A 72,089-nucleotide genomic window follows, 5' to 3' on the forward strand; every position below is an offset into this window, starting at 1 on the left:
AATACTGTTATTTTGTTGTGTCTTTGTAATCCGGCTAAATAATCCCTTAGGCATTTAAGACCCCCATAACTGATGGAATGTGTTCCTTCCAGTCATGCTTATTTCTTGACTATTCAAATCAATACCTCTAGGGAAGTCATCTTTATTGCTTCTCCCCTTGTACTGCCCTCTACACACACACACACACACACACACACACACACACACACACACACTTTACTCATGTTGGCAACTGTGCCTTTCCTCATTTTATATTTTACATGGGAAACTCTGAGATACTCCACTAATTTAAATCATGTATTTTACTCTAAAGGCTACCTTAGATCTTCTTTACAAATTCCAAATTTCTTATGCTTAAATATTGCAGCACTTTAATACTCTCTTTTTATAACCTTGACCACTGTGTGATGCGTGGTGACCTGGAATTTCAGGAAAATTTTTAAGAATTTGTTTATTTTAGAGAGACAGAAGTAGAGAGCACACAAGGGGTGGGAAAGAGGGAGAAGGAAAGAGTGAATTCTCAAGCAGAATCCCTGCTGAGCACAGAGGCTGACAAGGGGCTCAATCCCAGGACCCTGAGATCATGACCCGAGATGAAACCAGAGGTTGAATGCTTAACCAACTGAGTCATCCAGGTGCCCCTTAAAAATCTCTAAATTTTTAGAAAGAAGTTTCATGGGAGGGTGGATGGTCTCTTTCACTCCAGTCTTAATTAAATAAGTTGGCATTATATTAACACAATAAACATTTTTTTTAAAAAAATCTGTTTCCCTATTTGTAAATCAGTGTAGGTTATAAAAAAAAAATTGTGATGTAATGATAAACATTTCAGGATTTATGTGGGGACCAGATGCAAAATTCAAAAGAGGAAAATGTAATTCAGGAGCGGAAATGTGAAAGAACTTTTGTAGAAATTCTCTGAGTTTAAATATAACATTTAGTAAGTTTTTACTCTGTTTCAGAATGACCCAGGCATGGCTTAAAGTAAAGCTCTTTAAATTTTTGTCGTTTTAAATTTGTGAATGCATTGCTCATCCTAGTTTTTATTTAATTAGTCATTTTTTAAGACATGGGCAGGATGCAGAGATTACTTCTTGAGTAATTTTGTCTTTATGCCGTTAGATTTAACAATGGAATGATTGAAAGCCATGACATATTTAAGTATAAAAAAAGAAGGAGGGTAGTCTCATAATGATTCATCTAACCTCTGTCTGCTCCAAGTGGGATCACCTGTTGGAGGTAGGTAGGTGAATTCTTGCCACAAAGACAGTATCTACTTGTACCCATTGTAGATTTCTTAGTAATTGTCAGTAAGGATTGGTGAAGTGAGAAGTAGAGACTGCAAAGTTGGCTGTCAAGAATACCACCTGTCTTTGGAATACAGGCTGATGAGAAAGGAAAGGAGCTGACGGATAGAAGTTTTGTTAGATCGAAATTCTCTAGAAATGTTGTCTAAGACAGATCTATTTGCATGAGCTGTATTGAATAGTGCTTAGTAGAAACTGCCATAAAAAAGTGACAGAAACAGTCAGAGTTTGAACCTTGATGTTAGTTAAAAGAGGGGCTTCATTCAAATTCATATGAGAAGCTCTAGAGTTTGGATCACCAAGCAGACTGTAAGACCTAAACGAAAATTTGTAATAATGACATTGTCAGATAGTATTAAAAAAAAAAAAAAGAGTGAGAAGAGAATAGTAAAAGACTATAAAACTAATTAACAAGAAAAAGAAAAATGAAAAATTATAAATATTATGAAAAACTAAACTAAAAATCATAAATAGCAGATCTTGGTAGATTATAACAAGAAACTCCTGATTTAACTTTGTGCACTGTGATAAGTTTTGGTATCTTCCTATAATAAAAACTTTTGCAAAATAAAGTAGTCCTACTGACTTACAAGTTTATGTTGTAAGCCTTCTAGATAACTAAGTAGATATTTTTAACAGAATTAGCTTATTATTTTTGAAAAATTAATTTAGGAATAGTAAAATAAAGTTGGGTTGTGATAAACCCAATGTATCACCAGGATATTTAAAAAACAATCACTGTAGTCATGAATTAAATTAACCAACACATAAAATATTTATGCCATTAATAACTCTCTAAATCACAACTGAATTTTTCAGGCAATATAAACTTTTCTCTATTCTCATTTTCCCTATTTCTCAAATTCTCACTCCTCTTCAATTTTCCTATTTATCTCATAGTTCCTTCATCTGTCTCTTTCTCATGTTTATAATTGAAGTTAGATTTATGGGAGTCAAATGAACATGTTTAAAAAACCACTAAATTCAGCAATAGTAACTCCTCTGAAAATATGAAATAAAGGCTGAATCTTATTGAGTGGTACAAAGATGGAAACTCAAGAACAAATAATATTTATTATAAGTTTTTCATCCAATTTTTAAATATGTAAATAGTATCAGAGACTATATTTTACCATCAATTTTTCTATGTCATGAGAAATGTGGTTGTTAATTAATGTAGGAAAATGAACAAGTAACATCAATGACATAACACATCTATCGTTTTGTTTTGTTTTGTTTTTAAAGATTTTATTTATTTGACAGAGAGAGATCACAAGCAGGCAGAGAGGCAGGCAGAGAGAGAGAGAGAGAGAGAGGAGGAATCAGGCTCCCCACTAAGCAGAGAGCCTGATGCGGGACTCGATCCCAGGACCCTGGGATCACGACCCAAGCCGAAGGCAGAGCCCAACCCACTGAGCCACCCAGGTGCCCCTGGTACTATGTTTTGTAGGAGAAGGATGAGATATCAATTTTGAAGCAAATGAAAAGAAGGAAAAATGTAAAAAAAAAAAAAAAAAGAGAGAAAGGCGAATTCCAGAACTAATTTTCAAAATTACCTGAGATAAATCCATACTGTCAGTAATCAAGATAATGATTTCCTTTGAGAGTGAGGATGAAGGAACTTCTAGACTAAAATGTTTAATAAAATCGGTACACTTCTAAAACAGTAGCATCTTTTTTTTTAATGTTCCAGGCATACTTGAAATATTTTTAAATGATTAAGTTAACTATGGAAATAGCACATAAAATAACCACAAAAATTAATCAGGAGTGTTAACATCTATATTTGGATCCTGTAGTAGAAAAGATCCTAAGATATCCACCCCACATTCTTGTCCCCTGGTGTAACTGACTTATACCATCTCCTTCCCTGGAGTATGAGTGAAGTCTGTGCATTTGGCAGGGCACAGCTGCTGTGATTAGTTTACTATTATGCCCACTGTGTTGGTCAAAAGGGAGATTTTTCTGGTGGGACTGACCTAATTAGCTAACCTGTAAAGGAAGGTGAAGCCTCAGAGATGGGAGAACAGAAAGAGCTGTAAACTCCATGAATAGTCTATTATAGAAATAAATTTAATGAAATCTATTTGAGTTCACAGATTTTTCCACCTTGAATTTTCTTTTTTTATTTTTCTTCTTATTATTAAAGATGAGGTATCTAATTTTGTTAATTTAAACTCTTATCTTTATTTTTTCTATTTCTATCTATTATTATCTATCTATTATCTATTATTTCTATTTTCTATTTCTATTTCTTCTATTGTGTTTGGATTTAATTTAGTTTTCTTTTTCTAGCATTTTACTTTATTTTATTTTTTCCTAGCACTTACTGGAAAAGTTTAAGTCATTGCTTTCATCCCTTTTTCCTCCTCAGTCAAGTACTTAAAGTCACACTTCACAAGCCTGCTTTAGCAGTTCTGAAAATTTTTGAACTACTCTATTTTTTTTCATTCAATTGAAATATTTTTCCTTGTCCCTATGAATTTTTTCTCAAGTATCATTTACAGGTGAATTTTTAGTTTCTATACATTTGAATATTCTTATATGTTCTTTTTTGTGTATTAAGTTAATTATGTTGTGTAAATGGAATCCTACAATATGTGGTATTTCTAAATGTCCTTTTTATTTTTAAATTTTATTAAAGATTTTACTTATTTATTTGAGCGAGGAAAAGAGACCACAGTAGAGAAAGCAGCAGGCGGAGGGAGAGGGAGAATCAGGCTCCAGATATGGGGCTTGATACCAGGATCCTAGGATCATGACTTGAACTGAAGGCAGGTGCTTAATCGACTTAGCCACCCAGGTGCCCCTCTAAATGCCTTTTTTTAAGCTAACATAATTTTTTCAAGATTCTTTTATACTGTAGCATGTATGAGTACTTAATTCCTTCTTACAGATAAATAATATTCTATTATTTGGGTATAACTACATTACTACATTACTATTCATTATGAATGAATAAAATCTTAAAAAAAAAAACCTCTGCCCACTTGATGATCTTTTGTTATTGAGTTGTGATATGACTTTAGGTAGTCTACTATATATTTCTTATCAGATATATGATTTTTAAGTATTGTACATCATAGTTTCACTTTCTTGCTGGCGTCCTTTACAGAATTTTTTTATTTCTTTTTTTTTAAGATTTTATTTATTTATTTGACAGAGATCACAAGTAGGCAGAGAGGCAGGCAGCGAGAGAGTGGGAAGCAGGCTTCCTGCTGAGCAGAGAGCCCAATGCCGGGCTCCATCCCAGGACCCTGAGACCATGACCTGAACCAAAGGCTTAACCCACTGAGGTGCCCCAAATTTTTTAACTTCTATGAAGTCAAATTTGTCTATTATTTCTGTGGTTGTTGGTCTAACAAACCATTACCTAATTTAAGGCCGCCACGAAGATGTATTCCTCTGTTTTTTTGTCAAAGTCTTATATGTTAGCCCCTACATTTAGGTCAGTGATTAGTTTTGAGTTAATTTTGATGTCTGGTATGAAAATGTGGTCCAACCACATCTATTGTTTGTGAGTATCCTGTTGTTTTGGTAATTTAATTGAAAAGACTGTTCTTTTCCTATTGAATTATTTAGGGAGATTTGTCAAACATGAATTGACCATGAATGTTACAGCTTATTTCTGGATTACCGATTCTATTACATTTATCTATATGTATATCTTTATGCCAATATCGCACAACCTAGATTATTGTAGCTTCGGTTTAAGTTTTGAAATCAAAAAGTGTGAATTCTCGAGCATTGATACTCTTTTCTAAAGATTGTCTATTCAGTGGCTCTTGAATTTCATATGAATTTTAGAATTGCCTTATCAATTTCTTTTTTTTTTAAAGATTTTATTTATTTGACAGAGAGAGACACAGAGAGGGAACACAAGCAGAGGAAGTGGGAGAGGGAGAAGCAGACTTCCTGCCGACCTGAGAGCCCGATGCAAGGCTCAGTCCCAGGACCCAGGATCATGACCTGGGCCAAAAGCAGATGCTTAACAACTGAGTCACCCAAGTACCCCACCTTATCTATTTTTGATTTTAAAAAAACAAAACAAACAACAACAAAAAAAAACACAAAAAAACAGCTTGGATATTGGTAGGTAAGGATTGCATTGAATCAATATTATCTGAGTACTAGGTGTTACATGCAACTAAAAAAATCATTGAACAGTACATCAGAAACTAATGATGTAATATATGTTACCAATTGAATTTAAATTAAAAAAAGAGAAAGACAATTATAGAAAAAAATAATGAATATGTGTCAGAAGAAATGTTTAATCTCCTTTGTCATCAAAGAAATAGAAAATATAAAATACTAAACTAGCAGAGATTTTCTTAAAATGATAACACTTTGAATTGTCATAGGTGAGGATAAGTTGACCTTCCTATATATTGCTGATAGATTGTAAATAAAAGCATTCTCATATGTTAACTAAATTGGATTTAAATAAAAAAATGTTCTGGAGAGTAATTTGACAATGTGCTTCAAAAGTCTTAAAAACTTATTTGAGTATTGTCATGTAACAATAGACATGGGATATTCATGAATATAAAATTTATTTAAAAAATTTACAGTTTTGGGGCACCTGGGTGGCTCAGTGGGTTAAAGCCTCTGCCTTCGGCTCAGGTCATGATCCCAGGGTTCTGGGATCGAGCCCCGCATGGGGCTCTCTGCTCAGCAGGGACCCTGCTTCCTCCTCTCTCTCTGCCTACCTCTCAGCCTACTTGTAATCTCTGCCTGTCAAATAAATAAATAAAATCTTTAAAAAAAAAAATTACAGTTTTTATCTTACTTTTTTCATATTTTTTCTGAACAATTTAATTCTTTTTCATTCTATTGTAAATGGGTTTGTTCCTAATCTAGGGCATACAGCATTCAGTCTTTCCCCATGAACTTTGATATGAGCTGTGAATTTTTTGTAGGTTTTTTTTAACAAGTTGAAGTATTTTGCTTTTATTCCTAGCTTTTGGAGTACCTTTATCATTAAAGGGTGTTGGATTTTGGCACATGGTTTTTCTGTACCTACTGAGATGATTTTGTGCTCTGTTTATCATTTAACTCATTAATCTATTTTGTTATATTGATAATTTTCATATATAAAATTGACAACTCATTCTTTGGATGAAGCCCACTTGGTTTTATATAATATTTTTATATGTTGTTTGAATTCATTTTGTTAGTAATTTTTGAAGGTTCTTTGTATATATTTAATAAGAATATTGGTCTGCAGATTATTCTTATGATATCCTCATACTAGAAGGAAGTAGTCACCTGTCTTATATCTATGACAAGAACATATTTTTCACACTAATTCATGAGTACATCTGTTTTGATCATAATACAAGCAGAAGTAATGTAAATTTATATTAATGCCAGAAAATTAATTATCATTCTGAGGTGTTTCTTGGGAATGGAAGATAAGCATGTAATTTCTATATGAAAATTAATGTTTAGAAAAATTATTATCTTTTTTATGGGGCTTTATTTTAAAAAAGATTTTTCTCTTTTAGCCTTGTTATTTTAAATTCAATAAATTTAAAATATATATCTAGGGGAGTGTTTATATCCATATGCACTTGGCCCATAAACATTATTTAAATTATACAAGTTTTTACAATAGGGCATTACTTCCTAACCTTTCAACTAAAAAAATATAAATAATTGATTCTGGCATTTTGTACATTTTAATATATACAAGCCTCGCAATATCAACCTCTTACCATAACTGATCATTAACACTCAGGAATGTTTTATGTTGGAGGAAAAAAAAAAAGTTGACTATCATTGAATGGAAAGCAGAAACATGATTATACTTAGAAAATAAAAGCAGTAAATGGTTCATTTGCTCTCCTTCCATTTTCAGGATTGTAATAAAAGTGCCAACTAGATTGATATTTAGGCAAACAGTACATGCAATAAAGTTAAGATTACTGGAGGAGATGCATTAATACACCACATTCTTCTTTGAGTCTGCTTTTCTATTTCAATTTCAAGCGTACCTCGGTATTTTAATTTCAGTTATAGATACTCATTTAGCTTCTGATTCAAAGAGAACTCCTTTTCTATAAAATAAATGTTAACACTTCTAAGTTATTTCATTTTACCATGCTTTCTTAGATTTTAATCTTAATATTTTAAAAAAAGCATATTTGAAAGGAGTTACAGTCTTGTATATTGTACAAAGTACCGAATGCTTTCCTGTTTACACGTTATTAAGCTGCTGTAGCAACAGCTGCATGGGATTCAGCAGAACATATGGTGTTGATTCTTTTTCTTTTTTAATGAAAATCTGATTTATAAATCTCTTGCAACAAACTGGTGATGAGATGGTTAGCAAAGCTCTAACACATATTACTTGATATTTAAAAATGCCACTTTTTTTTCTTATGAGCAAAAGGGTGACAGAATTATAAAGATATGTTAAAAGACAAGAGGAAATAAAATGAAAATTAAAAAGAGAGAAAATGTAGAATTACAAGTTAATACCTCCTGTAATGAGTTTCACAAAATAATAAATTTATTTTTATGGATTAAATAATTATTTAAGTAGTTTTTTTAGTTTTCTAAAAATTTAAAAGTAGTAAGGGTTTGATGAGGTATTTTTGTGTGTTTTATTATTGGATGTTAGAGAGGGAATACAGCAGCTAATGAAAACCTATGCTTTTTCAGGATGTATAAGATGTAAGATATTTCAAATAAGTGTGCTTATTTTTTAAAAGATTTTATTTATTTATTTGACAGAGAAAGAGAGAAAGATCCCAAGTAGGCAGAGAAGCAGACAGAGAGAAAAGGGCAAGGAGGCTCCCTGCTGAGCAGAGAGCCCGATGTGGGGCTCAATCCCAGGACCCTGAGATCAATGACCTGAACTGAAGGCAGAGGCTTAACCCACTGAGCCACCCAGGTGCCCCTCAAATAAGTGTGTTTAATATGAGCTATGCAACCTTGCACATAGAGAAGAATTGCATTATCAATTAAATAAAATGAAAAGTGTTGTACAGACTCTGGAGTATACATATTCCACGAACAAAATCTTGATGAAACTTGCCTTTCTGACTCATAAATTCCTATTTTTTCTATTCCTATGGCATTTATTATTTTACAGATTAACCAGTGATTTGACATGGTTCCAAATCCTTCCTCTCATGTAAGAAATGATTCTAAGTAGCTTCTTCTTTTAACTAAAATGTTTCCCTAAGGACCTATACTTCAAGATTCCTTGTTATAATACCTGGAGTCTTTCCACTTAGAGGGACCATTTGAAAGATGTTGTAATGAAAATATATATTATCAATAGAAGATCTAATAAAGGGAGAAACCATCCTTTGCCTCTAAAGTGGTATAATGCAGGTGTTTTAAAAAAAATAGTTTTTCCTATATGTTCATATATGCAGAAAATCTTGATTTTCCATGTAATAAGCTTTAAACCTCCATTACCACCACAAAACTGATACATTTTGTTATCAAAGATACTATCATAACCTATACATCAGTCCTCCTCACAAACTACACTCCCATCATTACTCATGGTGGTACCTTATTTTTCCCTTGTAGATTATGGATTAGGAATTAGAATGTCTCTTCGGATCCGTTTAGTTGGTGCCAAGTCTTCTCGTGTTCTTGCAGTCTGATCTCGAGAATAATGGGAATGGCAGTTTTTATTTTTAGACTAATCTCTTTAACCTTTCCAGTTTCCACTTCTTCTTTATTCAGAGTAAGTCTCCATCCCACTATTCTTGCTAAAGAAGGAATTCCACGTCCTGGAAGAACCTTCCTCACCCTAACTTAGATGTGTCAAAACATGTCTGAACAGTAGAGTACCTGAGCATCCTTCGGTCACAGCTGGTTAACGCCAGTACGTACAAGAATACTCAAATCAGTATCAGACCTGTAAGAAATAACACATTTAGAACAGGCAAAGAAGAGGATATTTTTTAAAAAAGAAATATAGTAACTAATATCTAATATCAAGTAGTGTATTTTTACTTATTTTGTTTGCAATAAAAAACACAGATCTTATTAAGCCGAGCTTGTATTTATAGGTTTTTCCAATAGAATTCATGGTACATAGAAATGACCAGGCACTATCATTGTTCTGGTTGTCCTTACCATTATACCCACCATCACTGAAAACAAATAATTTACAGTTATTGACCTGTACAGAAAAGGAAACAGTATCAAGAGAGGAAACTAATGAAATATTAAATTAAATCTTGACAGCGGGCTTTCAGAGATAGTAAAGGAATTCTGTTTATAATTTAAAAAACAATATATTTAACATCTCTTCTCATTTATTGTATCTGCTAGATCTATCACATGAGATACCTGCCCCAACTCTTATTCTCAGCACCTAGAAAACATGATCTAGGTGCATTTATGCCCTTTTCTTTGTTCTCTCTCTCTTTCTCAGTGTTTTAGAGGCTTTCCAGTATAGTTGTCTATAATTCCAGAATGATTTGAATTAGCTTTTTTTGAATTTCATTTTAGTGCATCCCAAGAGACTGACATTGATCAACCACAGAGAATCTGTCTTTTAAATCTAAGACTAAGTAAAAGTCTATGAGTGATTATGTGAATATGCTGTGTTTGCCCCCAACATAGTTGCTGTCAGTATTACTTTTCTTTTGCCATATTGCATTAATTTTAACCTGCTGCACTGGTAACTACTATCAGGTACTACATGCAGGGTAGACTCTAAAGACCCCATACCAACACCTATGGGGAGCTAACTAATGGAACTGTCCTCATATTATACTGCTGAGACAAGATTTTTTTTTTTGATAAATAAAATACTATTCATTTTATAAAGCACTTAATTTTTTAAAATGGGGGAAACAGCAAATTCATTTAATTGTAGAGGTTGAGAATGATTTGGGAGAGAGTGATGTGAAGTTCTTTTAATTTATTGCAGTACTGGAAGACTTCTTCACCAAGAAGTGCCATTTGTTTAGCTTTAGTGGCTCTCATAGGTGTAAAATCTCTTGTTTCTGGGACTGTGAACCCCCCCTTACAATTCCATTCTTCATTGACACCTGAGTGCTCTCCACTTGGGTCTAGATTCGAAGGCCAGGGCAATCTAGATGGGGCTTTTCTCACTTGAATATGAAAGTGAGGATGAGGGGCGTTTGGATGTCAGCCCAGGTCATGATCCCAGGGTCCTGGGATCAAATCCCACATTGGACTCCCCACTCAGCAGGGAGTGGGGAGTCCAATGTGCAGCAGCTGCCTCTCACTCTGCCCCTCTCCTGCTCATATGTGTGTGCACACATGCTCTCTCATCCTTTCTCTCTCTTTCTCAAATAAATAAATAAAGTCTTAAAAAGAAAAAAAAAAGAAAGAAAGTGATGATTATTCTTATAAAGTGGTAGATTTAACTGAGTATACAAGAGGACACCACTGGTGGAGCTGAGTCTTTGGCCACAGTTCAGTATCTGTGGTAGAAAAATGCCTTGTAACCACCCAGATTTAATAGGTGGAGTGACTGGCTGTTGTACAGGGTTTTGGTTCTAGAAAGTCAGAAAACTTAAAGCAAGTGTAATAGGCGGTGGTTTTCTTCTTCAGATTCTCCAGTCACAGTGGTGGTGTGCCGATCAACTGGGATAGAGTTGAAAAACATAAACAAAACAAGAAGATGTGATTAAGAAATGAGCAAATAAAGAAGTGCCTGAAATCAACAATAAAATCAAAGAAGCAACAGATTTTTATCAAGCAGAACATTGTGATATCCAGTGAAATTGTGGGAAGTTGTTGGCTAGGGTTGTATCTTAAGGACATGAATGTTCTGTCATGATGGATTCATCTGTGAGAAGAGAAATGGTGGTGACCTAGTGGTGTCTCAGCAATACAAGCCCCCAGATTCTCCAGGGTGAGCAGAAGCCAGCCAGACAAAAACAAGTTCAAAACTCGGTGTTTTGCCTTTTGAAACTTGACACACTAGTATCTGCTGTCAAGCAACCTACATGGTATGGTTACAATAGTATTCCTGAGCAAAACATGGCTTTCATCATTTTTTTTTTTTTTAAATTGCGTCTGTTTAGAAACTAGTCTCTAAAACAGCTTCACTGGGTGAAGATATGGAAAGACAGAAAGTTTTTTGGTTTATTCCCTAGTGAAATACTACCCTCTTTTTTATTTTTTATTTTATTTTATTTTTTTAAAAGAGGACAGAGAGAGTGAGAGATTGCTTGCCGGGAGGGGGAGATGGAGAGGGAGAATCTTAAGCAGGCTCCACATCCAGCATGGAGACCGACATAGGGCTTGATCTCATGACCCAGAGATCATGATGTGAGCTGAAATCGAGAGTCAGAAGCTTAATCAACTGAGCCACTCAGGTTCCCTTACCCTCTTTTATTTAAAGATGTTCTTCATTGCACTTTATAGAATAGTGCCAATAATTAAAAATTTGCATTGTAGTTTCAATATTAAAGCTGACACACTTTTAACAAAATATTTGCAGTAAAATGAAGAAATACAATGTTCTTTTTCTGGAGATCTTCGAAATTATAGAATTATCAAAGATATTAAATAGAATCTACTGATGTAAAATAATAGTAACTGGGAAAAAATTACTGCCATTCAAACTTCTCCAAGTGAATATATCCAATGAAGATAGTTTTAAAATTTATTGTGCAGGTCGTGAGAGAGTTGATCTTCATGATATGATTAGTCCAGAAGGTACCTTCCAAATTTTGGCATTCTATCTCTCTCAAGACCAAAATGTTGTATTGCCTTTTATGGTCTCTGTTTCTCAGAATAGAAGACATCTGCAAGTACAGGCAAGATGGCTATACTTTTAATCATCTTACTTTTTAATTTATTTTTTAAGTATAATTGATATATAATACTATGTTAGTTTCAGGTGTACAACATAATAATTCAACAATACTATACATTACTCCCTGCATACCACATTAAGGGCAGTCATCATCTGTCACCACATAACATTTTTACATTATTACTAAATATATGTCCTATGCCCTACTTTTTATCTCCATGACTTATGTATAACTGGTAAACTGGAAAGTTTGTACTTTTTTTTAAGAAAGATTTTATTTATTTATTTGTCAAAAAGAGAGAGAGAGAGAAAGCACACAAGCAGGCAGAGAGGCAGGCAGAGGCGGAGAGAGAGGCAGGCTCCCCGCAGAGCAAGAAGCCTGATGCAGGACTCGATCCCAGGACCCTGGGATCATGATCTGAGCCGAAGGCAGCAGCTTAACCCACTGAACCACCCAGGTGTCCCAAGTTTGTACTTCTTAAACCCCTTCACCTCTTTTGTCCATCCCCCCACCAATCTCCTCTCTGGCAACCACCAATTTGTTCTCTGTATTTAAGAGTCTGTTTTTTGTTTGCTTATTTGTTTGTTTTGTTTTTTTGATTCCATAGATAAGTGAAGTCCTATGGTATTTATCTTTGTCTGTCTGATATGTTTCACTTAGCATAATGCCCTCTAGATTTATCCATGCTGTTGCAAATGGCAAAATCTTATTTTTCTTAATGGCCGAGTAACATTCCAATGTGGTGTGTATGTATGTGTGTGTGTGCATGTGTATCTCACATTTCTTTTATCTGTTCATCTATCAATGGACAGTGGGTTGCTTCTATCTGTTAGCTATTGTCAATAATGCTATAGTAAACATAACGGTTCATATATCTTTTCAAATTGGTGTGTTCATTTTCTTAGGGTTATGTACCCAGTAGTGGAGTAGAATTCTAATTTTTAATTTTTTGAGGGACCTCTGTACTGTTTTTCACAGTTGTTGCACTAATTTGTGCTTCTACCAGCAGTTCACAAGAGCAACATCTCCACCAACACTTGTTATCTCTTGTCTCTGTAATATTAGCCACATGAAAAAGTGCTCCACATCGCTCAGCATCAGGGAAATACAAATCAAAACCACAGTGAGATACAACCTCACACCAGTCAGAATGGCTAGAATTAACAAGTCAGGAAATGGCAGATGTTGGAGAGGATGCAGAGAAAGAGAAATCCTCCTACACTGTTGGTGGGAATGCAAGCTGGTGTAACCAATCTGGAAAACAGCATGGAGGGTCCTTAAAAAGTTGAAAATAGAGCTACCCTACGACCCAGCAAATGCACTACAGGGTATTTACCCTAAAGATACAAATGTAGTGATCTGAAGAAGCACATGCATCTAAATGTTTATAGCAGCAATGTTCACAATAGCCAAACTATGAAAAGAAACTAGATGTCCACCAACAGATGAATGGAAACAGAAGATGTCATACACACACACACACACACACACACACACACACTCAAATACTATGCAGCCATCAAAAAACCCCCAAATCTTGCCATTTGCAATGACATGGATGGAACAGTATTATGCTAAGCGAAATAAGTCAATCAGAGAAAGTCAATTATCATATGATCTCTCTGATATGAAGAATGTGAGAGGCAAGGTAGGGGGTTGTGGGGGAAAGGGAGGGAAAAAATGAAGCAAGATGGGACCAGGGAGGGAGAAAAATCATGAAACTTATAATATTAGGAAACAAACTGTGTGTTGCTGGGGGGTGGGGGATGATGGGATAGGATGGTTGGGTTATGGACATTGGGGAGGATATGAGCTATGGTGAGTGCTGTGAATTGTGTAAGACATGATTCAAAGACCTGTGCCCCTGAGACAAATAATATATTATATGTTAATTTAAAAAATACTAGTCATTCTGACAAGTGTGAGGTGATACCTTATTGTGGTTCTGTTTTGCATTTCTCTGATGATGAGTAATGTTGAACATCTTTTCTTGTGTCTGTTGGTCATCTGTATGTCTTTGGGAAAATGTCTATTCAGGTTCTCTGATTATTTTTAATTGGATTGTTTATTTTTTGGTGTTCAGTTATGTAAGTTCTTTATGTATTCTGAATATTAGCCCCTTATCAGTTATATATTAACCCCTTATCAGATATATATTAACCCCTTATCAGATATATATATATACATATATATATATATGTATGTATATACACACACACACACAGATATCTTCTCTTATTCAGTGGGTTGCCTATTTGTTTTGTTGACGGTTTCCTTTGCTGTACAGAAGCTTTTTATTTTGATGTAATCCCAATAGTTTATGTTTGCTTTTGTTTCGCTTTCCTGAGGAGACATATCCATAAATATGTTCCTAAGATCCAAGCATAAGAGATTATTGCCTATGTTTTCTTTGAGTAGTTTTATGGTTTTAGGTCTCACATTTAGGTCTTTAATTCTTTTGAGTTTACTTTCATTGTGGTGCAAAAAAAAGTGGCCAGTTTAATTCTTCTATAGGTGTCCGTCCAGTTGTTTCAACACCATGTATTGAAAAGACTGTATCTCATCCTTTGTCTTAGATTAATTGACCATGTAGGTGTGGGTTTATTTCTGGACTGTCTATCCTGTTCTGTTGATTTATGTATTTATTTTTGGTGCCAGTACCATACTATTTTGTTTACTGTAGCTTTATAGTATATCTTGAAACCTGAAAAGGTGGCTTTGCTTTTAATCCATTCTAAACTACAGTTTATTCTTAAAGAAGAATCTTTTAAAAGAATTGCTTTTTTTTGTTTTGTTTTAAATGGATCGTAATGAACTCAATGTAGACAACTGAATTTTACAGTTATTTTTAAACAATTACATAATGATTTCCTCAACTGAGGGATGCCTAATTTTAGTTTTTCTGTTTTTATTCATGTTACTAGCAATGTTTTCTAAATTATAAGCCTGAAATCAATCATACTTGTATGTGTGTATGTTAATAAGTGTAATCATTCCTAGGTCTATCATATGCCATAATGTATACAAATATTGTGAGATACTGAATTTATGGAAAATACATGTACCTTTATTAACTGCTACTAATGCATTTATATTTGTGAAGACACTTACAAATTCATGTAGAAAAAAAGTGTATCAGACGCCTCACAGATTAGGTTGTACAAATATTGAGGGCATTCATGATTATTCATGAAAAACAATCCTATGCAAAAGAAGAATAGTAATAGGAAGTCAGTTTTAAGTCCGTCTTTAATAAGGAAAGGGTAAGAGCATAAGGGGTGTACCTAATAGATATCAAGGACATAATTTGACAGATTAAAGCAACTGTACTAATTAAAGATATAATGCCACACTAGCAATTTAGAAATTTTAACAATTAAGGTCAAAGTTACTATGATTATTTTGTAGTGCCAGCCTGGGAATACACTAAGTCGTATATCCCCACTTCCTTGAGGATAAATGTCACCAGACTAGATAGTTAAATATATTGATTACCAGGCATCTGCTCCAAGAGGCCCTCATTCAGTAGGTTCTGTTGAGACATAATTATCTGCAGTTTACTAAGCACCCCATGAGACTTATCAGGCAAGCTTGAAAATCACCAAAGCTAGAAGGCCCATGACCTTGGTGTACTCTGAGTCTTAAAATCTTCCTCATGTATTCCCAGTTTGTGAAGCTGGTTACAGTTGTTCCATTACGTAAACTATTTTATCAATACTTAATCACCTGCTCTACTCGTGACTGACAGCTTTGTGAAATATTTGGTATGCATGCCATATATTCTTTACTTGGATTTAGGAACGCATATGCATTCTCAAACTTAATGTGCATAACAACCACTTGGGCAAATGATTAAAATCCAAATTCATGCTCTGCCATATGCATTCTGATTCATTTGGTCTCTGGTGGGACCTGGGAATTCACATTTGAATTAAGCACTCCTGCAGATTCTGATTTAAGTGTTGTAAGGATGGCATAGTGAGAAATCACACTGCAAGCAACTTATAAAATCATGGTAAGTACTGGGAACTGCATCATACTAGAATTCCCACCTGAAGGTAGGCAAACATTATAGAATTGTCTCTGAATTGGGGGTTCCTATCAGTGGCCAAGTTACAACCTGAATTTACTATAAATGATGTACTTGAGTGTCATAAGGCACTATCTTTATTAGTTGGAATTATTTTGAGATTTAGTCTATTTAAAAAAAGCTCTAGGAAAGAATTAATTAAAATAAAATTTGTAAATTTTGTGACTTAGGTGAGCTTTTTTTTAATGTTCAAGCTAAAAAGATAAAGTCTGCAGCTGCAGTTATACTCTTTACCTACGTATCACAAACTCCACAAAGAGACTGAGATTGCTTCCTTACAGGAAATCTTGAAGTTTTGGAACTCAACTTTTAGCAGGTAAAATATAACTTCTATTATTATGTAAAACAAGATAGGGTTTTAGGTTTATTTGAAAATTTAAATGTCTCTGGTCGTTTTTGCAATGTTAGGTACATGTTTTAAGACAGTTGAAGTACTATGCTCTTCACTAATGATTCAAGTAAAATTTTGCATGAACGTGTTATAATATTTCTCAATCTCATTAAATATTTGCAAGATACTATTTTGGAACCACCTATCTTAATTGGCATGATCCTGACATTTTAGCATGAATACTTTTTAGCTGGTCAGATTTGCATTTTGATGTTTTTTAGGTGTTTCATCTCAGATATCAAGGTTGATCAAACTTTGAACATATGTGATTTGCAGAAGAATGAACCCGTCAGTCTTACAGTGTTTAAAATAATGAACAAATAAATATATTAACCATATAAACTATGGATTTCTTTATTTGTATATTGGTATTATAAATTAGGTAAAATTTGTCAATGTGATCAATTCAAGCTTTTTAATTTCAGAAAATATAATCTAATGTATTGGATCCAATGTATTAAAGAATAATAACACTGGCTTTTTCATAGAATTACTATTATAATGCAATCAACAAAGTATATTAACAATTTGGATGAACAGGTTTTCGTGTGTGTGGATATACAGGTATGCATACATGCACATGTACATATATAGTTTTAATTATAGTATCAATGTTTTAAATAGAATTTAATTTGAGCAATTTTTGATTTCTGTTTTGGTCAGTGAGCATTCCACTATGCCACTGATCATCTATATCTGATTTCCTAAATAATTATTTTAAACAGAAATCATATTTCCCTTTTTCCAGGTTGGTTTTCCTCATCAGTATCACATGTCAAACAGCATCTAGATGAAGAAAAAGGGAAAGACTCAACAGTCTAATTTTAAATTTAGAGGGTTGTCTTTATATCTTCATCCTTGACCTCAAAAGGGCAGACATTTTAAAGCAAGCATTTTAAAACTTGGGCTTTTTATTTGATTAAAAGTAGTATGTAAGGGAATCAAGAGCTTTATATTTGCTTACCTGAAAACATCAAACTTGATACAATTTTTCAAAAAATATTATTATCCTGATTTACTTTCACATGTCATTGCTACAGTGCTTCCTTTTTTTTTTTTTCAAAAAAAGAAAGTAACCTTTCTTTTGTGAAATTATCTTTCTCTTATTTTATAAGTAATTGTTTTTAGTAGCAAAGAATTAATACATCTATAAGAATGTTTTAAAAACAGAAGATCACAATTTGTGGAAACTTAAAGACAAGTGATTCTATTCATTTTTAAATATAAAATTGAAAAGTAATATTTCTTATAATTATTATAGTGTGGTATGAACAGTATTTGAAAAGAGTCATACATCTGTGTTCCATCTAATATTACAGGATATAACTGATAACTATGGTTTCAGTTCTAGGAAATCATTTTAGATCCTTATTTGCCCAGGGGATTAGTTAAACAAATGTCCCTAACCTATTTAAATTTGTCATCTCAATTGAAGACAGGTCTCAAGAAAGTGAATTGGTGGACCCTGAAACACGGGGATGCACTTTGTGGCTGTCCTATTCTTGGAAGCTAAAAGGTAATTACAAATCACAGAGGTGGCAGTGGCTCGAAGGGGTCAGGTTAGAAAGACAAGGAGAAAAATTATGGTCTAATTTAAAAAAAAAAAAGATGTGTGTTTAAACCCAATTGAGTTATTTAATGAGTAGATTTAGAGGAAGGATGTTACCCTGTCATACCACTTTGGCATACTGAATAGCTCAAGGGGAAAACGTTGCAAGGAAGCTTTAATTAATTTCCTTCATCTAATCCTCTGTTAACACTGAACAAGCCTCTGTCACATGCATCATATGAATTCCAAGGACAAAGCAAAAGCCATTTAAAAGTAGTCATATCCCAATAAGGTTATTAAGAGACCATTTCTAGGTTCTTCATTAAAATTAATGCACTTAACACTAATGCCATTAAAAAAAAAAACATATTACAGTCTGGCAGTTTCACAAAATATTGATTGCTTTGGTGTGTCCTTATATACTAACTTAATATATTTTTAAGTAACTTGGTGAGACAAAAGTCCAGGTTATTTAGTTCCAGCTTGTTGTGAAAGATTGAAACTGCTGTAACAGCTTCAAATAGCCATAGCTCAAGCCTTTGGGTCTATCAGTTTCTGTATCTAAAATTGAGGGCGAGCCTTATAGCTCCTGTGTTTTATCTAGAGCTTTTCTCTCTCAGGGTCACACAAAGGGGTAAGGAGATTAATGAGGTGACATATTAAAAAGTTTTATGAGTGATAAATATTATCCCTATTTTTCTGCAGGAAGAAATGGAGTCATATGTAGGTTAAGTAACCATTAAAACTGTTATTCTTTAAAAGGATCCATTTATGCTGCATTTAACTGCATTCCAAGCACTTATTCCCTGCTACTACTCTTAACTGTCACTTTGAATGCCAAAGGTGGGGTGAGGGTAGGTATCATGTATAAAAATATGCAAATTTTGAATCACTCAAACTGTCTTTTCAAATGTAGATCAATATACCAAGTTTAATGCTAAAAGAAGAGGTTTTTTTGCTTACTCTTTGCCAAAAAGCTTCTAATTTTACTGACATTTTTTAAAATGTAATTGGAGGTGAGTGTGGTGGAGAAAAAGAGGTAGATTTGCATATAACCCTTCTGTAAACTTACTTTCCTCAACCTCTAATAGACTTTCGACGAAAAGATGGTGTAGAAATAGTGTTTGTAGAAGCGAGAATGCTTCCCCTTCAATAGCCATAGGCCAGGTTTGAAGGGAATGACAGCATCTCTATCTTAAAGGAATTTTTTTTTTTTCCTGGTCAAAATGCAGCTTAATTCAGCACCAGAACTATAATCGCTTGTTCTGTTAGGTACAACATTTTCAGCATAACAGTGATAAAGTATCATTTTAACAATGAATTCTCCATTAAAGTTTTGAAGAATATATTTTCAGCATCATGGGTAGAATTGAGAGTATCTTACAGTGAACTGGGAAGGGAAGTGGGAAAGTTAAAACAAAGTGAAGTAAAATAAATACAAAGGCATTATTTTACATGACATAAAATTTGATTAATAGTTTTATAGTGTTAAACATAGCAAAACATGCTCAATAAAATGAAAACAAATGTAAGTGGCTAAGGAAAATTTTTTTGTGGATTTATTCATCTGTAGAAATAAAGGCTAAGATAGAGAACATGGAAATATTTTTTTAACTTCCCTACAAAATATTAAGAACCCACTGATACCAGAAAAGTTATTTGTTTTTAGACCTTCAGTGTGAGTGGTAGTAGCTGTTTCAATGTCCCTAAATCCTTCATCAATGAATTTCAGATTTCCTCTCCATATATTGAAGAACTTTAGCATGAATATTTTAAAGAAATTAACTCAAATGACACATAAGAAATGGAGGAGGAAGAGAGGAAATGGAGGAAGAAGAGACAAGTACAAAGGAAAGCATGTTAATTGACATCAGCGAAAACAAATGATCAGTGGCTGACCTCCTTTCTGGAAATCTACTTTCTTATTTGGTCATATTTACCTAGGCAAAGCTATGTATTTCCCCCCTACCTCACGTACGCATGGGAACACACTCAAACATCCCATATTTTCCAGAATCTGATCAGACAGATGGAGTTTGAAGTTTTCCTTGACCATTTACAAGTAGGTTTCCTAATCAAATGGTCTTATTTGTTTCTTTACCTATAAAAGAGGGATTATAATGGCACTTCTTGGCACAGAAGATTATTGTAGAAATTCAATGAGATATTATATGTAAATCACTTAGTGGAAGTTGACAGTTTCATACATGTTCAGAAATGTTAATTGGTATTACTTCAGAATCTCAGCAGAAACAAAACAAAATCTCTCAAGTTAGTCTTTCTGATGGGTGGAAAATAGAAAGTTTGCCCTTGCCCTGACATCTAATGAAGTTAAGAACTTTTTCATATATGTATTTTTTATGTGGATATCTTTGTCTTTAAAAGGCTTATTCAAAACTTTTATTCATTTTCTCCAGGATATCTGATTTTACTGATAAATTTCTTGAATTTCTTAATACATTTTCATACGTATCTTATAAATATATGTATTACAAATATATTTTCCATGCTGAGGCTTTTCTTTTAAGGTTCTCAGTGGTGTCTTTTGATAAGTAGAAAGTCTTTCTTTTATGTACACTTGTATTTCTTTTTTGATCTATGGTTAATGGTTTCTGAGTTTAAAAAATCTTTCACACTCACTAGAATTACTAAAATGAGAAGACAAACAATAGCATTTTTGGCAACTATATGGACCAACTGAGCATCTAGTATTAATTAACCCAATTGTACTCTTGGACAAGTAGGCCTATATATAGAAATACCTATATTTATACCTACCTGTATACAGGTAGGTATAATAATACCTATATTTATACCTTTTGTGCATGGAAACATGCACAACAATATTGGTATTAACATTGCATATAATAACAAAAAAAAAAAAAAAGAACTCAAATGCCCATCAACAATAAAGAGATGCGCGAATTGATTTAGAGTCACACAATAGAATGATAAGGAGTGAACTAGGTCTACACACAATTGTTCAAAGTCTAAAAATGATTTTTCCCTTCTTTCTGATAAATTTATCATTAGTATTATTATTACTACTATTTTGCCTTGAGGACTCTAAGACTCTTTATTCAAGAAGCCCAGCAGTTTCAAGTTGGATATATCTTGGTGTTGATTATTTTTACATTAACTCTGCATCTTCAGATATTTCCTTATTTCAGTAGTTCTTATATTTTTCTTTGAAGTGTTTCTATTTTTCATTTGTTATTCTCTTTTCTTCAGCAACAGATGTTATGCATGTTAGCTCTCTTTTTGTGCTATAGCACTCATTTACTTCCTCATAATACATAATCTCTATTTCCCTCCCCCATTTGTTAGTGTTTTCCTCAAGTTACTCCTCTGTCTGCAGTCCATTTTTTTTTGTAGCTTCCAAATTACAGTTTACTTACTATTTTTTCCTTTCCTTTTTTTTTTCATTCCTGACTGTAGTAAGAACATTTTTATAGGCTCTATTGTCTGATCACTTCTTAAATATATCATATCTCTTACTAGGTTAGGTCTTTCAAAGAAAACTGTTTTCTTTAATCTCTTTTATAACATTAAAAATGGATAAGTATTAGATTATTCTAATTTCTGATTCAATATTTCTAGTGTGCATTTGTTTCTGTATTTGGGAAAGATCTAGTCTTTTTATTATTTTGGGTTTTTTAAATTATATTTTACAAATACCTATGACCATGCCTTCTAATAATTGTCAGAGTGCTCTTTTTTCTAGAAGAGCTATTTGCTAATAATTTTTATGTAGAAGGTTTAAGAAGGAAAGTTGGCACAAAACAGATTCTTAACTATAGAGAAGAAACTGATGGCTATCAGAGGGGAGGTAGGTGAAAGGGATGGATGAAATGGGTGATGGGGATTAAGGATGCACTTGTGATGAGTACCAAGTGTTATATGGAAGTGGTGAATCACTATATTGTACATCTGAAGCTAGTATTACACTGTGTGTTAACTAACTGGAATTTAAATAAAAACTTAAAAAAAGTTAGTTTGGGAAACAGACCTTTTGGACTTAAGGGATATTTTCACACAGTACTCCCACCACCTCAGCACTGGAAGTATACTGCTACTCCATCCTTTTTTTTTTTTTTTTTTTTTTTTTTTTTTTTAACTTCTATGCTTTTCACTAAACTGGTACATTTTAAAGTGCTTTGTTTTCATTTTCATTTGTTTGTTTCCTTGTTTGTTTATTACTAATGTTTTTCTTTATTTTTTTTCAATTGCTTATGTATTTGGAGAGCAGTAATGATTAATGATACAATTAGGTGTGTTGAGACAAATAAAAACGCCTTATCTTCACTAATCCAGTGAACTTTATTTCAGACTAGAGCGCATTTACTAAAAGCTTGATGTAAGAGAATAACACAAGATTCGCATTTTAAGAAGATCTGACTTGAGTCAAAGCAAAGGAATTTCTAGTAGAAAAGAGACTGTTCAGTTTGGTTCTTGTGCGATACTTGGTACTTTGGCACTTATGCGATATAAATGAAAACATGTAAAATGACTGACAAATGGATATATGAATATGTCAGGACCCAAAATACCATTTATAAAGAGAAAAAAAAAAAGGTTCTGGAATGGATAAAGTGACCTGAAGTTTCCTGTAGAGGATATTAGTTTCTTGATGGTACCAAAGTCACATGGTTAATGTAGTTACTGTGTATCGGGCTAAAAGCTAAGTACACCACAAGGAACAAAACAGAAAATAACCCTCATATATCCTAGCATATATAGAGTGAGAAGTGACCCAGAAAAAATAAATGAGAGGACATATAATGAGACGTCTGTAATTGAGAATGAAAATAGACACAATAGGTAAAATAAAGAGATAATGATGACCTAGAAAAACCTACTACGTAAATATCCACAAACATAATTTTTTTTTTATTTTAAAGATTTTTATTTATTAATTTGACAGAGAGAAATCACAAGTAGATGGAGAGGCAGCCAGAGAGAGAGAGATAGGGAAGCAGGCTCCCTGCTGAGCAGAGAGCCCGATGCGGGACTCGATCCCAGGACCCTGAGATCATGACCTGAGCCGAAGGCAGTGGCTTAACCCACTGAGCCACCCAGGCGCCCGCACAAACATAATTTTTAACAGCTAAGAGCTTTCTATTTAACTCAATGTGTATTCTCTGAATATTCCTTGTGTGGATATGGAAGAAAGTATCATTTATCTTTGAGGCATATAACTAGAAAACTTTATATAAGAGACAACATATGTGAGCTTGAATGATGAGCAGGTGTGTATTTGTGACAGGAAAACCATAATATAAACAAGCATATGGAGGCATAGGCTGTGAGGGGTCAGAGCAAAGAAGACAATGTGGGTGAAGGTTATACTGAGAAACAAAACTGAGGTATTTTTGGTTTGGTAAGGATTTGGCCTTTACACTAAAGACACTTGAAAATGTTTTAATAATGGTATGAGATGAGCATTTTGGTTTTAGACAATCACTTGAATTCCATATAGAAGACTGAATGGAAAAAAAAGAAGAAAGCATACTACCTATGGGTTCCCTGACATATTCACTCTGAGGGCTGAGGTTCTTGTGATGGTTAATGGAAAGAACTTTTATTAATTTTTGAAATGTGTTGATAAGAAAGACACATTTGGCTTGTCAGTGAATATTTGGGAGTAAATCGAGTTGGGAAGGAAACTAGCTAGTTTAATTTTGCAAATGATTTGTTTGAAGACGTGATATATTTACTGGTGGCAACATGGAGTGGGGAGTAAGTAAAGCATATGGATTTGGGTATCAGTACCATAACACACATGGGAATCTGGAGAGAATTCTCAGCTAATAGCAAAAGCCAGAGTTGTGTAAGGGATTGCTCAAAGTGAGATATATGTTAAGTGCAGATAGATAGAAGGATAGATAGTCACATGCAGAGAACTTACTCACAAATAAACATGCCCATTTACTTCACACCCAGATCAAGAAAGAAAATCATGCACTATGTATTCTATTGAGTCTCAGTTCATTCAGTCAACTCTGTTTGAGAAATTTATTCATAGTATAAATAATTTTAGGTAGTTCATTCAATTTGTATATAGTATTTCATTGTGTAACTAGCCTATAACTAATCAAATCTAGCATTGCAGGATGGAAACAGCTCTATTTTTAAGGCTTAACAGAATTTTTGAATGCATAAAGATATAGAAAGGGACACTTCTTAGTGACACATGGTGCACCATGATAAAAATTCACTAGAGGAAAGAGTATGGAGAATATGAAAATTATTTAAATACCAGGTTAAATGATCAGATAAAACAAAAATTGCAAAGTTTCCAGTACATTTGGCAATTATTAGCAACCTTGTTTAAAGCTGCTCAATAAAGAAAAATACGCAGGATTGAAGTCTGAATGAGTGGTGTTTGAATAAAAGGAGGCAGAATATAGAGACTTTTTTTTTAAGTTTTTGTTTATTTATTTATTTGAGAGAGAGAGCACAAGCAGGGGGAGGGGCAGTGGGAGAGGGAAAAGCAGACTCCCCACAGAGCAGGGAGCCCGATGCAGGGCTCAATTTTGAGCAGAAGGCAGAGTCTTAACTGACTGAGCTACATGGGGATCATGAGATTGTTGGTTTATGACAAACATTAATAATTAAATATGTCTTGCAATCATCACAAGAATACATAGATTAGAGAATGGCTTTGTTTTTGCTAACTTATTTTTCCCTTACTACGGGAAATGCATATTTTTATACATACAGAGACAAAATTGACTATTAGGAGAACTAAAATTGTAGGAGGGGGAAAGTCCTAACCATAAGGCAGGATGTCAATACTGAAACACGCAGGAGGGGATGGACTCCAATGCAGAGACAGTTGATATAGCTTTACAAGAAATGAGCACCCATCCTTTGGAAATGAGGAAGAAGATACATGTAGTTGAGTTTTTAAATAAATAGTACAATGTGGTTGATAAAGAGAATGTCTGGGAATGTTGTGTCTTCTGACCTCGACAGTTCTAATGAAGTCGAAGGCAAGGGTAACAGCCGAGAAAGGAGGATAACAGCGACATAGTGGTTACTTCACAGTGATGGCATTTTGCGATAGCTAAGTCATGGGAAGCTTTAAAGTGTGAGGAATTTGAATGACAGGTTGTTGAGATGATTGATGAGAATTTAATAGAGAGCTGTGATTAAAAAACAAGCGTGGAATCAGAATGAATGGGTTTCAAACCCACTTCAACCACTTACATATTTTGTGACTGAGTTACAGATTATTCATCTGTAATGAGAGTAAAAATAATTTATACACCTATAAGATTGCTATGGAGATATAATGAAATCATATCAGTAAAATAATAGATACACTATCTCAATAAATATTAGTTACTCATTTTTGATGAATTAGTGGATCTGTAATGACATGATAAAAAAGTAGAGAGGTTGATAGAGTAGGAAAATATTAAGGGTCAAGACACATGACGTGATTTTTACTTTTTTAGATCAAACATAAGTGAAGTGATGTAGAGGAGCTGACAGAATAAATGATTTTAGTAAAACAAAAATTAAGTTGATTAGCATTCACAATCTAGAATATGTCACAATTATACCTGATTTCAAGGTTTAAAATGTACTAAAAAGGTACTAGGAAACGGGAAGTTGTTTGTGAAGATTCTTAGTGAATTCAGGATTTCTTACTGCACATTTACTCATCCTTCAAGCCATCTCCATCTGTATTTTGCTCTTAACACTCCAGTATCATTGCTTTGTGAAAATCTGATACCTGTTTTTATTTGATCTAGCAATAGCTGATAATATAACTGAATGAACTCTCTTTCCCTTTTAACATACTCACATCTCTTGAGTGTCTTCACATTTGTACTCTTGTCTCAAAGTCCTACATCCATGGCTGCTCCAACTCTATCTTCTAACCAAGTATCACCTCCTCTCCAATGATTCTAAATCCTCAATTTGGGTCTTCAATATAGAAATGATATTCAGGTTGTGGATATAGCTTACTCAAAGTTGGGGGGTATTCAGAATTGCTCAGAATCAAAGATTCTTTCTTTCTCTATTGTTACTGGGTGCTTGAACTAGTAAGAATAACCACCTATCCTCATGGCTTTTTTTCTCCCATTGTAGATAGACAAAACATGAGTGACTCTTCTGATAGCCTCTAATCTAGACCTTACTAAGGAGTTCTAAAGAAGCTATCGGTAGTTTCCTAAGACTACTCAACCTCAGACTTCTACCATTATTTTTTTCAGGCTCTTGACCTTCTGGTCAAGTGTTCTACCACAATACAGAAGGCAAGAGTATTTCCACACTTCAGGTCACCTTTCTTTTCATACATATTGAATGACCAAGTGTATTGCTTGTTCTCTCTGCCTCATAGTATTATTTCTCACCACCACTACCCTTCAGGGTCAGCCCAGGGGGAGAGGTAGATGCTGTCATGGGATAGCAGTCCATTTTCCATAGTGACAACACACTATATAAAGCTTTTAAACAGTCATGAATCTTTTTCATCTACCTCTGTACAACCTATGGTTATAGGGAATCCTTTGTAATTCACTTCATGTTTATAATGGTTGGGAGCTTAAGGTATAACAAAATATTTTATTAGTTAGGAGAATTTTCTGGGATGTCACAGACCACTAGACCCACATAAACATCACAAATATGTGAGATAAGTGAGTTTTTGAAGATTCTCTCTCTCACTCTCTGGTTTGCCTATGTCTTATTATATAAGAGTAGATCCTGTTTACTGCTTCCTTGCTTTGATTAGCATGACATCATTAATACAGTGGATCAAAATGTTGTTTTGTGGAATATCAAGATGGTAAAGGTCTTTGTGAACTATGTTAAAACAGAGAGCAACAAAGTTAATATACTACTGTGACAAGACAGTTAAAGGTATGAGAACGAGTAGGGGAAGCCCTTACCAACAGCAGTACTCCTCAAAACAAAACAAAACAAAACAAACAAAATGAAAAGAGTGGTACTTATCAAAAGGATGGAGTTGTCACTCCATCAGACAGACAAGTGAGTACCAGAGTGCTGGACAAAGGTGGGCAAAATCTGAGATGAGTAGTGAAGGAAATAGAAGATAAATATTGATTTTGATTTTGGGATTTCCTGTAGCATCAAGGACTATATCGAAAATACTCAAATTCATCTCTACTTTGAAGGATTGTATTTGTTCCTTTCTTGAAAAAGAAGTAAGGGTCTCTTTTTGTAGTAACAGATTAGTATACATGCTATTTAATTGGCATGAAGGGTAAATTGCTACAAATTGAGTTAATGTACCACTCATAGTTACTTGGGTCTCATTCATTCCCCTGAGTTCCAGAGTGGAGGGAATGATTGCAAAGCCCTGACTAAAGTGACTGTGTCTCATCTCTGAACACCACAAGTAGTGTCAGGGTAGCCATGGAACCAGGGATGGTTACTAGTTATGGCTGCTATTGTACCCTCCAAAGCATGAACTGCAGCAACTTTAGCATCCAGTTCAACTGAACTGCACTTGAGTCCACCTGAAAATTTCTGCCTTCCTAGCGGCCCAGTTCAGGTGACCTAATATCTTTTTTTCTTTTTTTTTTTTTTAAGATTTTATTTATTTATTTGACAGACAGAGATCACAAGTAGGCAGAGAAGCAGGCAGAGAGAGAGGAGGAAGCAGGCTCCCTGCTGAGTAGAGAGCCTGATGCTGGCTGGATCCCAGGACCCTGGGATCATGACCTGAGCCGAAGGTCGAGGCTTAACCCACTGAGCCACCCAGGCGCCCCAGGTGACCTAATGTCTTACAAATATTTTCATTCATAAGAGACAGAAGATGGGAAGCAACTAGCAGAGAAATGTCTCACTTCTTCGATCAAAGAACTGATCTGAGAGCAGCGGTTCTGAGTAATCTCATGGAGATGTCCCATAACCGAGCAATTATCTTTGCTTTCTTTGAAATTATGTTCAGTTTGATAAAACACATTTTATCTCCTATTCCACTTTTCCCACACATGCTTGGATTTGCATTCCTGCAATAAACATTGAGCATGTTAACACTCACCTCATACCCTCCTTTTTAGGAAGCTAAGTCTAAAACATGTTTCTGAGACAGTTAGATGAGATAAGGTTGAGGGTAGAGTAGAAAACAACTTAAACATTTCACAACCCTATGATTATATGAGGCATAGAATTTATGCCTTTCATTAATTAAACACATTTTAACCCTCGTAGTATTATTGGGACTGTAGGCAATGCTGAAAACAACAACAACAAAAAAACAAAAAACAAAGCTAGGAGTCCTTATTACAAGAAAGACTTTAACAAGTATGTTTTCCAAAGACAATTTTTTTCTAGTGTGAACAGATGCAACAAATTAATTTTTTTCCTTGCAGAGCTATAAAAATATTGCAAACAACCTGTCAGTTACGACCTTTAAAATGATATTGGCCTTTTAATCTCATAATGGTGAAAATGCAATAAAGTGTGGCTGCACATAAATTGTATTTCAAAAGTCCCCCACAAGATTGGATAAAATAAGAAGCAGAAAAATACAGGGTTGTTCAGGGCAGTCATATTCCGGAAGTATAAGAGTTTATGGAACAATTAATTACTTTCACATCCAGAAAAGAAACGTGTATGAGAATCTTGCTGCCCTAGGTTGCATAACTAGTTTTTTTTTTTTTTTTGCACCATATTCAGCAACATTGAACTAATTTTATCCCAATGTTAGAATGGATTTGAAGAGAATAGTATTATAATGAGAAATATATGAATATGTGAAAAGTGTGTATTTAAAGACAATTCTATATTACATTGAAGTTTATGTACCAATACTAATGGAAAAGGGGCAAAACAGATTCCCTTTTATGCTTAAAGAGGAGATGTGTATTGGAGACTCCTGTTAATGTTTTAAGAAGGATCACTGAGGTGATTTCTCCTTTAAGGGAATGCCTACATTATGTATAATACCCCAAATGGATGCCTGTGTTCCTGCAACAAGTCTCCAGACCTGTTTCCCTCAACTTCTTTGACAAGGACAGAGGCTCCAAAGCCACCTATTTGAGCCACTTTCCCTCTTTTATATAGCTCCAGTTCTAAGACTCTGAGTTCTTCATCAAGTAGCCAGGTATTTCTGGAAAGTAGAGCAAATGGGTGGTGAGGTGGTGGGTACTTATATCCTTCTGCTCTCAGTCTGTTAGAGTGAAACGTCAAATAAAAGCCGTGTTCTGACCCACAAGGATACCCTAAAGCCTATATGAGTCTATTCATAGATCTTTTAACTGGTGAGTCAGAGAATTTTTAAGACGTTGGCTTAAAAACTTTGAAGTAGGAGACCTAAAGTCAGTGAGATGCGTGGTGTTGATTCTTTTTTGAAGGGACAGGTGGGAAGGGGCAACTCACTTTGAACTCTAGGCAGTGTTAGAATGTGTTAAGGGTATAGGTGAACCAAACAACTTTGGGGGGTTACCAACCAGTAAGAAATCAGATAACATTAGTTGATGAATTCAATGTGATATTAACATCTTTACTCCTTATAAAGATGGCAAAGTGTAATTTAGGCCAACTCTCACTTGAACAGAATATGTCATTAAAGACACTTAACCCTCTTTGTTGGCTTCTATTTCTTTTGATCCCATGCAGTTCCCTGTTTCAAGCTGTAACTTCAAGCTTGAGTCTTATACCAGGAGTCTTATACCAACAGGAGTCTTATACCAGCTGCTAACAGAAAAGGATCCAATAGGCACAATCATCTTTAGTTCCCAGACATGCCTGACAAGAAGAATGGTGTATTTGGCTATTTTTTTTTATTTTTTTTTAAAGATTTTATTTATTTATTTGACGGAGAGAAATCACAAGTAGACGGAGAGGCAGGCAGAGAGAGAGAGAGAGGGAAGCAGGCTCCCTGCTGAGCAGAGAGCCCGATGCGGGACTCGATCCCAGGACCCCGAGATCATGACTTGAGCCTAAGGCAGCGGCTTAACCCACTGAGCCACCCAGGCACCCCGTATTTGGCTATTTAAATGTAAACACTTACTGTGTTTTCTGAGAAAAAAAAATGTATCAAATGAACTGCAAAGAAAAATGAAATCAGTAGCTACAGTCAAGTTGAAAACATTCCCTAAATGTGTTAAGTGTAATTACAATTATGAAATAAAAGAAAACAAAAATAAAGTTTGAAACTTACCCTTAGAACAAAATTTGAACCTTATCTATATGTTATTTCTAACTTTAATGAGAATGTCTGTTTTCTGACAAATGGAAAATGCTTTCTTTCCATTATCAATGACAGGTAAGTGTAAGATGACAGGCAGTGCCAAATAAGCAAACATGCATGCTAAAAAAATATGGAGTATAATGGAGCTACTTTTTTTACTTTATAATATCTATACTGACAGACTAAGTGTTTCACGTGAATTAGTGTGTTCAGTCCTATCATTATTCCCATTAGTCCCATACCGTAGAGTTGGGAATCAAGGCCCAGAGAGTTGAAGTGAATTGTTTAAGGCCACAAAATTAGGAAGTGACAGTCAGGAGTGGCGCCAAAAGCTTGGACTTGAACCACTACAGTATCTCTTGCATGTGAAAGTATTAGACATATACAAGTCAAATGTTTAAATGATATTGTGTATACATTAGGCAGGGTAGAGTAATAGGTGAAGTCTCTCTTTTTTAAGAGCCCATATTAACTGAATCCAGGTGTTTTGATTATACTGATTTCTGATAAGTTGATCTGATAAAAGTGAAGACAAGCTTTTCAAGTTGCTAATTTATTTTGGTTTTGATAGTATTATTATTTAATATAACACTTTGGGGGGTAAAACCCTCTACATTTCTCTTTTATGTTTCCAATAGTTAAGTAAAAAAATAGCATATTAAGAATTACATTTTTAAAAAATTTATAAACACAAATGAAAAACAACGTCATGTAAATCATATGGATGGATTTCTAAGACAGATGTGAGGGGGAAGGTTGATTAGGACCTCAAATAATCTTGGATATGACAAAAATGAGTTAATTTATCAATAGCTATGTGTATTACTATTCTACTGCTTTCTTTTCCTATCCAATAAGAAATCTAAGTTATTAGTGTTCTTAATAGACAAGACTTCACTCCAGAAACCAATTGCATTTGAGGATCTGCCATTTCTTCTGTCACTGTGAAAGAGCATTACATTGAAAAATTAACTTCATGCAGTTCATGGGAAATAACAGACCATTGGGAATCTTCACAATAAATCATGTGTTACATCATTAAAGCAACAAAAAAATGGAACTATGTCAAAGAGACTCCTGCTTCCATTTATTAAATATTATCACTTAGATTCTTTACATGTTGCAATAATTAAGGTGAAGATTCACAAAAGATTACGAGTATGCATTTGGATATTTTTACATAGGAGACCAAGTAAATCGGGTGAAACGAACAAAATGAACACGAGGGCAAGCGCAGCAAGCAAATGTTAACATATTTTCCAAGGGAATAATAACAATAAAAAACAAACCGGAAATAAATATATAAATAAATAAATAAATAAAAATGAAACCATACTTGAAAAATGATTGCCTTAAACAGAGAAATTAGTTCAAGCATTGAACAATTTTGTACCAGTTAAGAGGAAAAGTCCTTTTAACTGTCAAAAAAATACTCTCACTCTCCTTCTCTCTCTCCCCCCCCTCTGATATCCCTTTCTATCTAATTAGGAGAAGTCTTAGAATCCTTGTGTCCTCTCTCAGGAATATACATACTGTGGCATTGACAGCTAGAGTCTAATGTGAGAAAGAGAGAGGTCTGAACAACGATTTCCCCTGAGAGCTAACATTTTCAGAACAAGTTGGGCAGTTGACAAATAATCACCAGATTTCAGAAGATAGTTAAAAGTCAGTGATCTCAGGATGACCAGAGTAAACAATTACCAAAGGTGTACTCAGAACCCAAACGTTTGTTGTGACTGCGTTCAAAGAAGTCTTGGGTAATTTTTTTTTTTTTTTAATCACTGTATGCACATTTTGCCGAGTTTTCTGAATTTGACTGCTGAGTAGATTCAAGTGCTTTTTCATGGAATGATATATTTCTGTAAAGTAGATTTAAATATAAATGAACAAAAATATTCCAATCCGTGATCAGAAAAGAAAGAATGGTGTAATTTGAACCAAATCCATATATTCCTTAGTATATGGTATGCATCATATATATATCTCAGGTTGCTTATTCTTATTCATAGACTTCGTTTTGTGTTATTTCACAGAATTCGAGCAGCAACCACCCTGCTCTTTATCCCTAAACATCTATATAATTGGAGAGGGAATGATGACTTTTTTAAAAACAGCTTACTTGTATACGTGTTTCCCGCTCTTCAAAAAAGGAGACATATCCAGGGTTAAGAAAATAACAGAGGAAAAGTATTAAGAATAAGTATTTAAGCATATTTATAAGATTTCTAGTAACCTTGATATTTTTTCTATATTTAAATGATGTAGCTTGAATCTTACTCTTCTGTGAAAAATGAGAATTTAGAGTGATGTCATTTTGTTCTAGGACATCACACTTAAAAACTGGAGAAGCGGTTGGTAGTGTAATATTTAATAACACAAATTAAGGACCAGGCTATTTGGGTTCAATTAATAGCTCTGCCTGTTACTGGCTGTATTTCCTTGAGAAGTTATTTACCCTTGTAGGTCTTTATTCTTCATCGATAAAATGGAGGTAATACCTCTATATCGGCTGTCAGGATTAAATAAATAATGCAGAAGAAACACTTAGAATGTGGTGTAGCTGACATTAAAGCAGAGTATGTTGGTGGTCATTATTAGTCTGTGTTCCTATCCAGTGATAAAAATTTTAATTTAACATGTAATTTCCCAGGGACATTTTACAACAAGCAGAATCCACAAGAAAAAAAAAAAAAAAAAGTTCTCTCCGCAGTTATTTTAACTTTCCCAACATGCTTTCTGCATATAGGGAATTCTTTTTTTTTTTTTGACTAATCTGTATTCTACAACTGATTGTCCTACTTTACCCAAATACCTGTCTGCGCTGTTGTCCCCCTCAAATTCCGTTTCAGATGCTTGCTTCCTCACAGAAGAGCCTTACTAAATCTTCTGATACTAATTAATATCTCTCTGTCTTAAGTCCCATAAGCACTATGTCACCCAATGTAGCCAAGATTGCATTCTGCTTGCCTTTCTTCATCCCTGCCTAGACCTGAAGTAGCCTTTCTACTCCTGAGCTTCGGATTGAATCATTCCTCATCGCATGTATGGTGAGAACTTTTTCTATATAGCTTCACAGATCATTTTTAAATTATAAAACCAATGGTTTTAGCATATTCAGCATATCTTAATAATACCTTACATAAGCAGATATAATTACATAATATATTTTAGACATTCAAATTCAGGAATTTTCTTAATATTTTTATTTGTGGATATTTAAATAATCATATGTCCTTGCTCTTTTCTGATTATAGCTTTAAGAAACCATAGTATTCTGGGTATACCTGGGTGACTCATTCTGTTAAGCCTCTGCTTTTATCTCAGGTCATGATCTTAGGGTCCCAGGATCTAGCCCCAAGTAGGGGGCTCCCTGATGATGTGAGATGCCTGCTTCACCCTTTCCCTCTCCCTCTGCCTGCCGCTCCCCCTACTTGAGCTCTCTCTCTGTCAAATAAATAAATAAAATCTCAAGAAAGAAAAGATAGTACTTTTCCTATGTATTTACAAATAGTTCTATAATATTTCAAAATTTATTTTTCTCACTAGCATTCAACCACAATATTAAAGTATGTATTATACATACATATGTGTGTGTATGTATGTGTATGTGTGTGTGTGTGTGTGTGTGTAAAATTTTGCTTAGGTGAGAACTGGCCTAAATTATAGTTTGTCATCTTTATAAGGAAGTTAATCAATATCACATTAGATTAGTCCACTGATATTATTTGACTCCTTACTAGTTGGTAACCCCCTGAATTTGCTTGGATTAGCACATTCTAACACAGCTTGGAGTTTAAAGTGAGTTGACTCTACCCACCTGCCCATTCAGAAAAGAAAGTGCTGTGAGTTGTGTAAGACTGATGATTTACAGGCCTGTATCCCTGAAACAAGTAATACATTATATGTTAATAAATTTTTTTTTAAAAAGACACACACACAAAAAAAGAATCAACATCATATATCTTACTGACTTTTGGTCTCCTACTTCGAAGTTTCTAACTCAACTTCTTAAAGATTCTGAAGAATTAAAAATAAATTATGTACTTTACATACAATTTCAGGTAAATTTTAGTAAAAGAGAGAGACAGAAATAACACAATTATCAGCTCCTTATCAAAGCCTTTACTAATAAAATAAGGATGTTTTCCATAGAAGGAAGTTTTTTATTCTTTTAAGAGAGAACTTCCTGGCATTTTCCTTTTTTAAGGAAAAGAAACCATTTTTATATTTTTTACATGATTTTCACAGCATCAGGATCTAGAGTAATCAGAGTCATTCACCAGGATGGCCGTGCACCGTAACAAGGCCATCTACAGCCGCAGTCTGTCAAAAACGGAATCATTTTTTAATGTAGAGAAGCCAGGAAGAAATAAAATGAAATGTCTGCCCTTTAACATTTCAGAACAGGGAAACTGATTCACTCTGCCCCGTTGCAGTTAAATGTAATAGATGTATTTTTGTACATGTTCGAGCCATAGAGTTTCTGATGGACATTCTTTTTAAAAAACTCCTATAAATAGAGTATTTTTTTTCCTCTCTGCTTATTTTCTCTGGAATGGTAGCTGCCTTGACTTAATGAGATTGAGACCATTTCTCTGAGGATCAGGTGCCAGTTCAATAAGATTAATGAATAGCGTGAAAGCTTCGTTTCCTATTTGAAAAAATGATAATAATCTATCTATCTACCTATTTACTTACCACTCTCCGATGGGAATCTGTTCTATAACCAGTGAACTCTAGTTCCCCAGGCCTGATGGAGAGTAACTTATAGACTTTAAAATATGACCAGCAAAATGATATTTTTCTAGTTTTCTTTAGTGACTAATAACACTGAGTTTTGTTTATTTTCATAGCTAATTCTGAAAAACAAAAGATTATTCTTTATTTACTGCTATACTCAATAATGGCCTTCCTAGTCTGTCAATTTGTTATGACAATTTCATAATAATGAGACATTGACATTCTTGAAGCTCCACAGAATCAGTGAATTTTTAACAATTATTATTTATACATTGATTTATAAAGACTTCATTTGCATTATCTATTTTTCACAGTACATTCATTAAGAGTGATGGCTATAGTTCCTATAAATACACATTCTCAACTGGAGGAAACTTCTAATCCTTTTGGATCTTGATTAGAAATGTTTTGAATGTAAATATTACTTATATTAATTATCTTCCAATATCAGTTAAAATAAAAGCATTATTTCTCTGCATATCTATTAAATTAAAATTGTTTTGTAGTAGGATGAAAAATGACTTCCTAAAAGATATCCACATCCTAATCACTGTAACCTGTGAATACGACCTAACAATTGCGAAACAAAAACAAAAACGAAAAACACAAGCATTTTAGATGTGTATTAAATTAAGTATCTTGAGAGGGGAGGCTTTCCTGGGTTATACCGGGTGCTCTGAGTGCTATCACTCCCTGTACGGGAGGCACCAAGGCACAGATTTTACATACCTCGTGGAGAAAGCTCTGTGAAGACAGGGCAGAGAGACTTAAAGATGCTACCCTTGAAGACTGGTGTGTGGCACCAGATGCAAAGGATGCCTGTAGCCTCAGAAACAGGAAAATTCGGGGCACCTGGGTGGCTCAGTGGGTTAGGCTTCTGCCTTCAGCTGGGGTCATGATCTTGAGGTCCCGGGATGGAGCCCCACATCGGGGCTCTTTGCTCAGCAGGGAGCCTGCTTCCCCCTCTCTCTCTGCCTGCCTCTCTGCCTACTTGTGATCTCTGTCTGTCAAATAAATAAATAAAACCTTTAAAAAAATTAAAAAAAAAAAAAGAAACAAGAAAATTCAAGGAACAGATTCTTGTCTAGAGCTCTGGGGGAGGTGTGGCCCTACTCCTGCTGTGATTCTGCTTAAGTGAGGCAATGTTTTTGAACTTCTGGCCTCCAGAACTATGAGAGAATATAAGGAATATATTTTGGTTGTTTTAAGCCAAGTTTCTGGTAAATTGTTGCAGCAGCCCCAGGAAACTAAGGGAACTAATACTTAAAAACTATTCTTCCTTCCAACCCCCTCCCCACAAAATCCAGTCATTCCTACCACAAAAACAGAACCAGTAGGAGATGTGTACACACACACACACACACACACACACACACACACACACACAGGTATAACCACGCTTTGGAAAACTGGCATGGTCTATTAATATATAATATATATACACCTATCCAAGTATCCAGATATTTCACTCTAAAGCATATGTATATAAATATGAAGATAGAGATGGAAAGAGTAAGAGAGGAATAGCTATACAGAGAGATAGAGAATGAGAGAGATGGGAAAATACAGAAATGTACATTTATTGCAAGCTATAGGCTTATTCAGCAGTTGAGGGCGAGCTAGGCAAGTCTAAAGTACCTAGGGCAGGCTGTCTGGAAGGGCAAGCTGGAGCTCTGGGGCACGAGCTATAGCCGCAGTCCACACTATGCATGTCTTCTTCCTTCCAAGAAACCTCAAGGCTCTTAAGGCTTTTCTGTTAATTGAATCTGACCCACACAGATTGTCTAGGATAATACCCTTAAAGTGAACTGATTTAAAGAATATTATTCTTAATTAAGAGTCATCAGGGTGCCTCGCTGGCTCAGTCAGCAGAGCATGTGATTTTTGATCTGGGGGCTCGGAGTTTGAGCCCCACACTGAGTATAGAGATTCCTAAAAAAAATAATAAATAAACTTAAAAAAAAATCACATCTACAAAATAACTCACAGTGTTTGAACAATTGATGCATACAGCCTAGCCAAGTTAATGCATCCAACGATCACATGTGTTAAAAAAATAATGCAGGGGTATCTGGGTAGCTCAGTCGGTTAAGCATGTGCCTTCGACTCAGGTCATGATCCCAGAGTTCCAGGATGGAGCCCTCGATGGGGCTCCCTGCTCAGTGGAGAGTCAGCTTCTCTTCTGCTCCTCACTCTGCTCATGCTCTCTCTCTCAAATAAGTAAATTATATCTATAAAAATAAAAATAAATATAAATAAATAAAAAATAATGCCTATTAGTTTGTTAGGGCTGTCATAACAAAATACTACAGGTTGGGTGGTTTAAACAATAGAAATTTATTTCCTTATAGTTATGGAAGGTAGAAGTCCAAGATCAAGGTGGCCCACATTTGATTTTTCCTGTGGCCTCGTTCATTGCCTTGCAAATGGCCAAATACTTGATGTGCCCTTCTTTTCTCTGTGAGTTTATCCTTAGTGTTGTTGTTTTTGTTTTGTTTTGTTTTCTATGTCCCAGGCTTATTCTTATAAGGACACTGGTCAGACAGGATCCAGCTTCAGGACTTCATTTTAACTTAATTACCTAATTACAGGTTGTATCTTCAAATACAGTCACATTCTAAGTTACTAGGGTTAGTACTTCAACGTGTGAATGCTGTAATAATGCTTTCTTTTCCCTTGAAGTATTCTGATTTAAAAAATATGCAGTAGTGGTGTTTTTAAAAATATACTTCTGCTTTTCTGTTCCAGGATGTGCCCTCTGTTTCTGTTATTCCAGCATTTTGTTAGTAAACCTAATCTACTTGACCATGGGTCCTCCCTTCCTGGTAGTTCCTGGATGGTCACCACAAGCTTTTGCTTCTGGGCCACCATGTTCTAACTAACCCATTCTATGACTGACTTTCCTTCAGATACATTAATACCTTAAACCTTATTTATTGTAGAGCAGACTTTCTGGACTAGGAATTATCCACTTCCTCTGTATTCATTCACTCATTCATTTATTTATTCAATAAATATTTACGAGTGTCAAAAAAAAAATATATATATACTTCTGCTGAGGCACCTGGGTGGCTCTGTTGTTAAGCGATTGACTTCGGTTCAGATTATGATCCCAGGATCTTGGGATCCAGGCCCATGGATCTCCCCACATTGGCTCCCTGTCCAGCAGGAGGCCTGCTTTTCCCTCTCCCACTCCTGCAGCTTGTGTTTCCTCTCTCGCTGTGTCTCTCTCTGTCAAATAAATAAAATCTTTCAAAAAATTTTAAAAATTAAAAAAATAAAATAAAATATACTTACTCCTTCAACTTACTAATGTATAAGTGAGTTTTATCTATAATATTCATTTTTTTTTCTGTAATCGTCTTTTGGTTTTGTTATAAGGCTTATTATAGAATCAAAGAATGAATACTGCCATTTTTAGCTACTTCTATGCTCTACAGCAAGTCAAAGAACAAAGCAATGGTCTGTTATATTTTTAGGTTCTGAAATACTTGAAACTTATAATTTTTGAAGATTTATTATAATTAACCAGTAGGAAGAACCATGTGTACCTGCTCTCTGTGAATGCATGTTATTGATTATGTATTCATTTTTAATGAATATTAGTATACTTAAAGTTTCTTTTTCTAGAAACAACCTTGAGAAATTATATTTCTATTTAAAATAATCTTAACTTTAATTTTTGAAATAATTTGGTATAAATTTTAATAATTTTCCCAGGTATTATAATTTCTTTTGGATTGATATTATAGCCTCTCTTTTTTAGTAATATCATGTATTTATATTATATCTTTTCAGTTGATAGAATTTGCCAATAACTTGTATAATTTTTTGTACATATGCCTTTTGATAATTGGTTGATTCTTCCTTTTATGACCCCCCAACTCATTTTATTGTTTTAATTCCTTTCATTTTATTCTTCTGATATGTACTGTTTTTATACAAAATACAATGTGTTTAAGTCAACCAATAAATAACACGGGGAGAAATGAAATAATAGCTAAGAACCACCACTTAGCAATCTCCTAATTTGAAACTTATACTTAGAAAACTCCTTGCTATCTATCCATACCTATTGATGAACATATTATAGAATTTTATTTACTTTGAAATAATAACTTCTACACCACATTATTTCATATTTCTGTAACAAAATATTATTTTATAAAATATATTTGTAAAACATCCTTTACAACTTGTGGTTTATTATTTTTCTTTAAAATGACTTACACAGTTCTTATTTTAGATATCAATGCCCTATAAGTTTTTTCTTGCCATAAATAATGCTGTAGTAAACAACTTATTATTGTGTTTATTATTTGTGCATATTATTTTGGTGTAGTTCTACAGAGATTTGTATTTGAAAACTATATGTGCATTTAAATCTTGGTAGACAACATGTGATAATAATAACAAAGAATGAATGATTACCATCCAAAACTCGGAAAAGAATTATTCTTGTATTATCTTATTGTTTGAATGCATAGCTCGTTTATTTCTTAGTTGTAGTTACTTCTTTAGACATGGGTGCCTGGGAACTGTTTTTATCATATTATATATTCACTGGATCATAGTCTGTATGATTTCCATTTATCTGAGGTCCCTGAGATTCTTCTTAGTGCTCTTACTCTGTGTGTTAGATATTATGGATGTTTAAATAGATTGTTATTCATATTGGGCCCTTATATTACAGATTAAAATACAGAAGAGATATTGGTATTTTTTTTTTTTCCTTTTGAGAGAGAAAGACAGAGAGAGAAGAAGGGAGAGAAATGAGGAACATTGGAGAAAGAAAGAGAGAATCCTAAGCAGGTTTCACGCTCAGCCCAAAGCCAGATGAGGGACTCAGTCCCACCACTCTGAGACCATGACCTGAGCCAAATCAAGAGTCAGACAGTAAATTAACTGAGCCACCCTAGTAATTTTTAACATCAAGTAAAACAAGTTTTATTTTGATACACTATCTCCTTATTTTTTTTCATATTAGTTGCTTGTTTGTTTTGCTGTTTGGACAAAATTGTTTTCAGGTTTGAAATTGTTCATTTTCTATTTCTTCTTCCACTTTTTAAAATACTTTCCTTATGCATTTGTGTGTTATATTAATTTGTATATACATTACTGATGTACAGGCTTGACCAGTGAAAACCTGTTCAAGGCAAAAGGGCCCAAATTTACCCCCACCCCCTGGCTGAACACAGGCCCATTAGGCGACCTACCTCAAAATATCCATAGGCCCTAACTGACCAATGGGTTACTTACAACCAGGCACAGTTACCAAAAAAGGGAAGATTCCATATATTGCTATACTTCCTCATCTTCCCCTTTCAAAAACATTCCTACCATGGGGCACCTTGGTGGCTCAGGCGGTTAGGCATCTGCCCAGGTCATGATGGAGTCCTGGGATCAAGCCCTGGGTCATGTTCCCTGCTCAGCAAAGAGTCTGTTCTCTCCCTCCCTGTCCTTCGGCCCTTCCCCTCATTCATGCTCTCTCTCACAAATAAATAAAATCCTCAAAAAACAAAACAAAACAGAATAGGCTGCATGCACTGCCTCCTTAAAGACAGCCTCTCCTCTTATGTCTTGCTATCCTTTGAGTTGGATTCAGTAAACTTCTAATGCCTTTGTTTAGCCTCAGGTGAAATTTTTTGGCCCCCACACCAGCGCTACCACCATCATCTCCCCACACTCAGGGGCCCCGTCTGATTGGGAGATAAACCACACCCTTGATGTTTTATTTTTACCATAAATCATATTTTGACTAAAGTTCATATTGAAGATACTGCTTTAATCTCCCTTCAAGTTTCTGGATCTGTATCTGGAGATTACATTATTTTTAAATGTTTATTAAAATGTTTCTGGTATGTCTATTATAAATATTATAATAGTATACTTATAAATCATCATAGAAAATTTTCATTTAATACAAATATTAAATCAAATCACTTATTATAATCAATAATATTGGTCTTATGTCTGATTTTCATTTAAATTCTTGTTTGTCTTTCTCCCCCCTCTGCATTTTCCTCTTTCCCATCTTATAAAAACTTTTTTTAGAAATATATGTTTCATATTTATGATTCCTGCTTTCTTAGTTCTTAAAAATGTCTTTTTTTCCCAATTATAGATCTAATTTAAGTAACCATATCTAAGTCTAAAACAACTTTAGGGGTACCTGGGTGTCTCAGTCGGTTGAGCAACCAACCCTTGATTTTGGCTCAGTTCATGATATCAGGGTCTTAAGACTGAGCCCTCCCTTTCCACTACTCCTCCCCGCCTCCCCCCAACCCCCGTCACTCCACCATAGCTCTAAACCCAAGGATCTGTCATATCATCTAAAATATCTCTTCTTGGGGCACCTGGGGTTCAGTTGGTAAAGCAGCTGCTTCAGCTCTGGTCATGATCTCGGGGTCCTGGGATCACCCCTCTCCCAACTTGGGCTCAGGCTCCCTGCTCAGTTCAGTGAGGAATCTGCTCCTCCCTCTCTCCTATAAAATTTTATATTAAAAAAAACAAAAGAAGCAAAAAAAAAAAAGAATTTCAAATGAATACAATATTCATTCTATTTCAAATGAATAAAATAAAATAAAATGAGTATTTTCTATTTCAAATGAATAAAATAAAATAAAATATCTCTTCTTGTCTGTGAACTCATACATATACAAACAAATATTTCAGGCAACCTGAAAGCTATTAAGTGGTAAAAATGCTAAATATAATACATATACATAAAGAAATAACAAAGAAATATTATACAGGTTTTAGATGTGATTTGTATGTTCTTCCTGGCATCATATTCATGGTTGTTTAAGTGAGAAAAGCAAGTCTGAGAGTCCTGGGCATCCTTTGATTCCAGCTTTCATAGAAACAACAGACCCATCTACGCAGGTGTAAATGTGTATATTTTTTGTATGGGTGCATGGTATCTTTTTAAATTCATAAGCAAAGCCATAGTAAATTACAAAATGGACAATTAATGTTTGTTGCTTGAAGAAGCTAGAAAACATTTTTTTCCTCTGGTTGAATTAAGTTATTTCCCAAGTCAAGCAGAGAGTAAATTTAGTCTTCCTCTACCTTTTTATTCCATTCATGCCCTCAGTGCATTAGATAATGTCCATCCACAACAGTGAAGGCAGTCTTCTTGGCTTGTCTCTGATTCAAATGCTAGGCTTCTCCTGAAATACCCTCACAGACACAGAAATAATGTTTACCAGCTATCCAGGCTTCTCTTACCCAGTCAAACTGACACATAAAATTAACCATCACAATGTAACATGAAGTGTGTCTTGCTATTTTTTAAAGCATATTCTGTGTGTCTATTTTTGTTGCCGTATGTGAATTCATTTTCAGTTTTACTGGGAGTATCTATATGATCAATTGTCTTTTTTTAAAAAATGGGTATTAAGGAGGGCACTTGTGATGAGCACTGGGTGTTGTATATAAGTGATGAATCACTATGTTCTACTACTAAAACTAATATTAATGTTAACTAACTGGATTTTCAATAAAAGCATGAAATTAGAAAAAAATGTATGTAGTCTATTTTTAAATTTTCTTCAGTATTATCATTTTGGTTTTTATAATTATAATTAGATATAGAATTGGTTTTACAATATTTTTTCTTATAACAGTTACCAAGTTGCTATGGTTTTGGGAGAGTAGGACTATTCATTAGTATTTTTTTATCACCTCATCATATAATAAGGTAAATGTGATCTTTTTAAACTACAAATATTCCTTCTATCTAGAAGTTTGTAGATTTTATTATTATTTTGATTGCTAATTTCCTCTGAATGTTTCTAATGAAGGCACCATCAATCTAAAGAGTTGCTTTTTTTTTTTTAAAAGATTTTATTTATTTATTTGACAGACAGAGATCACAAGTAGGCAGAGAGGCAGGCAGAGAGAGAGAGAGAGAGAGGGAAGCAGGCTTCCTGCGGAGCAGGGAGCACGATGCGGGGCTCGATCCCAGGACCCTGAGATCATGACCCGAGCCAAAGGCAGCAGCCCAAACCACTGAGCCACCCAGGCGCCCCAGTTGCTTTTTTTAATTCAGTAAAATATTCTACTTATTTATCAGAATTATTTTTCTTTTATATTTTCTCTATATTCTTCTCTACTGTCTATTTTGTTAAGCCTGTGTTTACATTTATTTTGCATTCTCAAGTTCGTTAATAAGTTTCATATTTATATTTTGTGGGAATGCTAACTTCCCAAGCTTTAATGAAGATATTTATTAAGCTAATTGTATTTCTTCTTTGGATTAATTTTCTTTCCTAATGGATTCTTTCATTTATTTCAGCTGGTGTCCTTTATTTTCCCCTCAAATATTAGGTGATTATGGATTTTCTGTATAAATTCTTAATAGTAGTTAAAATAGTTCAATATGAATAGTTTAACTGGCTTTTTTTTTAATCTCTCACTGAAACATTAAATGTCTTTCTTTTTCAAACTTTTAGTTTGCTGATTTCTAGCTACAGTTATAGTTGTGCATTTGATTCAGGTGCAGCTTTCCTGCTGAGTGGGAAGGAAGAGATTTTCCTCCAGTAATGGTCAGAATTCATCCTGGGCACCTCTTACCTTCCTTCTCCAGATGCAAAACCCTCTCTGAGAAACTACTTTCCTCCATCTTCCTAGCAAGGAGAGGTATCCTTGCAAATTTATTGTGGGATAAACACTATAGTTACAGAAAATGATAAAAGGTAACTGGCATGGTATTAATTATATTCATACTTGACTATAAAACACCCTCCTCTAGTGTCCTAGAACATGTTTTTTGATCGAGGCATTTGGAAAGATTTGAAATCTCACTGTTTTGAAATTTCTTCATTTAGTCTATATTGAGTTGTGGAAGGTTCAGATTAGGTTTATCCTGTAAAGTTAGTTTGATCTTGTTGGTTTTATATCCTCCAGAAATATCTCAATAGTTTATTCTTCCAAAGGAATACTCTTGGTTACTTACTTTATTTTGTGGTCATTTTATAAGTTCAATATGATTTCAGAAAGAAGAAATTAACACTTCGTTAGCCACTCTAAGCCCCCAAAATCTTACGTCCCTTTTATGTAATATCAGTGAGGGTCAAAAGAAACAGTTAATAGCAGTCAGGGTTTACAGTATGACTACAGTTCTCTGAATTATATTTGCATTCATGTAAATAGCCATTGAATTTAATCCCTATGGGTTGCACATTTTAAATGTGATTATTTTAAACTTTATTATGATTAATTTTAATAAAATTACATACCAGTTTTCTGAAATCCAGCTTTCCAGTAACTGAATCAAAGATATGATTAATGTATCCACATTAAAAGTGCTTTTAAAAAATTAAGGAAGAAAAATATAGTAATAAATTAAATGTGGACTTTACTAGTAAACAAAGTCAGTTGGTTTCCAATAAATTGCAACTAGATATTTCCTAGAATTTAAATTGAATGTAGAATACAAATCCTGTAGAAAATGTAACTTTAATTCATAAGCTAACATACCAGTCTTTACAATTTATAACTTGAGAGTGAATGAAAAATCATTTGGGTTTCTTCTTAAAATATGCATTCCATCCCTGTACCACAATGTGCTGATGTGGTGCCCCCAAAATGAAGTTTCTAACAAGAATCCCCAGGTCGGGGGGCGCTTGGGTAGCTCAGTGGGTTAAGCCTCTGCCTTTGGCTAAGGTCATGATATCAGGGTCCTGGGATCGAGTCCCACATCCAGCTGTCTGCTAGGCAGGAAGCTGCTTCCTCCTCTCTCTCTCTCTGCTTGCCTCTCTGCCTACTTGTGATGTCTCTCTGTTAAATAAATAAATGAAATCTTAAAAAAAAAAAAAAAAAAAAGAATCCCCAAGTGGATTTTGATGAGATACTCTATTCAAAGACAGTATGTACTCATTTTACCATTTACCACTCAAAGACTCAGCATAAATAATCAGATTTGATAATGCTGTAGAATTGCTAACTATACTAACAGTAATAGTAATAATAACAATAACAAGAGGAAATGCAAATTAATTTTTTTATAGTTATCAGGGGATCTGGTACATACAAACTTTAATGATTTCTCCTAATCTTTATCTAAAAAAAAATCAAATTTTCTACTAATTAAATTCACATTCTTGATAGACTTTTAGTCTAAGAAAGAGGAACCTATTGTTTGATGTCCTGTAGGTAGCAAGTGGTAATGCTCTCTGACACCAGATTTGTCTCCCAGTCCTTCCTACTAGATAGTTCTATCTAAAATCATAATTAATTTTAATAGTGAAAATTAAAAACATATGTACATTCCATATAATTACTCTGTATCATGTTAGTGTATCACCTGACTAATAGACACTTGATTTTCCCTATGAAAGAACAAGGTATTTACTTTCATTTATTTTAGTTTCCTTTTAAGGCTTTCAATAATGCTTTATCTGTTGAATATCTAAAAATTTCTGAATATCTCTAAATATTTTCTTTTTGTTCTACTAAGACAGATATTATTGTTTTTTTCATTATTATATTTCTTATCTTACTATTAGTTCTCATTAGGAAAAGTATTTTTCGTTGTGAAATTAAATCTCCAGATGATCCATGAAATTTCTTCTTATTTTTATTTCTGTTACCTACTACTAGAATTTTCAAGGTGAAGCACCTGTAAACTTTGAAACATTTGCATATTTGTCTAGTAGTGATGCTTCTCATATAATCATATGTTATTTGAATACACGCTAATCAAAAACTGTGTCTGGCACTATGACCAAGGATGGAGTGAAAAACAGAGCAAAACAAAACTCTGCCTCATGAAGCTTATTATTTAGAGGAATTCTCAGGCATTTGTCAAAAAACCATAGAAAAATAGAATTCCAAACTGTGGTAAGAAAATACATAGGAAGTTTTGACAACATATTGCAAGGGTCATGTGACTCATAGTTTAGCTTGTAGGGCGGAGCTACAGTTGCTAGAGGAAGCATAAAAGAAGAGCACTTTATACACGCAGTACTATCTGCAAGCTCCAAACATGAGGGAAAAATATGGCACAGCCCACAAAGGAGGATGAGATAGAATAGTGTACTATCTGTTGCTATGGAAGAAATTATCCTCAAACTTAATGGCCTCTCCTGAGAACTATGTGTTTTCTAACAGTTTTTAAGAGTCAGATATCAGAGTGTGACTTCGTTGAATGCCTCTGTCTCAAGTCAAGCCATTGGCCAGCTGGGGCTATGGTCACGGTTAAAGACTCAAGGGGAAAAGCTGGGGTGAATCCACTTGTAAGCCCATTCAGATGGTTGTTGGCAGGCTTCAGTCCTTTCCCCTCTCTTCCTACAGGGCTGTCCCATAACATGTCACTATATGGTGAGCAAATACAAGAGAGGGTGAAAGAGAGCATCCAAAATGGAAACCAGTCTTTTTACAGCATAATCTTGGAAACATCCCACCCCTTCCGCTATATTCTGCTTGCTAAAAAGGGCTCTGTAATTCCACTCCCCACCACCCACAGATTCTCCATACACATGTGCACCCTCAGTCATTCAGATCTTCTCCACCTTGGTATCTCTCCTTTCTGTTTCCAGGGTGACCATAAACTCCGACTGACAACAAGAATCTTGATGTGTGCTCAGTCTGTCAGTGCTTTGCAAAATGCCCGTGTTGTGCTCCCCCTCCCTCATGAGATTTTTCTATTCAAGCTGGTATAAGGGAGCTTACACAACCTGGAAGTGTGTGGGTGTTAAGTCTCCATGAAGTAAACCTTAACAATAGGATTCAGTAAATTGTGGTAAATTCATTCTTATTTCTCCCTTCTAATAGAAGGAACAGAAACCAAGTCAGTACAGATTTTTGAGAATAATCATTGTATTCTGCTGATTTTCAATAATCCACATTTGTATTGGCTCTCCCTTCTTCTCTGCCTTCCCCTACTTTGCCCCTCACTTCTTCCTAGAATTGAATGCTACTTTCTGAGGCTCAGGCTCAGCTTTCTAGAAAGGCTATGCTACCAGTTGATATTTAGAATGCTAATACTCAGGGTGGAATTTTGGAACTGGATTTTACCCCCAACTAAATGCAATAAGACCATCAGGTAGTATCAAAATTACTAAGACTTTCACCTGTAGTTTGGATGAGATACTGACAGAAGTTGAAGATTTGAAATACAGAGTGGTTAAGGCACTCAAGCACTACAATAACTAAAAATAATTAAAAGGATTCTGAAGTAGGTTGACTTTTTTTTTTCTAAAACTGTGGCCTATAAGAAATTATTGTATACAACTTTATTTTTAAGTCAAATTTTAGTATAAAAATATAGGACTTTCAGAAATTAAAAGTTTACACTCTTAATCCTTTACCTAGAGTGTCCAAATTTCATTATTTGTGATATATATCCCTTATCTCTATCTACCTAAACATATCCACATACAACAATACACATTTTGAATTACATACTTATTATTTGGGACTAAGTTTCTGATACTTCATGCTTAAATATTTTAGCAGTCATTTCCTTTTTATAAAAGACATTCAATCCCACTGCAGTAAAATAATTACACTCAGGAAATTTAACTTTGATACACAAAGATGTTCTTTATTATGTATGTCATGTAGTCAGTATACCAATTTGCCCCAAATATCCAACTGCCTATCTTTCATAAATATTTGCACTTGCTAGTATTTGATCCCAGATCTGATAAAACACACCAGATTGGATTTGGTAGTTATGTTTCTCTTATCTCCTCTACTCTAGAACAGGCCCATCCTCCTTTTGCTTATCTAACATGGAGACTTTTGAAGATGTGGCCAGGAGGATTTTCTTCACTTACCTCCAACTCCCAGGAATGGACTTGTTTGAAGGCTTCAGATCCATCACTCTGAAATCAATCTCTGTGATGGCACTGAGGTCACAGGCTATCCATAGGGCAGATTCCTGGAAGATGATGGTTTCAGCTTAGAGCTAATGTTGTTGGTACTTTTGTCCTTTTATTTCCCATTCTTGATATTGACAATGTTTCATTCTTTTTATTGGAAATTCTTTTGTTGTTGTGGTTGTAATACTGTAATTGTAATTGTAAATACTGTAATTGTAAGTTTATCAATTTTATCGAACTTTCCAAAAAGTAACCTTTTACTTGCATTGATACTATTTTTTTCTGCTTTCAATTTCTTTAATTTCTTCTCTAGCCTTTATTCTTTCCTTGTTTCTCCTTGCTTTGGATTTAATTTGCTTATATTTTTTTTTAATTTCTTAAGATAGAACATTAGATTATTGATCTGGAACTTTCTGACTCTACACCCAGCACGGAGCTCAAAGTAGGGCTGAATCTCACAACGCTGAGATCATGACCTGAGTTGGAAGCTTAATAGACCAAGCCACCCAGATGCCCCTTTCTTTTTTCTACTATAAATATTTAATACTATAAATTATCCTAAAAACACTACTATATCTATATAGCACATATTGTTATATGTTGCATTTTTACTTGTATTGAATTAAAAAATTTAAATATTGAGATATTTAATTTCCAATTATTTGAGGACTTTTCAGATATATTTTTGATTTATTATTAAATTCCATAATGCTATTAGAATTCCATAATGTTATTAGAATATAGTTTCCATGATTTCTATTCTTTTAAACTGGGTGAGTGTTTGTTTTAATGGCCTATTATGTGGTATATTCTGATGGATGTTCAATATGTCTTTGAAAAGAACGTTCTGCTGTTGTTAGGTGGGCTATTGTATAAATGTCAGCTAGGTCTATTTGGTTGGTAATATTCAAATACTCTAAACTCTTATTTTCTATTTGTTCTATCAATAGCTGAGAAAAGATTGTTGGAGTCTCCAATTTTAAATTTATATTGCCCCGTTCATTATACTAACATCCATTCTTGCTTCTTTATTTTGATGCTCTGTTATTAAACACATTGACATTTAGGGTTATGATGTCTTCTTCAGGAACTGACATTTAATCATGATGTAATGTTGCATCTTTTAATCCTGATTATATATATATTTGACTGTGAAGCTTGCTTTTTCTGATATTAATATAGCTACTCCAACTTCTTCTGAGTTAGTGTTTGCACAGTATGTTTTCTCTATCTTTTTTTACTTTTAACCTAACTTTATCATATATAAGCTGTATTTCTTATAGACAATATAGAACTGCATTTTGTTATTTGATCCAATCTGGTAATTGCAGTCCTAAGAAAGTTGTATTTAAGATATTCATAGTTAATGTGTCTAAGGATGTAGTTGGATTAAAAATATACCAAATTGCTAGCTGCTTTCTACTCATTTCATCTAATCTTTGCATACTCTTGCTCTTCCTTTTTTGGTCTTAAATGAACATTACCTATTATATCATTTTACCTCCTCCACTGGCTTATTACTTATACATCTTTCATGTATTTTTAGTAATTTCCTTAGGATTTAAAATATACTGCTTTATGTTTTTAATCAGTGAGTTTCTACCTTCCAATGACATAGAGCTTCACCTATTTTATGAGGACCTTAAAACTGGCCTTCAAATGTCTTAAGTCCAGCAGTGTTATTATTCATTCATATTTAGGCTTCTGTTTTGTGGTGGAGATAAAGGAGGAGGATCTATGTTGAAGGACATCATTGAGATATGGCTGCCCACTGACCTATGAGCTGGATGTGGGGCAGTGAGGCTCCCTACCCCTTTTCTGGTCCTTGGAATGCGGATTCTCCTTGCCTTTTCTGCACCCAGAGGCTGCTCCAAGAATATAGCCTTGAGATAGATATGGTGTTGAGAACACCTTCATGGTATACCTTACTGAACTCAGTTATGACCTCTATATAAACCTTTAAGGTTTAGTGGAAGGGAGGAGGGCCTGGGGTCTGTTAATCTTGCCACCTAAGACAAGCCTCATGTGTAAGTTCTCTGTGCTTCTTAAAACTGCAACCTACCGACCTGGAGTGGCCTCCATCTTTCTTCAATCTCTCCCTGGCCACTGCTTTAAGGGGCCCATTTCAGATTATAACCCAGGAGCATCCAGGAGTTTATTAACCAACAATCTGAGTGGAGATACTTCCCACAGGGCTATTGTTTGCATTGGAATGGGTACATCCTACATTCTAATTCTACATCCTAGTCTGCATTAGAATGGGTACATCCTGTTGACCTTCTAGACCTTTTGTTGTGAGAGGCCATTGGGGTTTCTGAAGAAAGAAATTTCCAGAGCAGGCAAACTCCTCCAATTTCTTCAGTTGGTGCTGTCAGCCTATAATCATCCTTCTCAAATTTGTCATCTATACCAGCTAAATTCTTCTTACCAATGTCCTGCTGTTTTGTTTTGTTTTAAGTTGTTTTTAAAACGGTGTTTTATCTGTATATAAAAGTACTATTGCATTATTTGGAACATCAGGCTATCTCTTAGATGTTCCTTTCTAAGACAATTTCACATCTGACTCTGACAAATTTTAAATTCTTAAGTGTATTAACTGCTAGTATTTTTGCATGATAGCAAATGTTTCACTGAAAATATTTTATGATGAAAAGCCTTTAGAATAAAATGCCCTTGGTATACTGCAAACAATGTTTTAACGTATTAAATAGGGAAGTTTTAAAACCAAAGTACTTAGTAAGTTTCTCACAAGTTGGTATGCCAACTTAAATACATACCTCACTAAGAATGATTGCTTCTATCATAGTACAGTCCTATACTGAGATCTATTTCATTACTGAAATAGCTGAATATCAATGTGTTATTGGGGGATATATAGCCAGTTGTATATTCATATTGTGTGGTATACTTTATAATAAATACTCAAGGACTTTAAATTACTATAGCTAAGTGATTTACCCTTGAGATTCAAGGATTACTGTAATGTGTTTTGACTTTTCTATTTTATATAATAGGAAGTTCATTTGGTTCAGACCAAAGACTACAATAATTCCAGTACCAAACAGTTTGGGAAATAATTGCTTTGAATCTCATTTTTTTTTATTACCCATCATCTACACTATGCCACCCAGACAGGGAACCATGAAGTGAAAACACATTGTTGATTTTCTGGTCACATTACAAAGTCTTCTTATTAACATTCATTGATATGGGCTTGTTTTTTTTAAGTTCAAGGACTAAGATCATCAAAAGTAGAAAATGGTGTGCTTTTAAATGTTGTTTTTAGATGGTATCTGTTATAGAATTGCTATTTTTGAATAATAGTCACAAGACACAAAAGCCAAATGTATAAATATTATATAGATTATGATATTTTATTTCAAATTAAACTTAATCCTAATTTTAGGAAAGATATTGAACATAACAGAAACAGAAAGTCAAGTTAAAAGCTTGATTTGAGATATACAAAAGTCTAATTTAAGATAAAACAAAAGATTATGCATTCTTACCCTTCTACACTTCATAATATGTAAAGCCTAAAAGTTCAACACTTTTGAGACATTTGGCTAAATCACATAAAGTTAACATTAAAAATTTCAATAATTTTTCAGAATGCTTAACAATTTAAAACGTAAGCTATTTAAAACATGAGCTATTGATATATGATCTAGAATTTATAAATTAAAGCTGAATTCACCACCTGAAGCTTAGTGACTGTTGATTCCTTCAATCCAAACAAAATGAAAACTTCAGGACACCAAGGCACAGTTCAGTCAAATAAATTCAATTTCCATTATTTTCTCTATTAAGTGGGAGACAAAAAATACTCAGATGTAAACTATGTGTTCTTCTGTCTGATGATAATATATCAGACCCAGTGGCGTTTACCATCCCAGTCTATTCAACCCCACTATTTTCTGAGTAATTTATCATCTAGGGAAAGCAATGTAGTATATGGTTCCAATTATGTAATGAAAATAAGTGAGTGGAGCTGTTGGGAATATTTTAAGGAAAGACCGGATTCCACAGACTTGCACTTATGCTTTTGGATTTAGGCACTTTATCTTTTTTTTTTTTTCCTAGTCTTTTCCCTTCTTTATGCTGGGAATAAAGGCAGGTTGTCCAAAGCTCATCAGCCATTCTATGAATAGGAGAATAGAATCCACATGCTAAATAAACATGGCAGAGCAGGAAGATAGAATGCAATTGGACCTTTGATGGCATTGGTCTGGAGCTGTATTTTTAATAGCAATTTATAACAATACAGCCAAAAAAAAAAATGCCTAAGAGAGAGGTCAAGTATGAGGGAGACTTGTAATGAAGAATTTCTTTAATGTTTCCCTTCTTTGTTTGCAGTCTTTCTTTAAGATAGTGCACCATCATAGAATAATATGTTCCAAAAATACTCAATATTTATAACTAATTTATTCAATATGTTTTCCATAAGGAGAAAAAACAGTCATCAAAGACAGGATTATAAAAATGTCTCCCAACATTTTCTATTCTCTGATTATTTGATGAGGCACTATTATAGGTAATAGTGAGAAGAAACTTTGCACATGGAATTAAAATTACTAACCCATTTATTGATATCAGGGAGATAATCCTGGATTATATGATTGGGCCCGATACAATCACACAAATCCTTAAAAGTCAAAGAAGAAGACAGAATAGTTGGTCAAAGACATGAGGCTGGTGATATTTGAGGAATGAAAGTAACCTGACCCACTCTTGCTGATTTGAATATAAAGGAATGGGACCAACTGTCAAGAAGACCTCTGGAGGCTAAGAAGGATCCCTAATTTCTAGCCAATAGCCAAAAAGGAAACAGGGATCTTAGCTTGCAACCACAAGGAAATGAATCCTAGAAAAAATGTGCGTAAGCTTGACAGTGGATTTTCTGCTTGAGCCTGCAGAAGTGAACACAGCCCTGGGAACACTTGATAATTGGCTTTCTGAGACCCAGACCAACTAAACCTCAGATCTACAGAACTGTGAGATCATGCCTATGTTGTTTAAGCCCCTAAATTTGTATTAATTTATGGAAACATTATGAAACTAATAATCATGGTAATATATGAGAACCTGTTTAGGAAATTTACAAAAATATCCTGAAATATTAGCCTTCCAAAAATTATTTTCATCAAATTATAATGCAGAGGTCAGCCATCAGAACTCTGAAAAATTACTACTAGGAACTAAGTGTTTTAATGGAGAAAGGGAAAACAAGGGTCATGAGATGCAATCAGAGTAGGCACTTTGTGACACTGTGGATGGTCCCCATTGGGTGGGTTTCCCCACCCGACGTATGAAAAATAAATGCCATGGACCTACACTACTTTACAGTTTTTGCATTAGTCAATTTCTTAAGAATTTTTTAAAAATATTTTATTTATTTGAGAGAGGGAGGGAGAGAAAGAGTGCATGAATGGGGTGGGAGTGGAGGAACAGAAGGAGAGGTAGAAGCAGACACCCTGCTGAGCAGGGAGCCCTAAGGGAACTTGATCCCAGGACCCTGGGATGATGACCTGAGCCAAAGGCAGACACTAAACGGATTGAGCCACCCAGGTGCCCCAATTTCTTAAAAAATCTTACATAAATTAATATCACTTTGACAAAACTGATTTTACTAACATTTTATATTGTTATAAGTCTCAGATTTGAATTGTAATGTTTACTGGGGCATATAGGGAATTTATAATTACATATTTTTAAGTACATAAAATGGGGGAGTACATATTGGCGGGGGGACACCTGGCTGGTTCATTTAGTAGACCAAGTGACTTCATTTCAGGTTCATGAGTTCAAGCCCCACGTTGGACACTGAGGCTACTTCAAAAAAAAAAAAAAAAAAAAGGAAATTTGATCAAGTCTATATAATCCCATCTATTCACTCTTTTTGTTGTATTGAAGTGCTGTTCTCATTTTTTTAAAAGTATAGTGTGCAATTGAAATGAAAGGCTTATACTTTATGAATTATTTATAGTAGTGATATGTCCAATCAATCCAAAATTAACTAAATAACCACTATGCCCTATGATTTTTATGCATAAATTTACCTATATTGCCATAACACAGTGCATATTTTGAATGTATCAAATTGTTTTACACACACACATAAATTAAGACTAGAGCAATGATTATTAAATTTCACCTCTAAATATCTTTGTAGGTGATTAAATAGTAATAATACAGGATATAGTTAATAGTACCAGTCATCATTTCATCACCTACTCATACTCTGAAAACATATTGAAAAAAGAGTTAGTGCTTTATTCATCTGAGCTCCTCAAGGAACAAAGTACCTAATTCATAGGCAAATAAAAATGCTGTTGGAATGAACTGTATCTTAATATTTATAAAATTTAAGCAAGAACATGGCCAAGGATATTTGCATATCTGAATAGCTATGTTTTGACATTTTGATGAAATTTTCAAAATAACACTGAAAAGTCAAAATTATGTTTAATTCCTAATTACTTGACATCTTTCATTCTCTAAACAAATATTACATGAGCTCTTCCCATGCAGCAAGCATTGTTCAAGAGTTTTAGGATATGGGAATGAACAGATAGAGTCTTTAAACTTAAGAATTTCCCAGACACATTAGAGCATTTTGTAGGTATAGTACCTGAAGCTGCCTATTGGAAATTTATTCAGCATCCAGTAAAAGGTAGAAGAGGAAGTGCTTAAATCAAGGTAAGTCATTTGTTATTTTGTTCACTTGCTTGCCAGGGAGAAAAATCAGTGAAATTGGCCTAAGGGAAATGTCATGTGGTATTATTGTTTAATTATTCTGATATGGGAAATGAAATATTTAGTATAGATACATTAAATTTTTTTATGTTGAGCAAATTAAATGTTTTTGCATTGAGGATTTTTAATTTTAATTTTTTAAAAAAGTTTTGAGGCAATTTAGTATTTATTGAATATTGTTTTAAGTTTTTACTTAAATTCTAGTTAGTTAACATATAGTGTAATATCGGTTTCAGAAGTAGAGTTTAGTGATTCATCACTTACATAACACCCAGGGCTCATCAGGACAAGTGCCCTCCTTAGCATCCACCACCCAATCAACCCATCCCCCACCTACTTTTCTTTCAAATGACAATGTATCTATGTTAATTATGAACTTTAGAAAAGATGTAAGTGCTAAAAGAGGAGTGAATTGTATATTTTGTTATTGAACAGGGGGAATATGTTTTAGGCAGTAGCAACTGAAGATGCAATTTTCAGGGCTGTGAAAACTCATGGAACCTTTGAACAAAGAGAGGCAGTTCAGTAGAGTCAGAACAGAGAGTTTTTGTACAGAGTAGTGTCAAGGCATGAGTCTGAGAAGCAAGCAGGAATAAGATCACAGTCTCAAATATGTTGCCACAAAGTATTTTATTTAAAACTAGATTGAGGGAAGCCAATGACAGATGTAAATTGCAGAGGAATGACCATATTAACATTTCAGAAGAATCACACTGGCGACCATGTAGAGGACAGTCACAAAGGGAGGCCAGAATTTGAGTTTGTAAATGAAAAGTTAATGAGCACCAGTATTAGCCCAATGCCAGTGGAAATTGGGTGGAGGAGAGAGCTTCAAAAAAGATTTAAGACATATAGTTGGCAAGACTTTCTGATTGATTTAAAATAAAGGGAAGGAACAGGAAAGAGTCAAGAACCACCCCAATTTGCTGGCCATTGAAACTTAGTTCATCATATATACTTGTAATAACTATGGATTAAGATGAAAAAATGTTATTTATGGTTAGATTTTCAGAATTCACCTAAATATTTCCTAAAGAAGTTTGCCTATAAATTATGCTTACTTCTATTTTCCCTTCTACACTCAAAAGCATAACTTTTCTTTTCCTGTAATCATGGTGTTAGTACCATGGGAAATGTTAATTGTAGTGTATTTCCTTTAGTAAGCCTTTCTTATGTTTGAATATTTCAAAATATTTTGTAATATTAAATAAGAAATAAAAAGATGTAGTTAATTCTAAAAACCATTGTGAAATGTAAATATACAGTTAGTATAATCTAACTAGAAAAAGAAAACAAAGAAATAATGGAGTTTTGCCCACATACGTTGCCTAGTGATTTGTAGCAGTGGTAATTCATGCAAAAACCTATTATGGAATGCATTTATGATTTTCCTGTTGAAAGAGTGATGGAAGTATATGTTTGTACCTAAACTGGAATCATTTTCCTGATGATACTATTCAGGTAAGACGAAAAGTTGTGCATTTTAAGAGTAGTTAGTAAATGTGAGTGGTTCAAATCACTTACTCCCATTAAGATCACAAAATGTGTTATCCTTAATGATTTCCAGTAGTATTTTAAGTCATTGAATAACATATTGGTAGAAAAAAATAATATACATGCAAGCAAAACAGGGTGAAAGAAACCAAAATTACTCATGATCCCAGTAGCAATTATGTGTATGTATGTATGTATGTATGTATGTATGTATGTATTTGATAGAGTTTATGTGTGTGAGTCAGCTAGCTGACCACCTAAGACTTCTTGAGCAAAGTCTATCATTACAGGAATTATGGGAATCTAGCAATAAGGAGGAATATCTTGATTCTAACATATCAAAGTCTCAATAGGGAAGCATAGTCTGGCATGAACACGTTGGCCTATCTTAGAGTAACTAGAGGCTGTCAACCAGCCATCTTTCCCACAGAAGTTTCCTTGAATAAAATAAAAGCAGGATGCTTCCCATCCATCTCTTTGCTTAACATCGATCTTCTCCAACTGTACTTGAAAAGCATCTCCTCCATTGTTCTCGTGGGTCTCTGTTTTAGAGGGCAAACTTATGAGAAGTTAATGGGCAGAGGTATGGTCATCATGCTGCAGTTGGCTTTGGAGTACTTTTTATATGTATCATCTCTCTCTTCAGCTACCAATACTGATTTCCTCCCTCTCCTTAACTATCACCATAGGACTTGGTAGTTTATTTGGCTTCATGAGTGGAACCAGCTACATAATAGTACACAATGAAATGTAGTATTCCTTGTTCAAAAATTCTAAGAATTACAAGACATTCACAGCAGAGAAATAAACCAAGCATGAGGTACTTTCTATGTACAGAACCCTTAAGGAATTCATAGGTCAAATTCCCATGAAACTAGCCCTGTTGTGGTGCAAACCTAAATTTCTAAAGGCATTGAGACCTTGGTAACCTTGGTTATCACTCCTTTCTCTGGCTGGGGTTGCTACATTCATTCATTCACAGTTACAATTGAGTAAGCACCAAATTTTACATGAAGATGCATAATAAATTATTCATTTGTGAACTGAGCATGAGGAATTAGATTAATAGTGAGATTGTAGATGGGGGAATGATAAATTGGAGCTTATAATTCAGTTGAATTATATTTCTTTCTTTTCTTTCTTTCCTTTTCTTTTCTTTCTTCCTTTCTTTCTTTCTTTCTTTTCTTTTCTTTTCTTTTCTTTTCTTTTCTTTTCTTTTCTTTTTTCTTTTCTTTTCTTTTTTTTTTCCCCGAAAGAGAGAGCAAGCGAGCGTGGAATGGGCATGTGGGGTGGGGAGAGGGAGAAGAGATAATTGTAAGCAGGCTTCATGCTCAGTGTGGAGCTCCATGTGGGGCCTGATGTCATGTTCCCAAGATCATGATCCAAGCTGAAATCAAGAGTTGTATGCTCAACCAACTGAGTCACCCAGGAGCCCCTGAATTGTATTATTTTAACTATAAATTTATTTGTTTTTATTTTATTTTATGTTTTTTAAAGATTTTATTTATTTATTTTGACAGATAGAGATCACAAGTAGGCAGAGAGGCAGGCAGAGAGAGAGAGAGAGAGAGAGAGAGGAGGAAGCAGGCTCCCTGCTGAGCAGAGAGCCCTATACGGGGCTCGATCCCAGGATCCTGGGATCATGACCTGAGCCGAAGGCAGAGGCTTTAACCCACTGAGCCACCCAGTGGTTTTTATTTTAAATTGGATTCTCCTATTTCCTGAAAAGACCTATGATTTCTGAAAAAAAAAAAGTATATTGAAGTTTTGTGATTACACAAACATATTATAAACTAATTGAGTTGAAAATTGGTGTTTAAAGGTCTTATGTTCTTTGAAGAGTTGACAGTTTGTGAAGAAAAAAAGACTGAAAAAAAATATAATGGGAAATTTGAAACTTATTTGGTTAAGAATAAAAACATTCTTTTGAAAAAATGAATATGCTCCGTCCAGTAAAAATAATAAGTATTTCCAAAGCACCTCTTAGGCACTAGGAAACATTCTCTTTGCTTTAGATATATTTATTCATCACCACATAAATGCCCCCATTTCATAGATGAGGAAACAGAATGAAAAAATCTATGTGAAAATTTAGCATTATAGGATTAATTTTAAGACTAGTTACAGATTAGCAAAATTAATGTGTTTCCATAAATTGTTTTGAAATACTTCTAAATTTTTATTATAATTATACTCAAAAAGAGAAGTATACTTCTGTGTTTGATTAGAGAGGAGAGTGGTCATATTTCAGGAAGTAAATATATGTTATATACATATATAATGCCAGCACCCGGGAAAAGACTGGTCATTTTTGTTTGTTTTAAATAATAGCTTTATTGAGATCTTCATACAAAGCTAACAGCTTTGGAACAGTTTTTCAGAGCAATCTGAAAGAATGTCTCCTGAGCTATATAGTTCTCAATAAGACAATGGATAAAGCATTTACTAACCTATTTTGACATTAGCTCAATAATTATCTGAAGTTTGAAATATGAAGCATTAACTTGCAGGTATATAAGGCAAGGTTATATGGCAATGATTTTGTATAATTACATTAATGTCTGAGGAAAAGAATAATGAGGGAAGGCATGGAGCTACAGGTTGGGGATGAAACATCCATTACTGAAGGGAGGGTGCAAAGCTGAGTGCGGACTCTGGAGTTAATCTGCCTAGTTGGAAGCTTGGTGTCTTAATTACTTGGATGCCCTTGGCCAAATTGCTTACTTGTCTCCCACTAAGTTTCTTTATCTATAAAATGTGTCTGAGAGGTAATGCAGGCTTAAATGAGATGACATATGTAAGCACTGGTCCTTTCTGGACCAAAAAATAGAATCTATGAATTCATCAAACCACTCACTCATAAAGACTTTTGTTATTTGGCTAATGTTTATTTGTTCATACTGTGTTCTCAGTCAGTGTTTAAAACGAGTGCCCTTTGATACTCAAGTGACCATTTTTGCCTCATGTTATTATCAATGTTTCTCTGTATATCATAATAAATTAGACATTCTTTTATGAGTTTTCAACACAGAATATTTAGGTCTGGTGAACTTTACTTCATTACTTATAGACTGGCTACATTAAAATATTTCTGATTTATAATTTTTTAGTCAATTGATGCTCAGTTACTCAAATATTCCAAGAGTAAGCTTAAGAAGCTAAGCTTAACATATATTATTTCTCAAGGTTTAGAGAAGTACAGGCAACTAGTGAATACTAACAAATTAAGCCTTCATATAAAAAGATGAGGGTACACCATCATGATTTTTTTCTGGGCTTAGAGTAAAGGAAGTGGGGCAGTGAGATCATTGCTATCTAAAGGGCTCCTTTGAGCAGAAAAGACATTGTGTGGGGATGGAGGCATGAGGATAATGACAAAATTCCCCATTTCCTCTGTGGTTGATTAAAAAGTTTGTTTTACCTGTAGATCTCTTTGCCATCAGTCACCTGGGTGGGTGAGGAGTGCAAATGGGTGTGGCCTTGGTGATTATGATCAGGAGAGTTTGACCAGGCCGCTAGAAGGATGTCTCATATAGAGAGGCATGAACCTCGGGGGCTCCATGCCTCCACAATACAGGAGATTTTTTTTTAAGATTTTATTTTTTTATTTGACAGAGCTCGCAAGTAGGCAGAGAGGCAGGCAGAGAGAGAGGAGGGAGCAGACTCCCCACAGAGGAGAGAGCTTGATGTGGGGCTCGATCCCAGGACCCTGGAATCATGACCCTAGCCAAAGGCAGAGGCTTAACCCACTGAGCCACCCAGGTGCCCCACAATACAGGAGATTTAATAAGCCATGAATTGAATTCACTCACAATGCTATAGGTAACAGTATCATAAAAGATGGAATAACAGAGCAAAAACAAGTCTCAGCTAATGCAGAAAGGGGGGTTAAGGAAAATTAGTGATAATATGGTAACAAATGGAATATATGGGCAGATCTCTCCACAAATGTGTCTGAGGAGAAAAGAAATTGCCAGACAACAATAGAAAAATACTTTTTTTTTTTTTAGAAAACTGGCATGAAAAAGACAAAAAAGAACAAAATTTTAAAGAAAACCTAATTCAAGGTACAGTAGAAATTCCCTATAGAGATTTATTAATAAAATACTTAGAGTAAACAGGAACTCAGAGATGAAAAGAAAAATTATAAAAGCCCATAAGGAAAAAAGAAGACCTCACACAGAACTGATGAATGATTAGACATGCAAGGAAATGAATTGATGCCGCTGAAAATGAAAATGGGCTCACTAACAAAAAGAAAACTAAAAACTTCCAAAATGATGTAGTTTAAAGAAATTAGAAATAGGGTAACAAATAATGAGGATTAAAAAAATCATCCCATTTAAAGATAATTGGTATTTCTAGACACCTTAACAGTGAGAAAGAAAAGATTTTAAAATAACATATTTCTGAAAGGAAATTCATGAAAGAAGGAATAACCGAATTTGAAGCCTGCAAGAGCACACTGGGCAGTGATACAGATAATTGACACTGAAACATATCCATTTTAAGTTGCAGAACATCAGATAAAAAAAGAATTTAAGCAACCAGTCAGAAAGAAAAAAAAATCACTTTTGTGGGTGAAATTCAAGCTGGGCCCAGATCTCTTTTGTGAGCGCCAATCAGTGCCAGAAGATAAATGAGCCATCAGCACATTTCTCAGATAAATAAAATCTGACCCCATTTTAAACTAAGGTGTTGTTCAGCTATAAAAACAGAACACATACATTGTCAAACCTGAAAAGTTGAAAAACAAAATCTAATACCCATTGGTTTTTTCGTGCAGACAAAATCCAGCCAAACAAAATACTTACAGAGAAGCATGCGAAAGACAGTGAGATTTCTTCATAGAAGACCAAAAGGGGTCATGTCTGAAAAGTTCTAAGACAAAGTGTGAAATAAAACTTTTCAACCCAGTCTTTTCTTTTTCTTTTTAACTGAATAAAGGCAACAAACACTCAAGCATTCTCAAACATGCAGAAACTCATGCAGAAACACCTGTAAACTGCTTTCACAATTTTTTTTTTAAAGTTTATTTATTTTAGAGAGAGAGTGAGGGGGAAGGGGCGAGGGAGAGAGAGATTCTCAGGCAGACTCCCCACTGAGCTTAGAGTCCATTGTGGTGACCCATCTCACCACCCTGAGGTCATGACTTTAGCTGGAACCAAGAATTGAACACTTAAGTGACTGAGCCATCCAGGTACCCATGCCTTCACAAATACTATAAACAAAACAAAACAACCAACTGTTTAAACAATTAAATCCAATGAACTAAGAAATGAATGTGAAAAAAAAATTGTGACTAGAGAAACTTTAGCAAAGAGACTGATAGATGTACTGAAATATTGTGAGAGGTCAAATCTGCACTACCAAGGAAAACTAAAAAAGTAATGGGAAATATCAGAAATATTCTGGCATTTTCTTATAAACCTGGGAATAATTTTCAAACAGGTATGGATGAAGTAATGTAGATCCTGAAGCAGTCTCTATTTGGCTTTATATGGTGAAAGGACTTTCTAAATCTATTTTAAAATATAATTTATATTAAATAACTGTGGAAATTAAAGTTGCAGCAGAAAAATTTAACAGAAATGATGAAAATTGGAAGATAATGGGTGGAAATGTGGGAGGAAATTTAGGTGAGCTAATTCTCTGATCTTTCAAAGAAGGATTCAATCCTAATTCAAATTACATAGCTTTTTATATTAAAAAAAAGATAATGTTCCAAGTTCTAAGTTTTTTTTTTCTTTCATAATCTACTTTCTTTTAACTTTAGAGGAATGTTTAAGAAAAAAACTTGAATCTGAATAATATAAATTTGTGCCTGATATTCACTGTGACTTCAGGATTACTTCAGCTTCTTTTATACATCAAATCCAGGTAAAAATATATTTTATTAATAAACCATACTTCTTATAATTACTCCCTAAGAAAGTGCAACTTAAATAAAGATACATGTGAATACATCATTGGGCAGGGAATCTCACCAAAACAATGGTGAATAACAGTAAGAGAAAAACAAAACTAGAGGGAGGGCTGAAATAAAGAGATATTATTTCCAAAACTATGGACTATTAATTGCATGATCCCAGGGACCAGGGAAGTGGCTTGAAGTATGTCTCAACCAGGGGACTAAAAAAGAATCCATTGATCCATCAGCAACCATTCCATATTCTTTTTTTTTTTTTTTTTTTTTTTTTTTTTTAAAGATTTTATTTATTAATTTGACAGAGAGAAATCACAAGTAGACGGAGAGGCAGCCAGAGAGAGAGAGAGAGGGAAGCAGGCTCTCTGCTGAGCAGAGAGCCCGATGTGGGACTCGATCCCAGGACTCTGAGATCATGACCTGAGCCGAAGGCAGCGGCTTAACCCACTGAGCCACCCAGGCGCCCCTCCATATTCTTTTAAAGATTTACTCCATAATGCATTAATTCCCCTTCACTTTGTAAGTATAAGGCAGCCAGGTTATACTTAGGATGGTTATCTCTACTGGTTTTCCTGGGACTGAGGGGTTCCTGAGAGACTTTCAGTGCTAAACAGAGGAAAATTTAGTGAAGACTGGAGTTAGTTGGTCTGGTCATCTTAGTTATAGCTTACCCTACGTCTTAGTGTCAACAGAGAAGAGACATGGTGAAAACAAAAGTCACATGATGTGGACTGAGGCAAGATTCTTTATATTACCAAGTCCCTTCAATAGTGCCTGAAATGAGAGAAAGTAAAATAGAGATCAACAGTCCACCATTTATAACATTAAAATATTTTTTTCTTTCAGTAGTTCTAGGTCTTGTGCTACAAATGAGTCCTACATTGTTGGGAGAAAAATTGCCAGTACTTCTTGGAGGTATGAGTACTGTCTGTCACAGATACTCCTTAAAGGTCATATCCACCCACATTTTTTAAAAGTTTTATTTATTTAAGTTATCTCTGCACCCAACATAGGGCTCAAACTCATGACCCCAAGATCAAGAGTCTCATGCTCTTCCAACTGAGGAAGCCAGGCAACCACAATTCTTGAATGACTCAAAGCAAGACACTTAGTGAAAAAGCAACAGTTCATACTTGTAGGTGACTGGGAAATCTGCGTAATTTTATGTGTAATTTGCACATACCTTTTATAGCTGTTTGGCCTAATCTTGAATGCACTATTTTTATTATACAGTCAACTTATACTGTGCCTACTTGACTTTTTGACTCAGCAATCTGATAATGTCCAGTTGATGATGGGCAGCTCTGGTCTCACAATCACTTGACATCCTAAAGTCATGCTTACTTAGAACCTAGTGGCATGTGAGGAGTTGTCATCCAAACTAAGAGTAATTTACTGCCACAGAAACCAAGACCTCTTCCTCCAACCATAAGATTCTTCAGTTAGACGTTCTATTTTTTTTTTTTTTTTTTACTTAAGACACAATAAGTGCTTCATTTCTTTCAGATTCCCTACCTTGTTCATATGACTAGATGACTTCATTTGTGAATTCAATCAAACATTATAAGAATAATACCAATCCTTCCCAAACACTTCCAAAACATACATGAAGAGAGAATACTTCCAGACGCATTTTATAAGGTTAGAATTATCTGATACCAAAGCTAAAGACGCTAAAAGAAAAGAACATTACTGTCCTCTATCCCTAATGACATACAGGCAGAAATCCTCAATAAAATATTATCAAGTCATATTCAACAATACATTAAAGGGATCATATATCATGAACAAGTGGAGTTTGTATCTGAGATGCAAGGTTAGATTGACATCTGCAAATCAATTTGATTCACCACATTAACGAAATGGAGGATAAAATCATATGATCATCTCAGCAAATGCAGCTAAAAAGCACTTGACAAAATTCAATATCCATTTATGATAAAAACTGAACAAAATGGATATGGAGGGATCATACCCCAACATAATAAAGGTCATATATGATGAGCTTGCAGCGAATATCGCACTCAATGGTGAAAAGCTGAAAGCTGTCCCTCCATGATCAGGAACAAGACAAGGATGCCCACTCTTGCCAATTTCATTTAATACACTACTGGAAGTCCTAGCCAGAAATTGGGCAAGAAAAATGAATAAAAAGCATCCAAATCAGAAAGGAAAAAGTAAAAATTGTCTTTGTTTGCAGATGACAAGCCATAGTATATATAAAATCTGTAAGGCTTAACCAAAAATTGTTAGAAGTAGTATATAACTTCAATAAAATTGCAGGATACAAAATCAGTATTCAAAGATCAGCTGTGTTTCTATACACTAATAAAAGCTATAAGAAGAGAAATTAAGAAAAAGTTACAGTTATATCAAAAAGAATAAAATTAACCAAGGATTGAAAGATTTGTACATTGAACAACTGTTTCAAATTGAATGATGAATCTTGAGCAACTTTTCATTTGTTGGTTGGTTTTTTGGATGTCTTCTCTGGAAAAATACCTGTTTAGCTCCTTTGCTCATTTTTAAAATTGGATTCTTTGTAGTTTTAGATTGAGTAGTATAAATTTGTATAATTTGGACACTAACCTGTCATCCTATACATAGTTTGGAAATATTTTCTCCCCTTCTATAGGTTGCCTTTTATTTTGTTGATTGTTTTGTTGCTATGAAAAAGATTTTTAGTTTGATATGTTCCAACTGATTTCTGCTTTGTTGCTTGTGCCTTTGGTGTCAAATCCAAAAAATCATTGCTAGGCCAATATTAAGGATCTTCTTTCCTATGTTTTCTTCTAGGAGTTTAATGACATTAGGTCATATGTTTAATAAGTATAATCCATTTCAAGTTAATTTTTGAGTGTTGGAAGATAAGAGTCCAATTTTATTTTTTTCTATGTAGTTATCCAGTTTCCTCAACACCATTTATTGAAGAGATTCTCCTTTCCCCATTGAAAATAGAATATCAAAAAGAGGGGTGCCTAGGTGCCTAAGTTGGTTAAGCATCTAACTTTGGCTGGGGTTATGATCTCAGGGTATTGGGATTGAGCATTGGACTCCATGCTCAGTGAGGAGTCTGCTTCTCCTCCCTCTGCCTCCTCATGCTCTCTCTCTCTCAAATAAATAAATAAAGTCTTTTTTAAAAAGAATAACAAAAAGATATCAGTACTATCATATTTATTGTGACTTTATTTGTACTATTCAAAATGTGGAAAACCTGAAATGTCTGTCAATAGATGAATGGATAAAGAAAATGTAACACATAGATACAATGGAATATTACTCAGCCATTAAAAAAAATCCAGGGGCACCTGGGTGGCTCAGTGCATTAAGCCTCCGCCTTCGGTTCAGGTTATGGTCTCAGGGTCCTGGGATTGAGCCCCGCATCGGGCTCTCTGCTCAGTGGGGAGCCTGCTTCCTCCTCTCTCTCTGCCTACCTCTCTGCCCACTTGTGATATTTCTGTCAAATAAAAAAATAAAATTTTTTAAAAAAATAATAAAAAATAAATTCTGCCATTCATGACAGCATGAGTTATTTTTCATTATTCTTAGTGAAATAGGTCAGACAGAGAGAGACTAAATAATGTATAATATCACTTAGGTGTTAATTTAAAAAAAATTGTAACAACGGTAGAATGCTAGTTACTAGTGACTAAGGGGTGAATGATTGGGGAACTGTTATTCGAGAGTACAAATTTACAACTAGTAGATAAGTAAGTGTTGGAGAGCTAATGCACTGCATTGTGATTATAGTCAATAATACTGTATTATAAACTTTGAAGTTGCTAAGAGACAAGATCTTAATTATTTTCACCACTAAAAGAGATAACAATTATGTGACATGATAAAGACATTAGATGATACTGTGGTGGTAATATTATTGCAATATATAAATGCATCAAATCAAAACATTGTACACCTTGCACTTATACAAGGTTATATGCCAATTATAATTCAACTAAAAAAGAAAAAGGTAATTGGTTCAATTAAGTTTGTTATCAGAACTGATACATATGTCATTTTTCCAGTTCAGCATCAAGCCCTGGCTTTCTTCTAGTCTAAGCTCCAGAATTCAGTTGTACAAGAGTAAATTTAAAAGAAATATTTTGGGGACACCTGTCTGGCTGGCTCCATCAGTAGAGTGACTTACTCTTGACATTGAGGTTGTGAGTTCAAGCCCAACACTAGGTATAAAGATTACTTTTAAAAAAAAGGAAAAAAAAGAGTATTTTGAAAAGTCCTGTACAGAAAATCCATGTAGAAGCAGCACACACATGAAGCATCACTTGTACATTTATTTTTTTTAAGATTTTATTTATTTATTTGGCAGACAGAGATCACAAGCAAGCAGAGAGGCAGGCAGGGAGAGAGGGAAGCAAGCTCCCTGATTGATAAGCAGAGAGCTTAATGCAGGGTTTGATTCCAGGACCCAGAGATCATAACCTGAATTGAAGGCAGAGGCTTAACCCACTGCGCTACCCAGAACCCTGTTTTTACATTTATTTTAAATGGAAAATGGAATATGCAGGTGAATAGTTCCAAAGTTGAAGATTTAATCATTTTTTTCTGATTTGATATGAAAACCTACATACTATATGTCAGTTGCCATTGACCTAAAAAGTCTACCATATCTGACTACTCCATACTACTAATAATAGCAAGTTGTGTCGTGGGCTGAACTGTGTTTACCAAAAGAGATATATCGAAGTCCTAAAATCTGACACCTGTGACCGAGACCTTATTTAGAAATGGCAGTCTCTGCATATTTAAGGTGAGGTCCCATTAGATTAGAATGTGCTCTAAATCCAATGACTTCTGTCATTGTAAGGACAGAGGGGCACAGAGAAATGGACACACAGGGGAAAGGATCATATGTGGCTGGAGACAGAGATTGGAGTAATGGAACTCCAAGTCAAACAATGCCAACGATTTGCCAACAACCACCAGAGGCGAACAAGGATCCTCCCTTAGAGTCTGTAGGAGAGGAGGGTTAGGCTGAAACCTCAGTTTCAGACTTCTAGTCACCAGAACTGGGGCAAAATATACTTCTATTGCTTTAGGCCATATACTTACAGTTCTTTATTATACCTGTCCTAGAATACAAATACAAAGAGTATATACAGTATATTTGCAAGTGATGTTCCAATTGGACAAACATTTCTTTGATGTGTACTTACATATAAAGGCATTTGTCATACCCTTATGATCTGTGATTTATAATTTTGCTTCCGTGACCAGATATGTTGTATGAACTTTACAATAGCAACAACCAAAAAGTACTGTATGAAAGAACAGCATTGTTTCTCATGAAAAACGATTAGAAAACTGGTCTTGGACAGGGTTAGACATGGAGAGTACAAAAGTTTTATAAAAATATAATGGACTAAAACCGCTTCACTTTAATCTCATCTTTTTAACCTATGAAAAATGTGTAAAAGAACATAATAATAGTAGAAAATTTGAGCTTTAATACAATAGAAAAAAACATAATTTCAAAATAGAAACTGAATGACACTAACTGAGAAATGTGAAATATTAACCTAAAGTGCACATGTTGATTTTCATAAATGTTCTCATCTCCCAAGATATTTGTATATTTCTATAAAATTGTTATATCCATATCCTGCATACTCTCTACTCTGTCATAGCCTGATATTTGCTTCAATGAAAGCTTGATAGAGAAAGAGTGTTGCCATAAACGGAATGCAGTGTCCCCCCAATGTTTATCTGTCAAAACCTAATTTCCAGTGTTTTGGTATTCAGTGGAAGGGCCTTTGGAATGTGATTAAGTCAAAAGTGTGGAACCCTTGTGAGTGAATAATGCCATTTGAAAGAAGCCGCAAAGAAATCTGTCCTCTCTCCTCCCTTCCATGATATGAGGATATGAGGCGCAGTAAAAACACCTTTCTGTCTATGATCCACAAACAGGTCCACCCCAAATACTAAACTTGTGGGCACTTTTACCTTGAATTTCCCAGTTTCCAGAACTATGAGAAAAAAGTTTCTGTTTATATGCCACCCAGTGTATGGTATTTTGTTATAGTTGCCCAAAGGGATTAAGACTGGAATAGAGCGAGTTAACCCCTCACCTTACTAGTTGAAGGATGGGCTGAGTACTGTCTGTGGGTTCTCAAAACTACACTTTTCTTTGTGTGCAGTCTTTTGTACCTTTGGGCTGAAAATGAGCAAATTACATTTTTTAGACAGTATTGTTAGCCAGATTTCTCTTAGTTTCTGTCAATGAGAAGTGCTGAGTAGAATTTGGAAGGTAGTAAAAAAAGAAAATATTTTGCTGCCTCTTTTGGCTTCTGCCAGAACCTCAGCTTGTAATAATAGTAGCAATACTATAAGAGCAAATATTCTACCTATAGTGTTTTTGGCACGGAACCCCTCTTCTAGGAGAAGGATATGCAGGATGTGATGGGAACAGAGAAAGGTAGACAAGTTCTGAAAATATATTAAAATTCATTGAATTTTGGGCTGAAATGGGTGAATTTTATAATATGTAACCTATATTTCATAAAGTTTTTTTTTTTTAAAGGTGATGTCAGACAACAATGGATGTCAGTAACTTTGAGAGTAGTTTACTAGTAATGGGAAAATGAGCTCCCAGTTTTTGCTTAACAGCAAAATAAAGATTTCTAACAGTAGCAGAAACAGAAAGAGTGCTTCCTCACCGTCAGCAGCTCTAGGGCCAAAATGGTCACATGAGTTGCAGCCTAAAGGTAGTGACAATTTCTTGATCTATAAAGAAACAACTCTCCACTTCCCTTAACACTTTTAGCCATCCATCACTCTTGTAACCAAGAGTCAGCTATAAATTTCTCTGTACTTAAATACTGAATGGTTTCCAAGGGCGCCTGGGTGGCTCAGTGGGTTAAGCCTCTGCTTTCGGCTTAAGTCATGATCTCAGGGTCCTGGGATTGAGTCCCACATCATCGGGCTCTCTGCTCAGCAGGGGGCCTGCTTTCGTGTGTGTGTGTGTGTGTGTGTGTGTGTGTGTGTGTGTGTGTGTGTGTCTGCCTGCCTCTCTGCCTACTTGTGATCTCTCTCTGTCAAATAAATAAATAAATCTTTAAAAAAAAAAAAGTACTGAATGGTTTCCTTATGTTGGAAGGGACTGGATCAAGCACGGAGTTTTGTGTGATGAATCACATTGACCAAGTATATGCTGACTACTAAAAAAAATTTTCTGTCAACCAAACAATTTATTTGGAAAGGAAGTGTCTGGAAATATCTTTGAATCCAATCCTCAGATAGTTCTAGTTACACAATTGCCAAAAATCTCTGACAAACAACAAAAGTAATTCAAAGATGGGTCATAATTATAAAGAAAGTGACATGGGTTCTATGCATAGAATTTTTTTTTTTCCTTTAAATCAATAAAAGGAGATTTCTAATAAAGGATGATCACAGAAGAACAGGGAAAATGGGAAATGACTTTCTATATTCTCATAGAATTTAGAGATATCTCTATGTATAGTAAGTAGAATTTGAACAGTAAGAAACAAGCATGCCAAGGAGACTTAACAGGATGCTCAAAGAATATGGGAGTGAGTTGAAAATGTCACAACAGGACCAAAAAAAAAAAAAATTACTTAAGAGAATAAATGCCCATTTTAAGTGGAAAAAGTTAGATAGTCATAAGTAGTGATGAGAATGATGATCACAGAGAGAGTAAGGGAGAGAGGTAAGAGGAGAAAGAGGAATGTAAATATCATAGAAGGATTGATAGGTTTAAAAAAAGTACAGCTAACATGAATTATTAGTAGTCAAGAAGAATTAAGCAAATGAAACATTAAAAATATGGAGTCAAAAGTACAATTATTAAAAACTTTTCTGGATAAAAAAGGACAAATTGAATGTGCAGACTGAAGGTGCTCATAGATTTCCAAGAAATAATGATACCTAATATTCATACCTAACATTTTAAATCAAAGCGTATTGTGGTGAAGACGTTAGGTTTCAAATACAAAGAAAGAATCCCAGGAGTAGACAAGGGGGAAAAAAAAAAAACATGCCTCCTACTAGTGTGAAATATCAAGTTGGATTTGACTTCTTCACAGTAGTATTCAATGCAAGAAGACAGTTTGATCAGTGTCTAAAATACACTGAGAGAGAGAAAATGTGAGGCAATAATTTTAAAATCAGTCAAGCTAACTTTTGATCATAAAGAAGAATTTTGAGTATAAAGATAAAGTATGCACAAAGTTTTTCCATTTATGAATAACAAGGTCTGAAACTCCTGGGAGAGAAGGCTAGATGATGACAAAGAAAAGGGGGAGAATGGGGTTGAAATCAACTGGATAATGAGAACTAAGGGATGTTTTTTGAAGAGACAGAAGTAGACACCCATTTCCAACCCCCTCCCTGCTCCTGCCAAAATACACTAAGATTAATATCATTTAATGGGAATCAAAGAAATGTAAGTGGGGCGGCCACGATGAATCACAGTAAAAGTAGCAGAAGTATTCAGCCAGCTTCTTTTGGTTGAGAGTCCCTAACTTTGACCCTATAAGGAGTCTTATCAATATGAAAAGCTCAGTTCTCTCTATGCAAAAAGCTTTTCAAAATCAAGTCATCTAATATCACTCAAAAATAATTTTGGGCAACTTGGATGCGGTTTTCCAGTCAAACCCACCAAAATCTAGTCCACATTCTTTTCTAAGGATCGATGTTGGAAATGGAAATCCTGTTTATCCCTAGTTCACATCCTTTCCTTACCCTCTTCCCCTCCCCCACCCAGACATAGACAGATATAAAAATGTAAATTTCACACTGAGTAACTCTGTTTTCCTGCAAAATGTTACTCATATTATTTCATTTGATTCCCAATACAATTATTTTTCTTTATACTTATTTCTTTCCGACCAATGAAATCATATTACCTTAAAAGCAATAAAAGAGAAATAACATTTGAGAGTTTCATTAAATATCATAAAGCCATATATACAAATCTACATAAGGTAAATATAAAGGACAAGTACAAAGAATACAAAAACCAAGAACAATGTAGGAAACTAGAAAATAAATTCATGAACTCATTAGTAACTATAACTTTTATTCAAAAATTTTTTTTCCTTGGGCGCCTGGGTGGCTCAGTGGGTTAAGCCGCTGCCTTCGGCTCAGGTCATGATCTCAGGGTCCTGGGATGGAGTCCCACATCAGGCTCTCTGCTCAGCAGGGAGCCTGCTTCCTCCTCTCTCTCTCTCTGCCTGCCTCTCTGCCTACTTGTGATCTCTCTCTGTCAAATAAATAAAATCTTAAAAAAAAAAATTTTTTTCCTTAATTTAGGTTTTTATTTGCTATTATTGCCATTCTTTTTTTCTTCTTTTTTTTTTAATTAATTTATTTTTTCCAGCGTAACAGTATTCATTGTTTTTGCAACACACCCAGTGCTCCATGCAATCCGTGCCCTAATACCCACCACCTGGTACCCCAACCTCCCACCCCCCACCCCTTCAAAACTCTCAGATTGTTTTTCAGAGTCCATAGTCTCTCATGGTTCAAATTTTTATTTAAAAATCTAAATATTAGGCACCTGGGTAGCTCAGTGAGGTAAGCCTCTGCCTTCAGCTCAGGTCATGGTCTCAGGGTCCTGGGATTGAGCCCCTCTAGGGCTCTCTGTTCAATGGGGAGCCTGCTTCCCCCTCTCTCTCTGCCTGCCTCTCTGCCTCCTTGTGATCTCTCTGTCAAATAAATAAAAATCTTAAGAAAAAAACTCTAAATATGGCACTTAATATATTATATCCATGGAAGTTGTTAAAAACAGGTTTTCTCCACATTTCAGTTGGTAATTCATATTTCTAATAATTTAGTTTCATTATAATCTTATTTTTCATTCTAATGCTTATAGATTTCACTTTTTAAATCTTATTTTTATTCCTATAAATGGAATTACTAATCTGAGTTAGAAAATTATTTCAAAAACATAAAATATCAGATTGCTAAAATTATATATTTTTCTAAGTAGCTTACTTGAAATTATCCATCTCAGCATACTTCTGTTCAAGTAGTATATGTTACCAAAAAAAAAATAAATAAATAAAGGTGTGTAGA

General features: G+C 34.5%; 1 long non-coding RNA gene across 1 annotated transcript; it reads right to left on the minus strand.

The window, feature by feature from the left end:
* Nucleotides 1-9,125: 9,125 nt before the first annotated feature.
* Nucleotides 9,126-50,028, minus strand: LOC116585657. The gene is made up of 3 exons (XR_004283750.1): nucleotides 49,924-50,028; nucleotides 47,813-47,916; nucleotides 9,126-9,192 (listed from the first exon to the last, which is right to left on the minus strand). It is a non-coding gene; the product is annotated as an uncharacterized LOC116585657 (long non-coding RNA).
* Nucleotides 50,029-72,089: the final 22,061 nt, after the last annotated feature.

This window comes from Mustela erminea, chromosome 3 (genome assembly GCF_009829155.1).
Source record: "Mustela erminea isolate mMusErm1 chromosome 3, mMusErm1.Pri, whole genome shotgun sequence".
In the NCBI taxonomy this organism is placed as follows: Eukaryota; Metazoa; Chordata; class Mammalia; order Carnivora; family Mustelidae; genus Mustela; species Mustela erminea.